Genomic DNA, 60,227 nt, shown 5'->3' on the forward strand with positions numbered 1-60,227 from the left:
GAGTCCATGTCAACACTGACACCAAAAAATGTTAAAAACACATGTCGACATTTGAACCTGTTAGACATTCAACTTCGGCATAGGAAAGTTTACCTAGACACTGTATCTAAGAATCCACATACAATGGATGATAGAGGAATTTAGTATTGATGCTTCCGTTTCATGTAGATCAGTTAATTAAAATTATGGGTGAGATTTAATAGGATGAGAGATTCAGAAAGTGAGAGATTTGGTGAGAAATCTCCAGTTTTTGTAAAGCGGCAATCATTAACACTGCTAAACCAGTTTGATTTTGAAGTGTAAATGATTGCCGCTTTATAAAAACTGGAGATTTCTCACCAAATCTCTCACTTTCTGAAAATCTCATCCTATTAAATCTCACCCTATACTATGTGTGTGAGTTTTCTGGTGTTTATGAACAGCTGATTTATGTGTAAAACATTTCCCACATTCCAAACATGAAAATGGTTTCACACTTGTGTGACTTCTCTCATGTATAACAAGAGTTGATTTCCTTCTAAAACATTTACCACATTCAGAGCATGAAAATGGTTTCTCACCTGTGTGAATTCTCTCATGTTTAACAAGAGTTGATTTCTCTCTAAAACATTTCCCACATTCAGAGCATGAAAATGGTTTCTCACTTGTGTGACTTCTCTCATGTATAACAAGATTTGATTTGTCGCTAAAGCATTTCCCACATTCAGAACATGAAAATGGTTTCTCACCTGTGTGAATTCTCTCATGTTTAACAAGAGTTGATTTCTCTCTAAAACATTTCCCACATTCAGAGCATGAAAATGGTTTCTCACCTGTGTGACTTCTCTCATGTATAACAAGATTTGATTTGTCGCTAAAGCATTTCCCACATTCAGAACATGAAAATGGTTTCTCACCTGTGTGACTTCTCTCATGTCTAACTTGATTTGATTTTTCGCTAAAACATTTCCCACATTCAGGACATGGAAATGGTTTTTCACCTGTGTGAATTCTCTCATGTTTACGAAGAGTTGATTTCTCTCTAAAACATTTCCCACATTCAGAGCATGAATATGGTTTCACATTTGTGTGACTTCTCTCATGTGTATCAAGAGACGATTTATTTGTAAAACATTTCCCACATTCAGAACATGAATATGGTGTCACACCTGTGTGACTTCTCTCATGTATAACAAGATTTGATTTCCTTCTAAAACATTTCCCACATTCAGAGCATGAAAATGGTTTCTCACCTGTGTGACTTCTCTCATGTATAACAAGATTTGATTTTACGCTAAAGCATTTCCCACATTCAGAACATGAAAATGGTTTCTCACCTGTGTGACTTCTCTCATGTCTAACTTGATTTGATTTTTCGCTAAAACATTTCCCACATTCAGAACATGGAAATGGTTTTTCACCTGTGTGAATTCTCTCATGTTTAAGAAGAGTTGATTTTTCTCTAAAACATTTCCCACATTCAGAGCATGAATATGGTTTCTCCCCTGTTTGATGACTCTGATGTAAAACAGAATCTGACGGATGTATAGAACTCTTACCAAACTCAGAACTGGATGATACTGTATCATCTTTATGACCTGTACTGTGTGCAGTAAGGTCTGAATGATCAGGAGAAGGTTCCTCATGACTAGAGGGACCAGATGAAATATCTGCACTGTGAAATGTTGGGTGTGTATTGGGGATAATGGGGTTTTCTTCTGGAGAATCTTGTCTGATGTTCTTATCTTCTAGTATATAACCTGGAGACACAATGAGATCTCCCTCCGAGGTATTCCTGCTTGTGCGCCCATCTACAGGAAACAGATGAATGACAACAGACAGAATTGTTTACATTGAGAAGCAAATGTTCATGGAGGTTTTATCACTTAAACTGAACATGTCTAATGCTGCGCACACACTGGCCGATATATCGATGGTCTCTCAGCCAGCGATAGGTCTTTGAATGACCAGACATATCGCGTCAGCTCTGCAACACAGCCAATGGTCAACATACCTAAAGCTAGATAGTGCATGGTGCTGTGTGTGATATCTCCTGACCTCCCATACACCCGCTGCAGTAGGCAGCGGTGATGTGCAGCGGAATTGACCGGCGCATGTAATTGTACCCGCCCAGTTGTGACATCAGTCACTATGGATTGGGCAGGGTGTATGGAGAACAATCCATCCACAGATATATATATATATATATGTCTAATAGAGCATACACATGGTGAGATAGGCTTTATAGAAGCAAAATCGACCAGAAAATGGAATGGACATCAAATGGTTTTTGCACATTAAATGCAGATTGGATCCCAATGCAAATCAAATAGATAAATAGTGATAGCAGCCAAGACTATATAGCGGAAATCTAATGTATCACTGCAGCATTCCAGTCCATGTCCATCTCCTGCCTGAAGCCAGTGTTGATCGAATGATAAATCGGATAGAAAATAGTGGAAACCGTAAAGGAGTAGAAAACGCGCCAGAGCAGGTGGAATTGTCCATATCTAATAGAGATGTAATAAATAACAGCAGGAACTGCGTGTGCGCACCTGACGTCTGAGCTGATTGTCGGCTCCCAAACGGAAATCGCTAAAATCCTCACAGCTGCCGAGTGATTCCGGGTTACGTGGCGGCTGTGAGCGTCAGGGACAGGACCAATCATACGATGGTAGGTAACCAAATGATTTCTTCTCTGTGCGGGCGCTAGCGGATGGATGTGTACCCGTACGTATCCCTGCACAGGGTGGGAGAGGGCAGGGGACGGCGTGCGTTCAGAGGGGCGGTGTTATCCTGCTCCCAGGGCTCCACAGGATAACATCACGCAGCACAGCGAGCAGGTCTGAATAGGGCCCTAAGACTCTCATCCAATCACTGGTTACAGACCAGACTGGATTACTGTAACCTGCTCCTATGTCTCCTCCCCAACTTCCATCTCTGTCGAATGACAATGATGGGCACCTCACCTCCCACCTAATTACCTCCTCCCACTCAGGCCTGCAAGACTTTGCCCACCACCATGGGAACTTTCCCCGCCCAGCTCTTCACCTCTCTCTGATGTATCAGTCAGACTCTGATACCCCAATTCCTTACTAATGCTTTCCTGCTGTCACTCTGTATCCCCTCTCTATGATCCTCAGTCTCTCCGCTCTGTATCCCCTCTCTATGATCCCCAGTCTCTCCGCTCTGTACCCCCTCTCTATGATCCCCAGTCTCTCCGCTCTGTATCCCCTCTCTATGATCCTCAGTCTCTCTGCTCTGTATCCCCTCTCTATGATCCCCAGTCTCTCTGCTCTGTATCCCCTCTCTATGATCCTCAGTCTCTCCGCTCTGTACCCCCTCTCTATGATCCTCAGTCTCTCCGCTCTGTATCCCCTCTCTATGATCCTCAGTCTCTCCGCTCTGTATCCCCTCTCTATGATCCTCAGTCTCTCTGCTCTGTACCCCCTCTCTATGATCCCCAGTCTCTCCGCTCTGTACCCCCTCTCTATGATCCCCAGTCTCTCCACTCTGTACCCCCTCTCTATGATCCCCAGTCTCTCCCCTTTAAATCCCCTATATGATCCCCAGTCTCTCTGCTCTGTACCCCCCTTTCTATGATCCCCAGTCTCTCCCCTCTAAATCCCCTCTCTATGATCCCCAGTCTCTCTGCTCTGTACCCCCTCTCTATGATCCCCAGTCTCTCTGCTCTGTACCCCCTCTCTATGATCCCCAGTCTCTCTGCTCTGTACCCCCTCTCTATGATCCCCAGTCTCTCCGCTCTGTACCCCCTCTCTATGATCCCCAGTCTCTCTGCTCTGTACCCCCTCTCTATGATCCCCAGTCTCTCCGCTCTGTACCCCCTCTCTATGATCCCCGGTCTCTCCGCTCTGTATCCCCTCTTTATGATCCCCGGTCTCTCCGCTCTTAACCCCCTCTCTATAATCCCCAGTCTCTCAGCTCTGTATCCCCTCTCTATGATCCCCAGTCTCTCCGCTCTGTATCCCCTCTCTATGATCCCCAGTCTCTCTGCTCTGTAACCCTCTCCATGATCTCCAGTCTCTTCCCTCTAAATCCCCTATCTATGATCCCCAGTCTCTCCCCTCTGTATCCCATCAGCCCCTCCAAATAGAAGGACCCATTTACATTATTTTTACCAAAATAATGCGATAAAAAGGGATTTTTGTAAGAACTTACCGTTCGAATCCCTTTCTCTGATATGGTCCTGGTGACACAGCTCAACACTGGGATGTAGGAGGGTCCGAAGGAGCCAGGCACCTATCCTAAAGCTTTAGAGGGTAGGCTACTCCCCTACTGCATCCCGGACTCTTCAGTTCAATCTTTCAAAGCCACTGGAATACATTAACTCAGTACAAACGCCTACACATATTATATGCACATTTTTTAACAATAACTTTTAACCAAATAACATGAAACATCATGAACCTGGCATACTTACTGAGCGTAAGGGAGGGATCGCTGTGTCACCAGGACCATATTAGAGAAAGGGATTCGAACGGTAAGTTCTTACAAAAATCCCTTTTTCTCTTTCAATGGTCCTGGTGAAACAGCTCAACACTGGGACGTTCCAGAGCCGGTCCTTTGGGTGGGTACGCTCAGGTCTGCAGCTCTCATTATTGCTCGTCCGAATGATGCGTCCTCCGATGCGAACTCATGGAACCTATAGAATTTGGCAAAGGTATGAACAGATGACCAAGTGGCAGCCCTGCAAACCTGCTCAGCTGTTGCCCCATGTCGAACCGCCCAAGAGGTGGCGACTGACCTGGTGGTATGCGCATTAATCCTGGCTGGCACTAGCCTACCAACTTTAGTGTACGCAATAACAGAGCGCAACCACCTAGCAATGGTCTTCTTAGAAGCAGGCCAACCAATTTTGTGTATGTCATACAACACTAACAAGGTATCAGTCTTTCTGACACTCTTAACTCTGTCCACATAAACGCGCAAGGCGCGCACAACATCCAAACTCCTCAATTTGTCCCTTTTTCTTGAACCCTCTGGGGGTTGAAACACAGGCAGAACTATCTCCTGGTTTAGATGAAAAGCAAAGACTACTTTTGGTAAAAACTGGGGTACCGTCCGAAGGACTGCCCTATCATCGTGAAATATCAGGAAAGGGGACTTGCATGACAATGCTCCCAACTCTGACACCCTTTTTGCTGATGCCACTGCCAACAAAAATACCAGTTTCCATGTAAGGAACTTAAGGTCAGCCGACCTTAATGGTTCAAAAGGTGCCTTCTGAAGGCATTCCAAAACCAGAGATAAGTCCCATGGAGCTACTGGTTGTTTGTAGGGAGGTTTCAACCGAGACACCCCCTGTAGGAAGGTCTGTACTTCCGGCAATAATGCAATTCTTTTCTGGAAGTAAATGGACAAGGCCGAGATCTGCACCTTTAGAGACTGAAGGCTTAACCCAGAGGAAAAACCATCATGCAAAAATTCCAACATTTTTGTCAATTTAAAGCGTGATGTATGAGACTTCTTTCTCTCACACCAACGAATATAGGTCTTCCAGACCCTATAATAATTTGCCGAAGACACTGCCTTTCTGGCTTTTATCATGGTTTTAACCACTGCCTCTGAGAATCCTTTATTCCTCAAAATGGCGGTTTCAACAGCCAGGCCGTCAAAATTAATCGAGCTGAATCCAGATGATTGAATGGCCCTTGTCTTAGAAGATCTGACCTCAGAGGTAGACGCCACGAGTCCACAGACAATTTCTGAAGCCTCGAGTACCAGGACCTCCTTGGCCAATCCGGGGCCACTAAAATCACTGGGATTTCTTGGGCCTGAATCCTCTTCAACACTCTCGCCAGCATTGGGACTGGCGGAAAAACATAAAGAAGATTCCCCTCCCAGGGGATAGTCATGGCATCCACTGCTTCTGCCAGTGGGTCCCTTGTCCTGGCATAAAACCTGGGCACCTGATGGTTGAACCTGGATGCCATCAGGTCCACGTCCGGGGTTCCCCACATCAAAGTAATTTGATGAAATATTTGAGGATTCAGGCTCCATTCTCCTTCCTTCAGCTCCTCCCTGGTCAGGAAGTCGGCCTCTATATTCTCCACTCCTGGTATGAATATAGCTGATAATGCTGGAACATTCTGTTCCGCCCACAAGAAGATTCTGGACACCTCCCACATGGCCAGTTTGCTGCGTGTGCCTCCCTGGTGATTCAGATACGCCACAGCTGTGGCGTTGTCGGTCTGAATCCTTAAAGGAAGCCTCTGTAACCTGTCTCCCGCCAGAGAAATCACTTTCCACACAGCTCTCAGTTCCAAGATGTTGATCAGTAAGGCAGATTCTTCTGGAGTCCACAAGCCCTGCAAACGCAGGTCCAAGACTACTGCCCCCCAGCCCCTGAGACTGGCGTCGGTAGTGACTACCAGCCAGCTCCAGGACTGCAGTGACCGACCCCATTGAAGGGAATCCACGTCTGTCCACCATTTCAGGGAGGCTCGAGTTTCCGAAGACAGCACTATCTGTTCTGACTTCATGGTCTGTGTGTTTCCTGACCAAGCCGTCAAAATGTTCCACTGGAACACCCGAGAGTGGAACCTGGCAAACTGCAGCGTCTCGAAAGACGCCACCATCTTCCCCAGCAGCTTGAGGCACCTCCACACTGATGTGCTCCGAGGGCTGAGAATCTCCTGGACTAAGGCAACCAAATCCCTGGCCTTCACCTCCGGTAAAAATACCCGATGTAGATGGGTATCCAGAATGACCCCCAAGAATTGGAGCCTCTGTGACGGTACCAACTGAGACTTTTGCAAGTTTAAAAGCCAGCCGTGAGCCTGCAAAAAACTGATGGCTTCTGCCAAGTGACTCTGCAACCTGTCTGCCGACTCTGCTTTGAACAGCAGGTCGTCCAAATAAGGTATCACTGTGATTCCCCTCAGCCGGAGCACAGCCGCCATTACAGACATTATTTTGGTGAAAACCCTTGGTGCTGTGGCCAGACCAAAGGGCAACGCCTGGAATTGCAAGTGCAGGTCTCCTATCGCAAACCTCAACAGGGCCTGATGTTCTGGGTGTATGGGGACATGAAGATACGCGTCCTGGACATCCATGGATGCCAAAAATTCTCCCTGGTCCAGGCTTAGCAGCACTGACCTTAGAGACTCCATTTTGAAATGGTCTACCCACAAATGGACATTTAGAGACTTTAAATTCAGTATTGGTCTGAAAGACCCGTCTGGTTTGGGTACCAGAAACAGAGTGGAGTAAAAGCCTTTCTTCCACTCTGTCCTGAGAACCGGGATTACCACCCCCTTCTCTAACAGAGAGTGAGCTGCTCTTAAGAGAGCTGTACGGAGCCGAGCTTCCTTTGGTAAAGCTGTGGGAATGAATCTTCTCGGAGGAAGACCTTTGAAGGGAATTCTGTATCCCTGTGCTATAATGTCTAACACCCAGGAATCCTGGTCTAGAGACGCCCAGGCGTCCTTGAACTGTGATAGACGACCCCCCCTACTTTATCACTGCCGGGCAGATCCCCCGACAGTCATGCGGAGGGTTTGTCCTCTCCTTTGGTGACAGGTTTCTTGTGAAAAGAACCAAATTTTGACTTTGGGGCCTTACCCCTGGAGGACTGAAACTTTCCCCTAAATGACTGTCATCGAAAGGACGCACCACCTCTAGGGGAGGGCCGAAAGGACAGCCTAAAAGCAGAAAATCTTGATGACTGCTTGGCTGCGGGGGCAGGCAGGAAGGTACTTTTGCCACCCGTGGCCTGCTTAATGATCTCTTCTAATTCAGATCCAAATAATAACTTTCCTTTGAAAGCTAATGTTTCTAAGGCCTTCTTAGACTCATTATCTGCCTCCCAGGCCTTAAGCCAGAGTACTCTCCTGGAATTGATAGACACTGTGGAAACTCTGGTCGCCATTTTGAGAGCTTCCTCTTCTGCTTCCAACACATACTCTGCCGCTGCCTTAAGCTTCTCTGCTAGCAACAACACACCAGGGTCAGCATGTAAAATGGTGCATAAATCATTGGCCCACTCAATCATGGCCTTAGAGACCCAGGCTGAAGCAATAAGGGGACGTAGGGTGAATCCCACCCCTTCAAATATAGCTTTGAGGTTACCCTCCATCTTTTTGTCCACGGGGTCCTTAAAAGCTGCGCCCCCTTGCACTGGTAATACAGTAGCTTTTGACAAGCGTGTCACAGAAGCATCAACTACTGGCACTTTTTCCCAGAGATCCGCATGAGACTCCGGCATGGGGTACAGACTTAAAAATCTCTTTGGCATCTGCAGCTTTTTATCAGGAGTTTTCCAAGCTCCTTCCAACAATTCTTGTAAACCTTCATCTGAAGGAAATGTAACAGCTTCCTTACGCTGCCGTTTAAATACACCTTTAGCAGGAGTTTTATCCTCCACTGAAAGTTTTAAAGCCTGTTTAACAGCTGTAATCAAATCCTCCACCCATGCGGCTGAGGAATCTTCAGAATCATCACCCTGCTCCCAGGGAATGTCTGCATATGCTCCCTCCTCTTCATCTACCAATAAAGGCACTGAGTAAGACCTTTTAGGGGTCCCTACAGCATCAACATCAATTTTGTCTAGCAAGTCACTAAACCTGTTGATCCCCTTTGCAGTATCCTGCATCACCTGTATGAAGGCAGGATCTGCCTGGGTAAGAGGCAAGGAGCCAGAGGACTGCTGAGATGATGGCATAGGTCTCTGAGATTCTACCAAGGCATCACTCTGTCTGTCCAGCAATTGCACTAAAGCGTTAACAGACCTGCCCAGGGCACTAGCCCACGCGAGTTCAATTTGCTCTGCCCTCTGGGGTTCACTCCCCATGGGTCTCACAGCAGCGCAAGCAATACACAAACCCCCCTTGGCCATCTGCTCAGGTATAAATTTTTGTGTACATACATTACAAGCGCTCATAGTATTAAGGGCTCCCTCCCCCAAAACCACAGCTTGTTGCTCAGACATGATGTAAAGTAACCACACAGTGCATACAATGTACAACAGCGCTTATACAGAGTCAATGCACCCAGCCACTTATCTGTCTGTCGGTTTCAGATGCGGGGAAATGATGCCCAGGAAATCCAAACACTCTGTCAGGATCTGTAAGCCAGCTCAGCTCCACTGCAAGCGTTCTGAAAGACGCCAAAACAGAGTGAGGGAAGAGACCAAGTCCCTGCTGCTGCGGGGTCCGTGACTTTTGGCGCCAACCACCCCCAGACAGCCGCTCCCTTAGTAGGATCTCCTAGTTCCAGTATCTCCCCCTCGACTGGGGACCACTTGGAACATGCCTGTAACACACTGCTGTCCTCTCATAACAGGAGCTCAGTGTGTAAGCTCCGCAGAAAATGGCCACCGCCATCACGGAGCGCCTGTCCCCCATGATCCCCACCTGCGTGAAGCCGGTTTCAGAGCGCTCCGGAGCCCAGGCAGCTTCTTAATAGAAGCTGTAAGCGCTGCACAGGGAGGCCAGACAGCGTCTCCCTTGTGCACAGTGAGCTGACAGGATGCGCTTCTGTCAGCTCCTGCTGCCCTAGCAGAGTGAGGATTCACTAATGAGAATCCTCACACTGTGCCTACCTAGCTAGGGTGAAAGTTAATAAAATAATAAAAATTCCCTAACTACTCTATTTCTTCGGCTGCTCCCGCAGCCCTTTAGAATAGCACCCACTCCAGTGGGCACCTAACACGAACTGAAGAGTCCGGGATGCAGTAGGGGAGGAGCCTACCCTCTAAAGCTTTAGGATAGGTGCCTGGCTCCTTCGGACCCTCCTACATCCCAGTGTTGAGCTATGTCACCAGGACCATTGAAAGAGAAAGGGTATTTTTACATTATTTTAGTTTCCCCTGAATGTACTAGCAGGCTTTTGGAGCAGTTTTTATGAAAGCAAAATAATAATAGTTCAGGCGCAAAACTTCTAAATAATCAATTACTCCAAATATATATATATATCACAATTCACTATGAGTGCTTATGATTGGTATATATGTGCAGCTACCAAGGCAACAGTAGTTAAAGAGCGAAAAAAGAACCAATTAAAGAGAGCGCATGTATACCAATGTATAAAGTTTTATTAAAAGACAATAATTAAAAATACATTAGTTAATATCAACCTTGTAATAAACCTATTCGGTATAATTGCCCCTTAGGCAAAATGTCCCATTGACAATTAGCAATGTCCCAAGACCCGTGCTAATCACACAGTCTCTAATTGGTGCTTAGGGACCAATAGTCAATATAAATCCTGTAGGGTAAAACACATGTGCAGATCTAATGTTACTTGAATGGTATGCTTCCCAGAGCAAAAGATCTCACCACTTGTCTGTCCCTCTTTAGAGGATATTAATTGCGGGCATTGATGGTTTTGTAATTCCACGCAAGAAAGTCTCCACACAGATGTATTTGCGGCCGTCTCAGACTCGGCGCTTACGGGGTCCTAGCAGTATCCGTTTGGCAGTGTGTGGCCTCCCGGCTCGTCTAGGTTGAGCGGTCCTCTGCAGCCGCACACCACGTGGCTGACAGGTGCTGTGACAGTATTATTAGCCGTGCCCCTCCTGCTATACCTCAACCCTCAGCACCGCACATCAGTTTCCTGACGGGCACCGGATGGGTGATCGGGCAGGTCCCAAGGTTAGGACGGTGGGGTTTTGATTGCCGCGGCTGAGGAGACTGTCAGGCCTCGCACGGGTAGCTCCAGCACTACCCCGGCGGTTTCCCTGCAGCACGTCCTGGCTGTTGCTAAGCAGCCGGGACGCCCTCGCGTCATTGGACGCGGCCGCGTCATCATGCCACGACATCCGGCAGACGCCGCCGTGCGTCCTGGTCCGCCTCCTCAGTCTCTTCCCCCACGGCCACAGCGGTTGCCTAGGCGACGGGGGACGCCAGGCAACCAGGCGGAAGGGGAAGACTCCGGCTCAGCCGTCCGCCCACCTGATCAGCCGCAGCTGCTCACCATTGTCCGGCTCTCTATTTAAACCTTTTCACCGGGACACTCAGACGCCGGTTATAGTTCTTACCTAGCATTCTGAGTGTTCCCGGTTCCTGGCGGTCTTGTCCTGTTCCTGCCTGTCTGTGGGTTTCCAGCTGCAGCATCCAGCGTTCCTATCCACCTCCTGGCTACTATCCTGGTGGTAGCCTGCCTTGCCTGCAGCAGTCACTGTTCTCAGATAAGTTGGGATTTCTCCCTTACCTTCTTGCTCTGAGATCACTGTGTATTTATATATATATTGTGTCATCATTAGTGTATTGTTACACCGGTACCCCCTGGGTACACTAGTATTCTTTTCTTATTGTGTCAACTCATGTGTATTGTTACACCCACTGGAAATCGTATTTCCCCAGAGGTTTCCTGGTCTCGGGGCGTTCCTCACCCCCGCCCTTAGGGCTGGGTTGTCCTCACCGGTGGGTACAGTTAGCTTTACCCTTGTTCTCTCCTGGCCTCGGCGGGCGAGTTGTCCATACTTAAGACCTGCCTGTAGCGGAGTGGGGCGGACCTAATTCGCCCTTCAGCCGAGACGGGCCCAGGTGAAGCCTAGCCCTGCACTTGTCCGTCGATTCCAGGTGGAGGCAACGGAGTTAGGGGTGGTGAGGACACCCGTGTCCATAACATTTGGTGAGGACACCCGTGTTCATAACATTATAACCGGCCATTTACTTAGCCCAGTCTCATCTCTATCATGGATCCTGCGCAGCAGGCCGCCGGCCATACTCTGGTAGGACAGATGCATTCGCTTACACAAAAGCTCCAGGAGCTTACACTCCGGGTCAACACACAGGAGGAGCGGGTCCATGGTGTCGGGTCTGCTTCTAGAAATCCTGAGCCTAAACTTAGTCTCCCAGATCGTTTTTCTAGGGATCGCTCACATTTCTATAACTTTAGAGAGGCCTGTAAATTATATTTTAAACTCCGCCCGGTCTCTTCTGGCTCTGAGTCCCAACGTGTGGGCATAATTATTTCCCTCCTCCAGGGGGATCCACAGACCTGGGCGTTCGGTCTCCCAGCTAGAGATGTAGCTCTTTCCTCCGTTGACTCTTTTTTTTCTGCTATGGGCTTGTTGTATGACGACCCTGATCGGTCCGCCTCTGCCGAAGCGAATCTTCAGGCACTACGGCAGGGTCAGGGTACGGCGGAGGGCTATTGTACTCAGTTTAGGAGATGGGCGACTGATTTGGGGTGGAATGATCCGGCCCTGCGCAGTCAATTCAGAATTGGGTTATCTGATGGTCTTAAGGACGCGTTGGTCCATTATCCCTCTCCCACATCCTTGGATGAGATTATGCAGTTAGCCATCAAGGTAGACCGACGGTTTCGTGAACGTCAAAGGGAGAGAGAGTCGGGGGTGTTCTCCTCTCAATCTTCCGGGAATACCCCGGAGATCCCGGGTGAAGAGCCTATGCAGATTGGGGCCACTCGCCTTTCCGCCTCCGAGAAAAACCGTAGGGAACCGTGGGAAGCAGGTGTCGGAAGTTTCTGCCTTTTTGGATTGTGGGGCAACCGGCAATTTTATTGACGCCACCCATGTCGAGTCCTTGGGGCTCGATCCCTTTCCCCTCGAGGGGAACTTCTCCGTTTGTGGTTTAGATGGTCTCCCACTTTCCAACGGCAGTATTTCCTCACGCACTCCTTCCCTTCGGTTGTCTATTGGGGCCCTTCACTCCGAAGAAATATCTTTTTTCATTTTTCATTGTCCTTTTGCTCCTCTTGTCTTGGGCCTACCTTGGTTAAAGAAACACAATCCCAACATAGACTGGGTCTCGGGGGAGATCACTCGGTGGGGGTCTTCGTGTGCGGACAACTGTCTCTCTCTTCCTCTCCGGGCCTCACACCCTGTCCTTTCTGCTTTACCTCTTCCCTACCGGGATTATTCTGATGTTTTCTCCAAAAAGGAAGCAGAGACATTGCCCCCTCATCGTTCGTTTGATTGTGCTATTGATCTTGTCCCCAACTCTAGGCTGCCCAAGGGGCGTTTATATGCACTGTCTGTCCCGGAATCCCAGGCTATGGATGATTATATTAAAGAAAGCCTTGAGAAGGGTTTCATTCGCCCATCTAAGTCTCCTGTGGGCGCGGGGTTTTTTTTTGTGGAGAAAAAGGATGGGTCCTTACGCCCCTGTATAGACTACCGGGCTCTTAATCAGATCACGATAAAGAATTCCTACCCGTTACCCCTCATTTCGGTCTTGTTCGATCAAATTCGGGAAGCGGTCATTTTTTCAAAGATCGATTTGAGGGGAGCATATAACCTCATAAGAATCCGCCACGGAGACGAGTGGAAGACGGCCTTCAATACCCACACTGGCCACTACGAATATCTGGTGATGCGGTTCGGCTTGGCCAACGCCCCCGCAGTCTTCCAAGACCTCATTAACGAAGTGCTCAGGCCTTTTTTAGGGTTATTCGCTGTAGTCTATCTGGACGACATTTTCATTTTTTCCAAAAGTCTTTCAGAACATAGACAACATGTCCGCATGGTTCTCCAAAAACAATGGGAGAACCACTTGTACGCCAAGTTGGAAAAGTGTGAGTTCGAGGTTTCCCAGATTTCTTTCCTGGGTTATGTCATCACCTCTAAGGGGTTTTCTATGGATCCTTGTAAAGTACAAGCTATTCTTTCCTGGGCTCGCCCCAACAATCTCAAAGCGGTTCAAAGATTCCTAGGATTCTCAAATTATTACCGCAAGTTTATCAGCTCCTTTTCGGATATTGTCGAGTTAACCCGCAAGGGAGCAGATCCAAAGAATTGGTCCCACCAGGCCATTGAATCCTTCGAGAAGCTGAAGAAGGCTTTTTGTTTGGCCCCCATTCTTCATCATCCTTATCCCAGAAATCCATTTCTGGTCGAAGTTGACGCTTCCGATGTTGGGGCCGGTGCAGTTCTCTCTCAGAAAGACGTCCATGATCACAAGATTCATCCTTGTGCCTATTTCTCTCTTCGGCAGAAAGGAATTACGACGTTGGCAATAGGGAACTTCTGGCCATAAAATGGGCATTTGAGGAATGGCGCCATTGGCTTGAGGGAGCAGAGCATGTCATCACGGTAATCACAGATCACAAAAACTTGGCTTACATCGAATCGGCCAAACGACTAAACCCGCGTCAAGCACGCTGGGCTCTGTTTTTTACCAGGTTCCGATTCGTTATCACCTTTAGACCAGGTCCCAAGAACATCAAAGCCGACGCACTTTCTCGTAGCTTTCAGACCATTCAAGGTGCCAGACTTGATGCAGTACCCATTGTTCCGCCTTCTATTATCATTGCCGGTCTGACGCAAGAATTAGCAGCACGTGTCCTCGCTTCCCAGTCCTCTGCTCACCGGTTGACACCGCAGGATCGGCTTTTCGTTCCCAAGAGTTTACGAGAGTTGGTCCTCAAGGACTTTCATTCCAGTAGGCTGGCTGGACATCCAGGTACCACCAAGACTCTTGAACACTTGTCCAGAGCAGTCTGGTGGCCCACCATGAAACAGAACGTGACTCGCTTTGTTTCCTCTTGTCCGATTTGTGCCCGGCACAAGTCCTCTCGATTATACCCGGTGGGTCAACTCCTTCCTTTGTCTATTCCGGAGAGACCATGGTCCCATATTTCTATGGATTTCATCGTCGACCTTCCTCCTTCTGCCCACTTCACCACCATTTGGGTCACGGTCGATCGATTTAGCAAGATGGCGCATTTTATACCTTTGCGCAAGCTCCCCACCGCCAGGGAGTTAGCCCAATTGTTCATTACTCACATTTTTAGACTTCATGGTCTCCCCAGGGACATAGTTTCGGACAGGGGCTCTCAGTTTGTGGCCAGGTTTTGGAGAAGCTTTTGTTCCAGTCTGGGGATTCAGCTCAGTTTGTAACTCCCAGGTTTTCACGGGCAGGTCAGATAGTATGTAATAAGTGATTATTCCTCACCTGTGCTGGTATCTGTAGGGATTTCCTCCCCCTTACACTGCTGGTCACCCCTCACATATGTGTCTTCTGTGTCTGTATCTTCTTTCTTATCTGTCACACAAGACTCTTCTCCTTCTGCCTTAATATCAGTCACATCCGTCTCTTCTCCCTTTATTTCTTCGGCATTAATATCAGACAAATCTTCACAATGAACCTAAAAAAAATCACATTAGTATTGTCTGATGTTATGGAGATAGAATATCAGTGTATAAGACACACACACACACACACACACACACACAACTGCTGCAATTCATATAGTGACAGTCACTTTGGTATACTGGGGAGACCCTAATTCCCACCTACCTGATCCTCCTGTGGGGTCCTGTGAGTCTCCTCTGTATACTGCTGGGAATACAGAGGATGGGGACATCTCTCTGGGGTATCTCTGTTACTGGGTCCATCTATAGGAGACACGCAGTGACTGAGTACATGGTATATATGGGATTATCCTGGGAATACAGAGAACGGGGACATCTCTCTGGTGTATCTCTGTTACTGGCCCATCTGTAGGAGACACACAGTGACTGAGGACATGGTATATATGTGATTATCCTGGGAATACAGAGGACGGGGACATCTCTCTGGGGTATCTCTGTTACTGGGCCCATCTGTAGGAGACACACAGTGACTGAGGACATGGTATATATGTGATTATCCTGGGAATACAGAGGACGGGGACATCTCTCTGGGGTATCTCTGTTACTGGGTCCATCTGTAGGAGACACGCAGTGACTGAGGACATGGTATATATGTGATTATCCTGGGAATACAGAGGACGGGGACATCTCTCTGGGGTATCTCTGTTACTGGGCCCATCTGTAGGAGACACGCAGTGACTGAGGACATGGTATATATGTGATTATCCTGGGAATACAGAGGACGGGGACATCTCTCTGGGGTATCTCTGTTACTGGGCCCATCTGTAGGAGACACACAGTGACTGAGGACATTGTATTCCCAGGATAATCACATATATACAGAGGACGGGGACATCTCTCTGGGGTATCTCTGTTACTGGGCCCATCTGTAGGAGACACACAGTGACTGAGGACATTGTACATGTGCGATTAGCAGATGACACGATTATATAGGGGGCCCCCATAACTGCTCTACCATGTGCAATAAAATGTAATCTCTGCTTACCCAGTGATGTGAGGGGCCGGTGAATCTCCATCATCACATCCTTGTACAGACCCTTGTGTTCCTCTATATACTCCCACTCCTCCATAGAGAGATAGACAGCGACATCCTGACACCTCATAGGAACCTGACACACACAATGATACAGTCATCACTCAGACCACATCCCCCGTGTTACTGTATAATGTCCCATTGCCGACAGTCTCCGGTCACATCCTCCGGTGTTACTGTATAACGTCCCATTCCCATTGGTCACCTCTCCGGTCACATCCCCCCGGTGTTACTGTATAACGTCCCATTCCCAGCAGTCATCTCTCCGGTGACATCCCCCGGTGTTACTGTATAATGTCCCATTCCCAGCAGTCACCTCTCCGGTCACATCCCCCGGTGTTACTGTATAATGCCCCATTCACAGCAGTCACCTCTCCGGTCACATCCCCCGGTGTTACTGTATAAAGTCCCATTCCCATTGGTCACCTCTCCGGTCACATCCCCCAGTGCTACTGTATAACATCCCATTCCCAGCAGTCACCTCTCCGGTCACATCCCCCGGTGTTACTGTATAACATCCCATTCCCAGCAGTCACCTCTCCGGTCACAGCCCCCGGTGTTACTGTATAATGTCCCATTCCCGGCAGTCACATCCCCCGGTGTTACTGTATAATGTCCCATTCCCGGCAGTCACCTCTCTGGTAACATCCCCCGGTGTTACTGTATAATGTCCCATTCCCAGCAGTTACCTCTCCGGTCCCATTCCCAGCAGTCACATCCCCCGGTGTTACCGTATAATGTCCCATTCCCAGCAGTCACCTCTCTTGTCACGTCCCCCGGTGTTACTGTATAATGTCCCATTCCCAGCAGTCACATCCCCCGGTGTTACTGTATAATGTCCCATTCCCGGCAGTCACCTCTCTGGTCACATCCCCCGGTGTTACTGTATAATGTCCCATTCCCAGCAGTCACCTCTCTGGTCATATCCCCCGGTGTTATACTGTATAACGTCCCATTCCCAGCAGTTACCTCTCCGGTTACATTCCCCGGTGTTACTGTATAACGTCCCATTCCCAGCAGTCACCTCTCTGGTCACATCCCCCTGTGTTACCGTATAATGTCCCATTCTCGGAAGTCACCTCTCCAGGCACATCCCCGGTGTTGCTGTATAATATCCCATTGCCGGCAGTCTCCGGTCACACCCTCCGGTGTTACTGTATAATGTCCCATTCTCGGCAGTCACCTCTCTGGTCACATCCCCCGGTGTTACTGTATAATGTCCCATTCCCGGCAGTCACCTCTCCGGTCACATCCCCTGGTGTTACTGTATGATGTCCCATTCCCAGCAGTCACCTCTCTGGTCACATCCCCCGGTGTTACTGTATAATGTCCCATTCCCAGCAGTCACCTCTCTGGTCATATCCCCCAGTGTTATACTGTATAACGTCCCATTCCCAGCAGTTACCTCTCCGGTCACATCCCCCTGGTGTTACTGTATAACGTCCCATTCCCAGCAGTCACCTCTCTGGTCATATCCCCCGGTGTTATACTGTATAATGTCCCATTCCCAGCAGTCACCTCTCCGGTCATTCCTCCCCCGTGTTACTATATAATATCCCCTTCCCAGCAGTCACCTCTCTGTTCATATCCCCCAGTATTACTGTATAATGTCCCATTCCAAGCAGTTACCTCTCCAGTCAGCAGTTGATTGATCTTGTTAGTGAGTTCCAAGATCTTCTGCTCATTGTCTTTCCCATGTATCAGTGAGTGAGGTGGAGGCACCATGATGGGAATCTGGGTCCTCTTCTGTCCTTCTGACACACAGTGATGGCTACTGGGTGTCTCATGATCACCAGAGGTCTTCTTCACTACTGTGTAACCCTGTGTATAAGAAAATACACTATCACTGTAGACACTCCCAGTTATGACCCTCTATTATTACTATAAGTGATGTCACAGTGACGCTCCCAGATCCCCTCACCTCCCCAGTCACGTCCCTGCATTACTGTAGATATAAGTGATGTCACAGTGACACTCCCAGATCCCCTCACCTCTCCAGTCATGTCCCTGTATTATTACTATAGATATAAGTGATGTCACAGTGAAACTCCCAGATCCCCTCACCTCCCCAGTCACGTCTCTGCATTACTGTAGATATAAGTGATGTCACAGTGACACTCCCAGATCCACTCACTCCCCAGTCACGTCCCTGTATTATTACTATAGATATAAGTGATGTCACGGTGACACTCCCAGATTCCCTCACCTCCCCAGTCATGTCCCTGTATTAGTACTATAGATATAAGTGACGTCACAGTGACACTCCCAGATCCCCTCACCTCCCCAGTCACGTCCCTGTATTATTACTTTAGATATAAGTGATGTCACAGTGACACTCCCAGATCCCCTCACCTCCCCAGTCACGTCTCTGCATTATTACTATAGATAAGTGATGTCAGTGACGCTCCCAGATCCCCTCACCACCCCAGTCATGTCCCTGTATTATTACTATAGATATAAGTGATGTCACAGTGACACTCCCGGATCCCCTCACCTCCCCCTTCACATCCCTGTATTATTACTATAGATATAAGTGATGTCACAGTGACACTCCCGGATCCCCTCACCTCCCCCGTCACATCCCTGTATTATTACTATAGATATAAGTGATGTCACAGTGACCCTCCCAGATCCCCTCACCTCCCCAGTCACGTCCCTGTATTATTACTATAGATATAAGTGATGTCACAGTGACACTCCCAGATCCCCTCACCTCCCCAGTCACATCCCTGTATTATTACTATAGCTATAAGTGATGTCAGTGTGACGCTCCCAGATCCCCTTACCTCCCCCGTCACGTCCCTGTATTATTACTATAGATATATGTGACATCACAGTGATGCTCCCAGATCCCCTCACTTCTGCAGTCACATCCCTGTAATATTACTATAGATATAAATGATGTCACAGTGACGCTCCCAGATCCCCTCACCTCCCCCGTCACTGTATTATTACTATAGATATAAGTGATGTCACCGTGACACTCCCGTATCCCCTCACCTCCCTGTATTATTACTATAGATATATGTGATGTCACAGTGACGCTCCCAGATCCCCTTACCTCCCCCGTCACGTCCCTGTATTATTACTATAGATATAAGTGATGTCACCGTGACACTCCCGGATCCCCTCACCTCCCCCAGTCACGTCCCTGTATTATTACTATAGATATATGTGACATCACAGTGATGCTCCCAGATCCCCTCACTTCTTCAGTCATATCCCTGTAATATTACTATCGATATAAGTGATGTCACAGTGACACTCCCAGATCCCCTCACCTCCCCAGTGAAGTCCCTGTATTATTACTATAGATATAAGTGATGTCACGGTGACACTCCCGGATCCCCTCACGTCCCTGTATTATTACTATAGATATAAGTGATGTCACGGTGACACTCCCAGATCCCCTCACCTCCCGTCACGTCCCTGTATTATTACTATAGATATAAGTGATGTCACAGTGACCCTCCCAGATCCCCTCACCTCCCCAGTCACGTCCCTGTATTATTACTATAGATATAAGTGATGTCACAGTGACACTCCCAGATCCCCTCACCTCCCCAGTCACTTCCCTGCATTGGTACTATAGATAAAAGTGATGTCACAGTGACGCTCCCAGATCCCCTCACCTCCCCAATCACGTCCCTGTATTATTACTATAGCTATAAGTGATGTCACAGTGACGCTCCCAGATCCCCTCACCTCCCCCGTCACTGTATTATTACTATAGATATAAGTGATGTCACCGTGACACTCCCGGATCCCCTCACCTCCCCAGTCATGTCCCTGTGTTATTACTATAGATATAAGTGATGTCACAGTGATGCTCCCAGATCCCCTCACTTCTTCAGTCACATCCCTGTAATATTACTATAGATATAAGTGATGTCACAGTGACGCTCCCAGATCCCCTCACCTCCCGGTATTATTATTATTATAGATATAAGTGAGGTCACAGTGACGCTCCCAGATCCCTTCACCTCCCCAGTCTTGTCCCTGTATTATTACTAGAGACAGGATTATATGCAACAAAAAAGCTCGAAATATGCATGCAAATATGCATGAAAAATACTTAAAATATGCATGAAAAGCTTCAAAATATGCAAAATAAAAAATATACAGTAATTTATAGTTTTTTATTTAAATCAGCATACAATTAGTAAGCAGTATATCACCAGCAGTAAAATATATATATATATAATGCCCCCAGCAGATAAATGGATAGAATGCCCCCAGCAGATAAATGGATAGAATGCCCCCAGCAGATAAATGGATAGAATGCCCCCAGCAGATAAATGGATAGAATGCCCCCAGCAGATAAATGGATAGAATGCCCCCAGCAGTAAAATGGATAGAATGCCCCCAGCAGTAAAATGGATAGAATGCCCCCAGCAGATAAATGGATAGAATGCCCCCAGCAGATAAATGGATAGAATGCCCCCAGCAGATAAATTGATATATGAGGTTCAATGTAGATAAATGTAAGGTTATGCACCTTGGGAGACACAACCAGTTTGCAAGTTACAACCTTAGCGGAGAGGAACTGGGTAATTCCATACTTGAAAAGGATCTAGGAGTCCAAATAGACAGCAAACTAGGATGTAGTGCCCATTGTAATGTAGCTACATAAAAGGCCAACAAAATTCTGGCATGTATTAAGAGGGGAATGGAAACTAGGGACTCAAGGGTAATTATGTCACTATATAAAGCATTGGTGAGACCTCACCTAGAGTACGGAGTACAGTTCTGGGCCCCACACTATAAAAAGGACATCATAGAATTAGAAAAAGTCCAAAGGCGAGCAACAAAGCTTATTAGGGGAATGGAGAATTTAAGCTACGGGGAGAGATTAAGCAATTTGGGACTATTTACATTATAAAAGAGATGTTTGAGGGGGGACATGCTCAACATGTACAAGTATATTTAGGGCCAATATAAGGAACTGTCACACACCCTCTTTTCTACTAGAAAGGAATCTAGGACGCGAGGGCATGAGTATAGATTAGAAGAAAAAAGATTTCATTCAGGTAGTGGAAAGAATTTCTTTACGGTCAGAACAGTCAAACTCTGGAACTCTCTTCCCAGAGAGGTGGTAACGGCTGGCTCATTAAATGCGTTCAAGGAAAAACATCCATGGGTACAAATAAGAAATGTAATTTGTCTGTAAAATACCAGAACCTACCAAATCAGCAATGGATATCTATACCAGGTTGAACTAGATGGACGCAAGTATTTTTTCAGCCTTACCTACTATGTAACTATAATGCCCCCAGCAGATAAATGGATATAATGCCCCCAGATATAAGTGACGTCACAGTGACACTCCCAGATCCCCTCACCTCCCCAGTCACGTCCCTGTATTATTACTATAGATATAAGTGATGTCACGGTGACACTCCCAGATCCCCTCACCTCCCCAGTCACGTCCCTGTATTATTACTATAGATGTAAGTGACGTCACAGTGACGCTCCCAGAACCCCTCACCTCCCCAGTCACGTCCCTGTATTATTATTATAGATATAAGTGAGGTAGATATAAGCGATGTCACAGTGACGCTCCCAGATCCCCTCACCTCCCCAGTCACGCCCCTGTATTATTACTATAGATATACGTGATGTCACAGTGACACTCCCAGATCCCCTCACCTCCCCAGTCACGTCCCTGTAATATTACTATAGATATAAGTGATGTTACAGTGACGCTCCCAGATCTCCTCACCTCCCCAGTCACGTCCCTGTATTATTACTATAGATACAGGGATTTTGTACTTACCGTAAATCCTTTTCTCCGAGTCCACAGGTGTCACTGGAGTTACACTGGGGAATAGAAGGCGACCACAGGGAGCATGGGCACTTAAAAAAATTAATCAGTGTGACCAACTCCTCCCCTTCTACTTCCCCTCCCAGGCAGTCATAAAGATCGTGCCCGAAAGGGAGCAGAAAGATATAACACACATCTGAGAGGAGGTTCATCACAACATAACATCATTCAACACTTATAGTAGAAAGAGAAGATATAAATGAAAAAACAACCGCACACACAGAGTCAAACCAGACGAGACAGGTGTGTAATAACCATGTTTATATAACCCTGACAAGGGAAAACTCCAGAGGTTACCCATAAGGAACCTAACACTGAACATAACAGGTGGAGAACAGCGCTGAGGCGGGTGTCCAGTGACACCTGTGGACTCGGAGAAAAGGATTTACGGTAAGTACAAAATCCCTGTTTCTCCTTCATCCACTAGGTGTCACTGGAGTTACACTGGGGACGTCCCAGAGCTTTCAACCCGGGTGGGTGAGCGCTGAGATCCCCTTAAAACAGAGCGGCCAAACTGAGAAGCTGGTGCCGCAAAGGTATCAAACCTATAAAAATCGCACAAAGGTGTGCCGACCTGACCATGTCGCAGCACGACAGAGCTGTTGCAGGGAGACCCCACGGGCAGCCGCCCATGAAGGACCCACCGATCTGGTGGAGTGCGCCCCAATGTTAGCAGGAGGCGTCTGAGCCTCAGCAAGGTATGCCTGACGAATTGTCAGACGGATCCATCTGGCCAGCGTTTGCTTCGAAGCTGGCCATCCACGACGCACCGGGTCGTAGGTAACAAACAAGACATCCGTCTTGCGAAAAGAAGCCGTGCGAGAGACATAAATACGCAGGGCCCTCACCACATCCAAAGACCTATCCTCAGGTGAAGCCTCTGAACGCTGGAACCACGATGGGTTGGTTCACGTGGAACGCTGAGATCACCTTTGGAAGGAAGGAAAGACTGGTACGGAGCTCCGCTCTGTCCGGATGAAACTGGAGGAACGGTGAGCGTCAAGAAAGCGCACCCAATTCCGAAACACGTCTGGCCGAGGCCAGAGCCAAGAGAAGAACCACCTTCAAAGTGAGATATTGAAGATCCACCTCTTCTAACGGCTCAAATATCGATGATCTTAAATATCTGAGAACCAACTCCAGGTCCCAGGGAGCCGTAGGTGGACGAATAGGGGGCTGAAGCCTCAGCACCCCCTGGAAAAAAGTGTGGACTTCCGGAATGAGGGCTATACGTTTCTGGGAAAAAACAGAAAGGGCTGAAACCTGCACCTTCAGGGTATTCAGCCTAAGTCCAGAGTTCAAACCCTCCTGTAAAAACAGGAGAAGTCGAGCCTTCTTGAACAGAGTAGAGGACACACTGCGTCTTTTGCACCAAGCCACATAGGATCTCCAAATCCGATGATAGTGTTTGGAGGTGACTTCCTTCCTGGCCCTCATCATTGCAGGTATTACCGCCCTAGGGATACCTGCATGTCTTAAGATGGACCTCTCAGCAGCCACGCCGTCAAATGTAGACCTCCTAAATCTGGGTAGATGAAAGGACCCTGACTGAGGAGGTCCTCTTGAGGAGGTAGCGGCCATGGCTCGTCGATCAGAAGATCCGTCAGGTTGGTGTACCACGAGCGCCGGGGCCAATCCGGCACTATCAGAAGCGCTGTTACCCCCTCCCTGCGAATACGCTGCAATACCCGAGGTATCAGCGGAAAGGGAGGGAAAAGGTAAACAAACTGAAACGGCAAAGGAGCGACCAGAGCGTCCACCCCTGCGGCCTGAGGATCTCGAGTCCGCGCAAAGTATATTGGGAGCTGGAAGTTGTGGCGGGACGCCATCAGGTCCGCCTGAGGACAACCCCAACGATGTATTAAGGTCTGAAATACCTGAGGGTTGAGGCACCACTCCCCCTGGTGGGCATGCTGCCGACTTAGAAAGTCGGCCTCCCAATTGTCTACTCCGGGGATGAACACTGCTGACAAGGCCTGAGCATGGTCCTGAGCCCAGAGGATGATCCTGCTTACTTCCTTCATCGCCGCCTTGCTCCGAGTGCCGCCCTGTTTGTTTATGTAGGCGACGGCTGTGGCGTTGTCGGACTGGACTCTGATTGCTCTTCCCCGCAGCAGGTCTCCCGCCTGCAGAAGAGCATAGTAGACTGCTCTGAGTTCCAGCACATTGATGGAGAGTAAGCTCTCCTGCCTCGTCCATAAACCCTGGAACTGGTGTTCCAGCGTTACCGCTCCCCAGCCTCGAAGGCTGGCGTCTGTGGTGAGGAGAATCCACTCCCATATGCCGAACCTCCTGCCCCTTTGCAGGTTTGCGGAGTTGAGCCACCACAGCAGGGACAGACGAGCTCGAGGAGACAGGGTCACCCGCTGCTGAAGATGCAGGTGAGACCCTGACCACTGGTAAAGGAGAGACAACTGGAATTGGCGCGAGTGGAAGCGGCCGTACTGTACCGCCTCGAAGGAGGACACCATCTTTCCCAAGAGTCTGGTGCAAAGGTGCACCGATACCTGTGGATGTCGCAAGACCGACCGGACCAGGACCTGCAGGGACTGAATTTTGTCGGGCGGCAGGAAAACCTTCATTTGCTGGGTGTCCAGAATCATCCCCAAAAAGAGAAGACGTTGAGACGGCTGTAGCTGAGACTTTGCAAAGTTCAGAATCCACCCATGACTAATGAGTCTCCTGGGTGAGCCGTATGTTGGACAACAGAGCCTCCCTTGAACGATTCTTCAGAAGAATATCGTCCAAGTAGAGGATGATGGTAACCCCCTGAGCCCTGAGGACCTCCATCATCACCGCCATCACCTTGGTGAAGACCCTGGGGGCCGATGAGAGACCGAACGGCAGGGCCTGGAACTGCCAGTGTTGGTCCTGTATAGAGAACCGGAGGAAGGCCTGGTGAGGAGGCCAGATAGGGATGTGCAGGTACGCGTCCCTGATATCCAAAGATACCAGGAACTCTCCCTGTTCCAGTCCCTGTATCACCGACTGCAGGGACTCCATCTTGAATTTGACCGCTTGTAGGAACGGATTCAAATCCTTTAGATTTAGAATCGGCCTTACCGAGCCGTCCGACTTCGGTACAAGGAACAGACTGGAGTAGCATCCCTGAGTACGCTGATCCTCGGGTACTGGTATCACAACTCCTGTTGTCCACAGCTTGTTGATTGCTGACAACAGAAGTTGTGCCTTGTCTCTTGAGACTGGGAGACCGGTCTTGAAAAACCTGTTTGGAGGGACCAACCGGAAATGGATTTTGTAACCCTGGGTTACCAGATCCCTTACCCATGAGTCCTGACAAGACTGCAGCCAGATGTGACAGAAGGACAGCAGTCGGGCCTCGACCCTGGGATCCCCCAGATGAGAACGTGGACAGTCATGCGGCTGGCTTGGAGGACTTGGGCTCCTGGACAGCTGCCGAGGCACCTCTGCCTCGTCCTCTGGAACCTCTAGATGGAGCTCCGCCTCTGGAACGACCTCTGAATCTGGTCGTAGGCCGAAAGGAGGGCCTTTGAGGGGTCCTGCGTGTAGTCGGAGGAGCCGCTGAGGGAAGGAAGTGGGACTTACCTCCCGTTGCTTGGGAGATCCACTTGTCTAGCTCTGGCCCGAAAAGAACCTCCCCATTGAACGCCAGGGCCTCCACCGCATGCTTGGACTCTGCGTCAGCCTGCCATTGGCGTAACCAGAGAGCTCTGCGAGCTGAGATGGATAAGGCCGAAACCTTGGCTGCAACCATGCAGACGTCAGAAGAGGCTTCTATTAAATAATTGGATGCCTCTTGGATCTGTTCAGCAAACTGAACAATGGAGGCAGGGTCAGAGCCCTCACGAACCTCTGTTAGGATCTGAGAGGCCCATACCCCCATGGCCTTATTTACCCAGCATCTGACCTGGGCCGGACGCTGAATAATTCCAGCTGCAGAAAAAATGTTCTTAAGGGTTACTTCCAACTTACGGTCAGACGTATCCTTAAGAGTGGTTGCACCCGGCACCGGGAGAACAGTCTTTTTAGACAGTCGTGAGACTGATGAGTCCACTACTGGTGGTATCTCAATCCTCTTTCTACCCTCTGGTGGAAGAGGATAAGCAGCCAGAAACCTCTGAGGTACCTGGAATTTTTTGTCAGGGTGATTCCAAGCCTGCAAAATATGTTCATCCAACTCCTCCGCTGGAGGGAAGGTGGGTGACTGCCTTTGTCTCTTCCCAAAAAAAGAGGGACAAGCAGGAATGTCTGCATCATCTGACACCTTGCAGGCAACCTTAACCATGTGTATAAGGTCCTCCAGGCCTTGAGTGGCTTGGGGCTGGCTCTTGCATAAACAACGCCTGAGCCTCAGGTTCCACATCAACATCATAATTATCTGGAAGGGCAAATTTGCCCTCCTCCAGATCAGGCATATCCTCATACTCCCCAGAATCCCCAGAGGGCTGTAATACCCTTTTCCTGAGTAAGGCAGGGGGATTTTGCCTAGAAGATGAGGCAATGGCGCCCTCTGCTGGAGTCAAGGCTTTAGTTAAACTCTGCACAGCAGAAGCCAAGGATGCCTGTTGAGTTCTGGAAGTCTCTCTGTCCTTTTGAGCTGCTGAGAGCTCGCAAGCTAAATGAGACATTACATCAGCTAATTGTGATGCCCAAACAGGGGTATGTACGGGGGACTCTGGAGCTGGGGGTAAAGCAGTGCATTTATCACATACAGAGTCTCCCTCCTTAGAAGGTGTAAATCTTACAGCACACTTCTTGCAAGTAACCCTCTTGGAGCTACCCCCTGCCATGGTTCAACAGAACACCCAGCAATCACCACACACTACCAGACTGATCACAGATAGTAGGTATAGGATAGGCAGCAATATATAATGGAAGGGAGAGACAGTAAAAGTAAAAGAGCTGTCACAGAGCTTTGTACAGCGCTATGGCATATACCTAGGAGCGCTATAGCTCTAATTGAGACACAGCCCAAACTGTCTCCACCTAGCTCTAATCCCCACTGTAACTCACAGACCGGGTAGAGCGTTCAGCAGGACGGTCACCAGGGGACAAGGATCGCCCAACTGCAGTCAGGATAGATCTGCAGCGCAATAGTGGAGCCTCCAGCAACGTGTTCAGCGGCGCCAAATGTTCCAAGATGGCCGCCGTGACTTGCAGGAACGCTGGGGTATGCCAAGGCCTGCTGGGAAGTACCGCGCGGTAACTCCGCCCCCCGCCCGGCAGCTCCGTCACCCATAATGGCGCCAGGTTTTAAAAAACCCTCTGCTGCACCGCCGTTTGTGTCCCTGACCTTCCTCTAACAGGAAGGCAGGGTAATACTCACAGTGCTGCGGCCATGCCGTCGGCGGTGGGGCTGGGGGAGGATCGGGTGCACGCTTCGTGTGAGCGGCGCCCGTTACAGCTCCAGAGACGGTGGTCTCTGTCAGCCAGGGAGCCGGGCGCAAACCCTATAAGCAGCAGCCGGCTCCCTCCGGCAGGCTCCCACGTCGCAGGCAGATAGTAGCAGCAACTATCTGCCTGTCCTCAAAGGCAAAACTTGCTGCTTTATGCCCTAATTACAAAAAGCCCAGGAGAGGAGCCAAATGTGACCTGCTCCCTTTTGGGCACGATCTAAGACTGCCTGGGAGGGGAAGTAGAAGGGGAGGAGTTGGTTACACTGATTAATTTTTTTAAGTGCCCATGCTCCCTGTGGTCGCCTTCTATTCCCCAGTGTAACTCCAGTGACACCTAGTGGATGAAGGAGAAATAAGTGATGTCACAGTGACGCTCCCAGATCCCCTCACCTCCCCAGTCACGTCCCTGTATTATTACTATAGATATATGTGATGTTACAGTGACGCTCCCAGATCCCCTCACCTCCCCAGTCACATCCCTGTATTATTACTATAGATGTAAGTGATGTCACAGTGACGCTCCCAGATCCCCTCACCTCCCCAGTCACATCCCTGTATTATTACTATAGATGTAAGTGATGTCACAGTGACGCTCCCAGATCCCCTCACCTCCCCAGTCACATCCCTGTATTATTACTATAGATGTAAGTGATGTCACAGTGACGCTCCCAGATCCCCTCACCTCCCCAGTCACATCCCTGTATTATTACTATAGATATAAGTGGTCAGTGACACTCCCAGATCCCCTCACCTCCCCAGTCACGTCCCTGTATTATTACTATAGATATAAGTGACGTCACAGTGACACTCCCAGATCCCCTCACCTCCCCAGTCACGTCCCTGTATTATTACTATAGATATAAGTGATGTCACAGTGACACTCCCAGATCCCCTCACCTCCCCAGTCATGTCCCTGTATTATTACTATAGATATAAGTGACGTCACAGTGACTCCCAGATCCCCTCACCTCCCCAGTCACGTCCCTGTATTATTACTATAGATATAAGTGACGTCACAGTGACGCTCCCAGATCCCCTCACCTCCCCAGTCACATCCCTGTATTATTACTATAGATATAAGTGAAGTCAGTGACACTCCCAGATCCCCTCACCTCCCCAGTCACGTCCCTGTATTATTACTATAGATATAAGTGATGTCACAGTGACACTCCCAGATCCCCTCACCTCCCCAGTCACGTCCCTGTATTATTACTATAGATATAAGTGATGTCACAGTGAAACTCCCAGATCCCCTCACCTCCCAAGTCACGTCCCTGTATTATTACTATAGATATAAGTGACGTCACAGTGACGCTCCCAGATCCCCTCACCTCCCCAGTCACATCCCTGTATTATTACTATAGATATAAGTGACGTCACAGTGACTCCCAGATCCCCTCACCTCCCCAGTCACGTCCCTGTATTATTACTATAGATATAAGTGATGTCACAGTGACGCTCCCAGATCCCCTCACCTCCCCAGTCACGTCCCTGTATTATTACTATAGATATAAGTGATGTCACAGTGACACTCCCAGATCCCCTCACCTCCCCAGTCACGTCCCTGTATTATTACTATAGATGTAAGTGATGTCACAGTGACGCTCCCAGATCCCCTCACCTCCCCAGTCACGTCCCTGTATTATTACTATAGATATAAGTGATGTCACAGTGACGCTCCCAGATCCCCTCACCTCCCCAGTCACGTCCCTGTATTATTACTATAGATATAAGTGATGTCACAGTGACACTCCCAGATCCCCTCACCTCCCCAGTCATGTCCCTGTATTATTACTATAGATATAAGTGATGTCACAGTGACTCCCAGATCCCCTCACCTCCCCAGTCACGTCCCTGTATTATTACTATAGATATAAGTGATGTCACAGTGACGCTCCCAGATCCCCTCACCTCCCCAGTCACGTCCCTGTATTATTACTATAGATATAAGTGATGTCACAGTGACACTCCCAGATCCCCTCACCTCCCCAGTCACGTCCCTGTATTATTACTATAGATATAAGTGATGTCACAGTGACGCTCCCAGATCCCCTCACCTCCCCAGTCACGTCCCTGTATTATTACTATAGATATAAGTGATGTCACAGTGACACTCCCAGATCCCCTCACCTCCCCAGTCACGTCCCTGTATTATTACTATAGATGTAAGTGATGTCTCAGTGACGCTCCCAGATCCCCTCACCTCCCCAGTCACGTCCCTGTATTATTACTATAGATATAAGTGATGTCACAGTGACGCTCCCAGATCCCCTCACCTCCCCAGTCACGTCCCTGTATTATTACTATAGATATAAGTGATGTCACAGTGACACTCCCAGATCCCCTCACCTCCCCAGTCATGTCCCTGTATTATTACTATAGATATAAGTGACGTCACAGTGACTCCCAGATCCCCTCACCTCCCCAGTCACGTCCCTGTATTATTACTATAGATATAAGTGATGTCACAGTGACGCTCCCAGATCCCCTCACCTCCCCAGTCACGTCCCTGTATTATTACTATAGATATAAGTGATGTCACAGTGACACTCCCAGATCCCCTCACCTCCCCAGTCACTGCCCTGTATTATTACTATAGATATAAGTGATGTCACAGTGACACTCCCAGATCCCCTCACCTCCCCAGTCACGTCCCTGTATTATTACTATAGATGTAAGTGATGTCACAGTGACACTCCCAGATCCCCTCACCTCCCCAGTCAGCAGGTAGATGATCTCCAGGGTGATATTTAGTATCCTGTCAGTCATGTGACTCTTGTACATCCTCGAGGAATCAGTGACGTGTCTCATCCTCACCGCTCTGTTGTCCTGGAGTAAATATAAGAATTACAATAAACACCACACAGTACACATGAAACCTATTAGATAAAGGTAAGAGAAATCCACATAGAGGCACAACAGCAGCTTCTAATGTTTCCCCACATTTAAATATATATCATATAGAGAACAACAGGTACATGTGTAGTATAGGATATAATAGCACTGCTATGTCCATTGTAGTGAATGGTCTTAAAATAAATTGTAATAATAGGCACCAAAGGCTGCTCGCTCTGTATAATCATAATACTAATAATATTAAGAAATCAGAGACTGGTAATCAAGGAATAAGAAAATATATTATAATAATCATCATCATCATCATCATCATCACACAGAGGCTGCTCAACTGTACAATAAAAATAACGCACAAGAGTCTGCTCCCCCTCTATAACATTTGTAACAGGCCACTCCCCCTGTATGAATAGGACACTACAGGCCGCTCCTCCTGTACTATGGGACACCACAGGCCGCTCCCCCTGTATGAAAGGGACACCGCAGGCCGCTCCCCCTGTATGAACGGGACACCCCAGGCCGCTCCCCCTGTGTGAACGGGACACCGCAGGCCGCTCCCCCTGTGTGAACGGGACACCGCAGGCCGCTCCCCCTGTGTGAACGGGACACCGCAGGCCGCTCCCCCTGTGTGAACGGAACACCGCAGGCCGCTCCCCCTGTGTGAACGGGACACCGCAGGCCGCTCCCCCTGTGTGAACGGGGCACCGCAGGCCGCTCCCCCTGTGTGAACGGGGCACCGCAGGCCGCTCCCCCTGTGTGAACGGGACACCGCAGGCCGCTCCACCTGTGTGAACTGGACACCGCAGGCCGCTCCTGCTGTGTGAACGGGACACCGCAGGCCGCTCTCGCTGTGTGAACGGGACACCGCAGGCCGCTCTCGCTGTGTGAACGGGACACCGCAGGCCGCTCTCGCTGTGTGAACGGGACACCACAGGCCACTCCCCCTGTATAACAGGACGCCACAGGCCGCTCCCCCTGTATGAACAGGACACCACAGGCCGCTCCCCCTGTATAATAACACCAGGGCAGCACAATACCATCACCTGCTGCCAAATACAGCAATGTCTTCTCTCGGTCCCCCGTAACTTAATCACCGTGGCTGCCGGAAGTGAGAGGCCTCAGGTAAGATCAGCAGCGCTGCCCCAGCAGGGAGCCGAGATGCTGCGGCTGCCGTCACTCTACGCGGGGATTGGTCTTCGGGAAAATGGCCGCCGCTTGTCGCAAATGGGACAGGTGTTATGGAGCCTTATTAGTCATATATACAGCATGGAATCTATCATCTAAAGGTGACCTCACGTCACATAACTCGCTCTGTGCATTCTCCCGGGGGCAGTTACCTCTCCTAGCAGTCCGGCTGTGATGTCTCTGTGTCCTCATACAGCGGCGGCCATTGTGTTGTGGGTTGAACTCAGCTCCCAGACTCCCCCGCGGCTGTAGCCAAAGTGTATTTCCTGTGTGGGGCAGAGTGGGAGGAGCTGTGTTACCAGGGAAACGTCCCTTCCTGGTGTGCATGGCAGGCAGGAGGGAGAGTGCTGCAGCTGGCACCAGGTGACCCCAGGTATTATACTGCTAGTAACAGCATAGTAGTGATTGCTGGGTGTGAGCCATAAGGGCACTTACAGGGGAGCTGCTGCTCTACTCACACAGGCTGCAGTATAATACCAGGTGTGTGCTATCACTGGGACCAGGGAGAGGCAGCTGAGTCCTCCCAGCTAGGGATGGACATCGGAAGCCAACCATCAAATGATGGCAGTGCTTCCACCATTGAAACTTTCGATGCGATGGTAACTAACCATCGAATCAAAAGTATTCGATGGTGAAAACTAGTTATATGACTAGTGCATGCGCAAAAGCCTGTATTGCCATTTGTAAGGTAGTAATTGAGTTTGGTGGCAGGGCCCAGGCTCTGAGCAACATATTACTTTATCATTGGACATTGTGTGTATAATATACATATATAATATTCACACAATGCCCAATGATGAAGTAGTATAATAATTTTGTACACATTATTAACACTTTAACAGCAAGTAATCAAAATGTAATAAAATTAGATAAATTGTAAACTAACTCGTTTTAGGTTTCACTATGTTTCCAGATAGGAAAATGTCTATTTATTAAAGGCAAGTGTAACTACACACACACACAAATAAGGGAGATGACGGTATAGTGGTCATCACATCATTTATATGGTGAGATAAATATTGCAATGAGCAGGGCTGGCTCTACCATTAGGCAGCTGCCTAGGGTGCCAGGATCTGTGGGGGCACCACTATAATACTACACACTAGGCGATTCTAGCTTCCATCGTCAGCTATATGGTCGCTCAGTGACCATATTGCCGGTGATACCTAGCGACCTTCGCCGTGTGTGCGCTCCCACCGCAGCCCAGCGACGGTCGCTGGTCGCAGGAACTTGCTAGAATCACTGGTCCCCAGTAAAATACTGATAACCAGCAATTCGGTCACTGAGCGACCAATCGCTAGCAACAAGGTCACGTAATATAAAAAATAGTTCACTATATATAAAAACAGTTAAGGTGCCCCTACACTGAGGCAATTTGGTCCGATTGTGGCCAATTTGCGACCAATCGACCCCTTAAATCGGACCAAATCGCCTCTCCCTGACATGCTGTTGGGTCCCGTGTGCATCGGACCCGACCAGGTGCTCAGACCGGCAGGCAGCCACCCGTTCCTCCTGGCGGTGAGGCGGGTGGGAAGCAGGGATGCATGCAATCTATCACAACGGATCGCATGCGTTCCTGCCGCCGGGAAGGTCCCTGCAGCCTGCAGGCTGTCCTGTGTCCGTACACTGCTGCGAGACGTCACAGCAGTGTATGGGCACCTTTATCTTGGTTCATTCCACTGGTACCCCAGGACTGTGTATATTGTTCCTCACTATCTCACTATATTCACAGAAACAGACAATCTCTGACCAACACTTCACTGATGATCATATAGTGGTTGCTGCCTGGTAATACTAATGCAGTATATTAATGAGTGTTGTATGTGACTGACATTCACAAATATCTGTAGCTAGTTGTATTGTGTACTTATTATTATTATTGTAGCTTGCCTGAGCTGGTATAACATTCAGTGATGTCACTGTCTCCTCCTCTCTGATCCTCCAGAGCTCAGTGTGTCTGTGAAATTTGCTGCTGTTTGAGTGACTGGTGCTGCAGGGTGAGGTTTGTGCTCTGATTGGCTCTCTGAGTCAGGGAGAGCCAATCAGAACTAGCAGTGGGCCCTGTTGCCTAGCAGCTACAGCAACCATAGAGAGGGAGATAGAGGGAACCGAGAGAAAGTCAGACAGCCTCCAACGAACCTAGGAAGTTTCCCTGACACAGACACAGCAGCCAGGGGAGGCATAGCTTTTGGGAATTACAAAAAATAAGCCACCATCGGTACGCCATCGAATGATTAGCATTCGATGGTGTCAAACATCGGAAGGTCACCATTAAATGGTAAAAACACTAACATCGAAAGAAAAACATCGATGTTTCCGAAACATCGACCATCGATGTCCATCCCTACTCCCAGCCCTAGCTGTGGTGCTGCAAAGCAGAGATTGGTGTGCATGCTGGAACTTGTAGTCCTCCACCCTTTTCTTTACTATTCAGCCATGCCCAGATGTGTATGTATGTGGTGTAATGCTGGGAAGTGACTGTGGGTATGGGGGGTATATGTGCCAGGCATGAGGCTGTATAAGGTGTGCCCAGGTGTGTATGTATGAGGTGTAATGCTGGGTGGTGACTGTGGGTAATGGGGGGTATATGTGCCGGACATGAGGATGTATAAGGTGTGCCCAGGTGTATATGTATGAGGTCTAATGCTGGGCGGTGACTGTGGGTATGGGGGTATATGTGCCAGGTATGAGGATGTATAAGGTGTGCCCAGGTGTGTATGTATGAGGTGTAATGCTGGGTGGTGACTGTGGGTATGGGGGTATATGTGCCAGGTATGAGGATGTATAAGGTGTGCCCAGGTGTGTATGTATGAGGTGTAATGCTGGGCGGTGACTGTGGGTATGGGGGGTATATGTGCCAGGTATGAGGATGTATAAGGTGTGCCCAGGTGTGTCTGTATGAAGGATAATGCTGGGCGGTGACTGTGGGTATAGGGGTATATGTGCCAGGCATAAGGTGTGTATATATATATATATATATATATATATATATATATATGAGAGGTATAATGCTGGGCAGTGACTGTGGGTATATGTGTCGGGCATGAGGATGTATAAGGTGTGCCCAGGTGTGTATGTATGAGGTGTAATGCTGGGTGGTGACTGTGGGTATGGGGGGTATATGCCGGGCATGAAGATGTGTAAGGTGTGTATGTATGAGGTGTAATGCTGGGCGGTGACTGTGGGTATGGGGGTATATGTGACGGGCATGAGGATGTATAAGGTGTGCCCAGGTGTGTATGTATGAGGTGTAATGCTGGGTGGTGACTTGTGGGTATGGGGGTATATGTGCCGGGTATGAGGATGTATAAGGTGTGCCCAGGTGTGTATGTATGAGGTGTAATGCTGGGTGGTGACTGTGGGTAATGGGGGGTATATGTGCCAGGCAGGAGGATGTATAAGGTGTGCCCAGATGTGTATGTATGAGGTGTAATGCTGGGTGGTGACTGTGGGTAATGGGGGGTATATGTGCCAGGTATGAGGGTGTATAAGGTGTGCCCAGGTGTGTATGTATGAGGTGTAATGCTGGGCGGTGACTGTGGGTATGGTGGGGTATACTGACTGACCTATTCGTCTCAAACGGACTGACCCACTGACCTATAAGTTTAACGCTGACTGACCCACTAAACCATACATCTCACAGTGACTGACCCACTAATCCAAACATCTCACACTGACTGACTGACCCGTACATCTCACACTGACTGACCCGTACATCTCACACTGACTCACCCATACATCTCACACTGACTGATCCATACATCTCACACTGACTGACTGACTCATACGTCTCACACTGACTGACCCGTACATCTCACACTAACTGACTGACCCACTGATCCATACTTCTCACATGGACTGACCCATACTTCTCACACGGTCTGACCCACCCGTATCACACAGTCTGACTGATCCATATATCTCACACTGATTGATTGACCCACTGACCAATACATCTCATACTGACCCATAGGTCTTACGCTGACTGACCCACTAACCCAAACGTCCCACACTGATTGACCCGTTAACCCATGTGTCTCACACTGACTCACTAACCCATAAAGTCTCAAACTGACTGACCCACTAGCCAATACTTCTCACACTGACTGACCCATATGTTACACACGGACTATATGAACCACTGATCCATATGTCTAACACTGACTGACCCACTAACCAATACGTCTCACACTGACTGACCTACACGTCTTGCACTGACTTACCCACTGACCCATACATATCAAACTGACTAATCCATACGTCTCGCTGACTTATAGGTCTCATGCTGACTGACCCATATGTCTCACACTGACTGACTGACCGACCCATACGTCTCCCACTGACTGACTGACCCACTAAACAATACATCTCACACTGACTGACTGATCCACTGACCAATACGTCTCACACGGACTGACCCATAAGTCTCACACGGACTGACCCATAAGTCTCACACGGACTGACCCATAAGTCTCACACGGACTGACCCCATAAGTCTCACACGGACTGACCCATAAGTCTCACACGGACTGACCCATAAGTCTCACACGGACTGACCCCATATGTCTAACACTGACTGACCCACTAACCAATACGTCTCACACTGACTGACCTACACGTCTTGCACTGACTTACCCACTGACCCATACATATCAAACTGACTAATCCATACGTCTCGCTGACTTATAGGTCTCATGCTGACTGACCCATATGTCTCACACTGACTGACTGACCGACCCATACGTCTCCCACTGACTGACTGACCCACTAAACAATACATCTCACACTGACTGACTGATCCACTGACCAATACGTCTCACACGGACTAACTGACCCATACATCTCACACGGACTGACCCATAAGTCTCACACGGACTGACCCATAAGTCTCACACGGACTGACCCCATAAGTCTCACACGGACTGACCCCATAAGTCTCACACGGACTGACCCCATAAGTCTCACACGGACTGACCCCATAAGTCTCACACGGACTGACCCCATAAGTCTCACACGGACTGACCCCATAAGTCTCACACGGACTGACCCCATAAGTCTCAAACGGACTGACCCCATAAGTCTCACACGGACTGACCCCATAAGTCTCACACGCACTGACCAACACGTATCACACAGTCTGACTGACCCATAAGTCTCACACGGACTTACCAACACGTATCACATAGTCTGACTGACCCATAAGTCTCACACGGACTGACCCATAAGTCTCACACGGACTGACCCATAAGTCTCACACGGACTGACCCATAAGTCTCACACGGACTGACCCATAAGTCTCACACGGACTGACCCATAAGTCTCACACGCACTGACCAACACGTATCACACGCACTAACCAACACGTTTCACACAGTCTGACTGACCCATAAGTCTCACACGGACTGACCAACACGTATCACACAGTCTGACTGACCCATAAGTCTCACACGGACTGACCCATAAGTCTCACACGCACTGACCAACACGTATCACACAGTCTGACCAATAGGTCTTACACTGACTGACCCACTAGTCCATACGTCTCACACTGATTGTCCCGTTAAACCCATATGTCTCACACTGACTACCTGACCCATACATTACACACGGACTGACTGACAGACCCACTAACCAATACTTCTCACACTGACTGACCCATACGTCAAATGTTTATCAGGGATCTGCTGTATACAAACCCTCCTAAAGCTATACCTGTAATTATACAAGGAACACGACCAGCGGTTTGTGAGAAGGAAGCTACTGCACCAGAGACAGAGAAAGCTCCCATAGCGATTGATGATGGGAAACAGAGTGATTTGATATGAGTGCCCGATAGTCAGGATCTTGACTGTTAAAACCCCGACACTTGGGGTCCCAACGGCCCCTGGCTATCCTTCCTCATGGGGGTCCATGACATGATAGAGGGAGAATAGAATAGGTGGTGAGAGCACCGAGCCCGCAAGGGGCTTTGTTACACTCCCCTTGCTGCCTGAGTCCGGGCAGTCAGGATCCCAACATTGGGCTAATGACTGTCTGGATCCTATACCACACCCTTTGATTTAAATATGCTACAAATCCTACAGGGATACTCCGGTTGTGGGAGGAGGGTGGAGATTCAATTCAGTTCATTTCCACAGAAACGGCACAAATGGGAACTTTGCCAATAGATCCCCGGGTGCATTTACAGACGCAGAGGTTGGTACAGTAGGGATGGTACCTGGACATTATTGACTTGTGAAGTAATAAAAATACAGATGATGCCCACCTCACCGTGGCACACTACTAGAGAGGGTATTCAGCAGGTATATTTGTTAGGGTGTGTTCGACGTTTGGTGAAAGTTGCAAATCCATGAGGTGGGGGAGTGAGTGTAATACAGTGGGAAGGACCTGATCTCTGTATGTTTGTCCAGTCAGCTCCCACCTACATGAAAGCACCCCTGGATTTAGCAGTAGGCACCTCATCTGGTATGACTGGGTCTATGGCAGAAGAGCATTTGACTCCACTGCCACCCAGAGTACTGAACTGAAGACTCCTATTGAACTTTGGAGCAAGCAGTTACCACACCCACAGACAGCATACACTGCACTCCAGCATGTGGGGAGCGTCATCATGCCACAACCGGTCACTATACGCACTGACTTACCAGTGGCAGGGTGGGTGAGGCGCAAGGGCCTAGGCACACACAGCCATGGCCCAGGAGCAGATGCTGCAGGAATGGAAGTCGTTCCTGTCGGAAAGGGGTGGAGCGTCCATACAAGAGACTGCCCAAGCAATCCACAGCATCAGGTCCACAGAGTGGTCAGCAACAGTGGCCTCCACAGGAAGCACCCAGAACTGATACATGGGGGTGGTGAAGAAGGAACATGTCAGTAAGCAGAGCTACATGCTGTAGTCAGGCTGCTGGAAGAAACCAAAGCTCCTCCCATCATCATCATTAACACCAACAGCTGTACTGTATTCCAAGGATGGATGACATGGATGCTCGCCTTGTTGTAGCACCAAGCTGGAAACTGAGCTATATAACCAGTGTTATGGACGGCCTGTGTCTGTGGGACATGTCTATTACACACTGGGCTAGAAGGCAATGAAATCTCAGATGCCCTGGTGCAATACAGGTCAACAGAGGTCTCCCCACAGGAGAAACCTGGAAGGTATATGGTGGAAAACTACCTGAGACCAAGGGTGGAAGGTATCAGGACTGATGAATATATTGTCATTGCTCATTTAAGTCTGATGTCAGGTATTGTTGCTTTTGTATATAATATAATCTTTAGAAGTATGGTGGGTGTTTCTTTTATGAAGATAAATGGCGGTAGGACAAGAAGGGATATCTGTATATTCCCTTATGAGATGATAGAGGCGGTTTTAGATTCTAACATGTTTGTCCCAATAGACAACGGTCACTGGTTATATTAGACTAAACTAATCTCAGTGCCCAAGCACAGTGCCCTCTACTGTTATTTACATTTATGATATTACACTTAAGCCTTTGCACTTATAAAACAGCTTACGCAGGAGTTCTGTAGTCTATATAACCAGGACCCGGTCAGTGTTATGGTAGCCTATATAACCAGGACCCTGTCAGTGTTAGGGTAGTCACTGTAGCCTATATAACCAGGACCCTGTCAGTGTTAGGGTAGTCAATGTAGCCTATATAACCAGGACCCTGTCAGTGTTAGGGTAGCTTCTGTAGCCTATATAACCAGGACCCTGTCAGTGTTAGGGTAGCTTCTGTAGCCTATATAACCAGGACCCTGTCAGTGTTAGGGTAGCTTCTGTAGCTTATATAACCAGGACCCTGTCAGTGTTAGGGTAGCTTCTGTAGCCTATATAACCAGGACCCTGTCAGTGTTAGGGTAGCTTCTGTAGCTTATATAACCAGGACCCTGTCAGTGTTAGGGTAGCCTCATTCTTGGATGAACACTGACTACAGAAGTGCCAGGAAGAAACCAACTCAGCCTCTTGATGCAGGGGGCGGGGCTCCTGAGTTTGCTGATGTGTATGCTGGGTACTTGTGTAATATGTGGGCGCCCGATTTTTTTCATCGCATGCCAGTACTTAAGGCATGCGATGGGACCCGATTTTTGGGTTTTTTGGACATTCCGACCCGATTTTTACATTGTACTCAATGTTAAATGGTTCCCCTGACCCGATTTTTAATTGTATACCCACCAGGATGAGTAATTATTAGGTAAAATCCCCCCCCCCCCCCATTGTTAACTCCAACCCGAAGCGTGGCGAGCGCAGCACCCTCCGACCTTTTCATACCCCCACTATCCACGTCGGCATGGAGTTGATTTTATATAGTGTGGCAAGCGCAGCGAGCCCCACGAGGGGAAGTGGAATACGAGCCCGAAGCGTGGCAAGGGGACGCGGATTACTTAACATGTATTCCATGTCCGCTCGCCACGCTTTGGGCTCGTATCCCGCGGGGCTCGCCACACTATATAAAATCAACTCCACGCCGATGTGGATAGTGGGGGAAAGAAAAGGTCATAGGACGCGTACCGCTGTGCTCGCCACGCTTCGGGTTGGTGTTGATCGTGGGGTGGCGTTAACAATGGGGGGCATTTGACATAGGCATTACCCATCAGGGTATGTGTACAATCAAAAATCGGGTCTGGGGGGCATTTAACATAGGAATTAGTCATCTGGGTGCCTGTACAATAAAAAAAATCGGGTCCAAAATCGGTCGCATCACATGCGATGCGACCGATTTTTGGTACAATCACATAAGATGAAAAAAATCGGGCGCCCAGATAATACACAAGTACCGTATACTGTATTGGAAATTCTGCTGATCATAACGGTAGATACCGTATTTGCCGGCGTATAAGACGACTGGGCGTAGAAGACGACCCCCCCAATATTTCCACTCAAAATATAGTTTGTTATACAAGTGCATCCGGCGTATAAGACGACCCTCCCACTTGGAGGCATGTTTTTCAGGGGAAAAAAAGTAGTTTTATACGCCAGCAAATACAGTAAGTGTACTTCAAAACTAAAGTCATTTATTGAAGTACTCTTCTGGGATCCAGCCATCTTGGTCACCTCGAACTTTAACCCACCGGTAACAGAATATGGACTACATCATCGGAAAATACAAATGAGGAGAATATGTCATCTCTGTAAATGTATGGTCCATTCGTATTATTGGGTCTTATACGGCCAATCTCATTTCTTTCCATTTGTATCGGGATCTGCCGTATATGCCCATCTTAGTACATTCCCCCCTATGTGTCTCATGTTATATAATGGGGGCAGTTGTACAGATCCTGCCACATAGCATCAGACACCTGCATCTGCCCTGTGGGAACACATTATCTTCCAGCTCTGACCCCAGTGAGAGAGTAACAGATCCCACATTATGGGGCTCATGTGGAGGTGGCCGGGAGTTGTGTCTAAGTACCGGATGCCAAATGGGATCCATAAAGCTGCATGGTGCTGGGCTCGTGGGGTGTGAGTACCACGGAACGTGGCCGGCTCGGCAATCCCAGCACATGCACCTCCTACATAGGTGCCGGGGGTATGACAAGAGGCGCAGAGTCATAGTGATGGCCCAAATATCAGTATACACCACACACATTACAGTACAGGGTCACACTGTGTATTTATTACATATATATTACAGAGATGCTGTTATACATAAAGCACAGGTACAACAATGCGGTTATATAATGACTCAGTAATACATATACCAGCTGCTTACCCATATACAGTCAGACTAGGAGACATGGAGTCTTATTGCACACTGATCGCTCATGTCACTGTAACCATGGGAATACATCACAGCAGCAATAGAACTGGAACATCAGCATAAATGACAGATGCATTCAGCCAATCAGATGTGGCCGCCTGTATTACATGTGTGTAACTTGCACCAAGGGTGGAGAGGGAACCAAGAGGTTTACACTAATTGGGAGTCCATGTCAACACTGACACCAAAAAATGTGAAAAACACATATCGACCTTTTCAGGTCGACATTTTGACCCTGTTAGACATTCAATTTCGCCATAGGAAAGTTTACATAGACACTGTATCTAAGAATCCACATACAGACTTCCGGTTCAGGCTACCCTATGAGAGGAGGCTGAGAGAATCAGCTCCGCTGCCGGTTAGCCCAATTATATCATTTTCAAGGCACTGCGCCTCGACTAACGGCTCCCCCCCATTCACCGCTATACCGCCGAATACCCGCGGTATATGGAAAAGTATTTCCCCGCGATGCCCAGCAACACCAAGCGCCACAAGAAGGAGGGAGAGAAGAGAAGCAGGGAACCCAAGATGGCGCCGCACATCACGCCCAGCGCGTCTCTCCCGGGGTCACCGCTGCACAGCCAATATCCCTCTGAGGAGGAAGAGGAGAGGGAATCCGAGGATCTGCAGGTAAACCTGGCTCGCCCAGATACCCCACACAAACCACGCAGAGACAACTCACTCCCTGACCCACAAGCCCCAGTGACATATGGGGACCTCATAGATGCTGTGAGAGCTGCCATATCTCCCCTATTGAAGCAGCAGACTGCTGATATAAATAGGCAGATTGCTCCTCTACAACAACGGGTGCTTGAGACTGAACATAGAGTTGGAGAGACTTTTGCAAAGGTAGCTGAGATAAAGTTGGTCTCAAAAGATCATACAAAAACTATTCACCAATTGCAGAATAAAATTCAGGACCTTGAAAACAGGTCCAGACGTAATAACCTGCGGCTGATCGGACTCCCAGAAACCGTCAAGAGTCAGGGCCTCTACGACTTTATCAGGATCACCCTCCCCAATTTATTAAATGTGCAGGATAGATGCAATGATTTAGTAATTGAACAGGCTCACAGGTTAGGCCCACAGAGAACACAAGAGGGCGCCAGACCTCGTGCAGTAATATTTAAAACACTGAACTACCTCCACAAAGAATTATTATGAGTAGAATCCCGCAAGGTTAAACCCCTGACCTGGGAGGGTGTCACGGACCCACCGGTCGCCTGCTCCGATACGTCAATCTGAGCAGCTCCGGCCGTGACTGGGGTTCACTTTGGACTCTCGGGTCCTTTACTTGAGGTACACTGCCACCAGCCAAAACCTGATTTTAGCGCTTGAAACTGCGCAAGTGGCGGCTTGGCTCGCACCTGACCGCACAATACAATATACAAATGGTAACACGCTGGAGCGTTCTCTTCTGAGGCTAATGAGTCTTAAGAACACAGGACCAGGACTGAGAATATGTATTATTTATTCCTAGAAATACTAGAGAGCTTTAAAAAATAGTTACAAGATATTACAATGATTTTAAAAGTACACACAAGATTAAATGCAATTTCAGAAATAAAATAAATAGGAAAAATGACAGAACCGTATCTTACACTTAAGTACCAATCCTGACGTGGGGGGGTTCTCCACAAGAAATCTCTGGTCGCTTACAGCCTGTTTGCTACACCCCCAGGTAGTGACCACTGACTATCCCAAGGTACAGAGGTTTTTTTCTGCAGCCTCCCCCATCCCTCCCACCCTTGGGATTTTTAACCATTCCCTTGATGAGCCTAGTGAAGGTCCCTAGATATAGGATCTTTCCCATAAAGAATTTGTCCCTGCTTTGAAGTAGATTTTATACATTCCTCAAGTGATAAGAGGTAATTTAGTGGAGGGCCAGAGCAACTTTGGCCTGTTGGCTGGACACTATTGCTCTCCCCCCCAATCTGGTTTATGAGGGGTCTCAGATCTTTATCTTACATCCTAACTCCAGAGGGAATACAGGCCTCAAATTAAAACCAGGGTCACCTACAGTTTACCCACATAATAAAAGACATGTCCTGATTCCAATACTCACAGGAGACATAACTTTACAACAATATCAGACATACATTGATCGAACAGATAATCATAACAGGAGGCATACGTTAATTTGATCGATCACCTGATCTGATCGTTACAGAGGGGCATAAAATACTTTTATTCCAGGACTATTCTGCCGAGCTGACCAAGGCAAGAAAGGATTTCTCCCCTATCTGCGCTAATCTCATCCGTGATGGCCGCAAGTTTGCGCTCTTATACCCAGCCAGACTCAGGATATTTGACGGAACCTCACTTAAAGACTTCCTATCCCCAAGCGACGCAGAAGCCTACCTGCAAGAAGAAACCGACTCGCATAACCCCCCCCACAAAAATGTCAGACTGTGACTGAATACATACGCCATCCCATTACTGCTTTGTTGCCCCGTGCATCAACAATTAAGGAAACCGCATGAAGCTCCTTTACATCACCTGAGTGTTTCATATATACATGACTGGTATTGCCATTTACATATACCTCCTTCTCTTGCCCTCGTCACCTTTCCCCCCACTCCCCCCTCCCATCTTACCTGCTCCTGGTCCGGGCAAGCTGCCAGGGGGAGACGTCCGGAGGTGCTATTCGCCGAGGTCTCCTTGGCCGGATTACCCCGCTTGACGCCTGTCATGGGGGAATGTCGGCGCCGGGAGGAGAGATGCAGCCGCTCGCTCCGCGGTCAGTGACTGACGGCGTTGAGCGGCTGAGCCGCAAAGCGACTTCTGCCGTAAAGGCGGCAGATTCAAAAGTGAAAAATAAAAATAAGCTTTTTGTGGGATTGCCTCAGCGAGGCAATCCCCGTTGATAAAAAGGTGCGTCTGCTTCCTGCAGGCACCAACAAAAAACTGGGTAGAGCCCTGGAGGCGGGGCTGTAGGGGAGAGGGCCTGGGCATTCTGGGAAACTTAAAGATGCTTCGCTGATTGGTGCCTCGGACCCCTGGATCCGCCTACAACCCCGATGTCTCCTGTGGGACCCATGGACCCTGAAAAGGAAAAATCGGGTGCCCAGATAATACACAAGTACTGTATGCTGTATTGGAATTTCTGCTGATCATAACGGTAGATACCGTATTTGCCAGCGTATAAGACGACCCCCCCCCCCCCAATATTTCCACTCAAAATATAGTTTGTTATATAAGTGCATGAAGGGTCTTTTTATTTACAGTGTACCGGAAAGGCAATGGGCACCAGGTTTGCCCCCAGCTATGCCAACCTATTTATGGCCCACTGGGAAGATCAAGTGGTGTGGCAGGGTGGCGAGCTGGGGGTAGGCCTGGTGTCCTGGAGCCGTTTTATAGATGATATTTTTTTTATTTGGTCAGGGGATAAGAATTCCTTAGACTCTTTCTGTGATTCTTTGAATAGTAATAGCAGGAACATTAAACTTACATTCAGTTGTAGCCAGAAGGAGGTATCCTTCTTGGATTTCAACATCTACATTGAATCCAATACTCTCAAAACGAAAACGTTTAGAAAAGAAACGGATTCTAACAGCTTCATTTACACCACCAGTCAGCATCATAAAAACTGGCTTGATGCCATTCCTTTTGGGCAATTCACCCGCATCAAGCGGAATTACACCGACCCCTCTGTCTGTGAATCCCAAATACAAGAAGTTTCGGATCGATTGCAGGTTAAGGGTTATTCGAGCCAAATCCTTAATAAAGCAAAAGAGAGAATTAACCAAATTGAGAGAACCAGCTTATTGGAAGTAAAAACCAAACCTAAGGAAACTAATGATAGGTTCAAGTGGATATAGAGCGGGTCTTTAAGACCAACTGGTATCTCCTTCAAAATGATCCCGTTATAGGTCCAGAGTTACCAGACAAACCTCAATTTATTTATAAAAAAGCACCATCATTACGAGATCATCTGGTACATAGTTCAACAGAGGAGAAACCCCGTCAAGCGATTAGAACCATTGGGTTCCATCGCTGTGGCTCCTGTTTGGCCTGTAAAACAGTAAAGGCCAAAGATAGAAAAATAGAGCAGTTGATGATAAATGGCACCAGTGTATCAATTAAACAATTTTGACATGTCATTCCAGAAACGTTGTATATCTGCTTCAATGCAGTTGCGGCTTGGCCTATATAGGCAAAACTAGTAGACAATTAAAAGCACATACTGCTGAACACATATACAACATCCGGAAACAGTTAAGAACACATACTGTATCAGCACATTTTAGGGTTGTTCACAACTCGAAGGAAAGCCATATTTCAAACTTTTGTGCAATGGAACAAATTATCCCCAAAACTTGAACCAATGATCTAGCCAAACGTCTCTCAAGGACAGAGATGCGCTGGATCCATAAATTGGGGACATTGGTACCCAAAGGCCTCAATGGGGATTTTGAGTTGAAACCCTTTTTGAGTTAAAAATTTGTTCTACTCTTCAAGTTCTCACTGCTCTTTTCTTTTTCTATTTGGTGCTGGCATCATAATATTTTGGATTGTACTCTAACAAATCTTTTTGTTTTTTTACAGATCTTATGTGTATTGATAATTTATGTACACAATATCCGTTTTCCCTGTGAGCAATCATTACATACATATTTATTGATCCAAATTGTGAGGCATTGCCTTAAAGAAAGAATTGGAAAGCAAGCGCCAGAAGGCTGGAACGCACAGCTACGTCTAAACCAGTGTATCGCGATCACTTCCGGCTATTGGAACGCATGGGGTGACGTACTTCCGGCATATGGAACGCACCGCCATCTTTCTTCACACGGAATCCGGATATTGTATGCCGATTATCGGCAGATGTATTGTATTTGTTTTAATGATAGGAGGTATATATATGCCTGCCTGGGGACATTTTATCACGCTTCTGAAGAAGGAACTTTGTTTTCCGAAACGCGTTAAGCGTGTGTATTTGCGTTTGGACACTTGACTTCCGGGTAGCAGTATTCACGGAGGAGGAAGATCCTGGACTGAGCCCCCCTTGATTCCGGACCAAGGGACCCTGGACAGGAGACTTCCGAGAACACCTTTATGCCTGCTGCTTTGCCTTGGTTTCATTGTTACACGCTTTTATTATCGTCAACACTTTGTAAGTGTATCCTCCATATTAAAACCTTTTTTACCATAATGATCTGCACCATGTTTTTCCCTATTGTGTCTCCCCTTTATGCCTAATAAGGGAGAATCTATTTGGATCTATGTGAAATATTGAATCCATCCATGATATTCAAATCCTGTGCGACACATGACCAGTTGTATATGGTTTTGTATAAAAATATTTTTATTTGAGGCTATACACCCTCTGTACTTAGATACCACTGAGCGCTATCTTTCAGCTCCACTCCATCTTTTGCTGCATTTGTCTTTTTGAGTAGTTCGAGGTGTATCTACTCTGTGGTCCTGTATGTTAGCTGCACTGTGGTTTGATTGCGCATTCACATAGCTTGAACTATTGCACTTTATATAAATGCACCTGGCGTATAAGACGACCCTCCCACGTGGAGGCATGTTTTTCCAGGGGGAAAAAAGTAGTTTTATACGCCAGCAAATACAGTAAGTGTACTTTAAAACTAAAAGTAATTTATTGAAGTACTTTTCTGGGATCCAGCCATCTTGGTCCCCTCGAACTTTAACCCACCGGTAACAGAATATGGACTACATCATCAGAAAATACAAATTAGGAGAATATGACATCTCTGTAAATGTATGGTCCATTCATATTATTGGGTCTTATACGGACAATCTTATTTTTTTCCATTTGTATCGGGATCTGCCGTATACGCCCATCTTAGTACATTTCCCCCTATGTGTCTCATGTTATATAATGGGGGATCCTGCCACATAGCATCAGACACCGGCACCTGCCCTATGGGAACACATTATCTCCCAGCTCTGACCCCAGTGAGAGAGTAACAGATCCCACATTATGGGGCTCATGTGGAGGTGGCCGGGAGTTGTGTCTAGGTACCGGATGCCAAATGGGATCCATAAAGCTGCATGGTGCTGGGCCCGTGGGCTGTGAGTACCACGGAACGTGGCCGGCTCGGCAATCCCAGCACATGCACCTCCTACATAGGTGCCCGGGGTGTGAGAAGAGGCGCAGAGTCATAGTGATGGCCCAAATACCAGTATACACCACACACATTACAGTACAGGGTCACACAGTGTATTTATTACATATATATTGCAGAGAGGCTGTTATACATAAAGCACAGGTACAACAATGCGGTTATATAATGACTCAGTAATACATACACCAGCTGCTTTCCCGTATACAGTCAGACTAGGAGACATGGAGTCTTATTGCACACTGATCGCTCATGTCACTGTAACCATGGCAATACATCACAGCAGCAATAGAACTGGAACATCAGCATAACTGACAGATGCATTCAGCCAATCAGATGTGGCCGCCTGTATTACATGTGTGTAACTTGCACCAAGGGTGGAGAGGGAACCAAGAGGTTATGCTTTACACTAATTGGGAGTCCATGTCAACACTGACACCAAAAAATGTGAAAAACACATGTCGACATTTGAACCTGTTAGACATTCAATTTCGGCATAGGAAAGTTTACCTTGTCAATGCCTAATTTTTCCCAGCATATAATTTCCATAATTATAATTATAACCATGCCCATAACATTAATATAGTCAGGGTTAATAATCATTTTATCCCATAAGCCAGGAAATATTGCATATCAAGTTACACATTTCATCCCATAATGTCATGTTTAGTCTCTAAATGAGCAAAATTACATTAGCTGTCAGATGACAGTTATTAGAATTCCATATCATGTTGCACTCATATGTTATAACAAATTATAAGCTCACACTAGATTAAGGTACAGTAACAAAGGGGCGTGTCTATAGGCTATTGATAGAGTGTGATGAATGGTCTCTGGAAAGACAAAGGGATTCACCTGAGCCAGTCACAGGATACCGTAAACAAATGTGAATGAATGGATTCTCCCCTCCCCCGAGAGTTCTCTTGGAAAGCAAGAGAAAAGCACACACAGCAGTTGTGGTTCGAACTCGACGCAGAGACGATGGGTCTGGCCTCGCTGGGAGGTTCCCCCCATTACATATGGATTTGGACGTGATAAGTAAATATGTATCATCAAACTGAATTGTGCGCCAGGACTAGGATATGATTAATGGACTGGATGTTTAGGAGAAATATGATGTAGAGAGCTACGTGTGAGATATAGGAAAGATGTATTCTAGCTTCAATAATACATAGCCAGGAATGTTGTATTTCATTGTATGAGTAGTATGATGTGTTTCACAGTGGCTACGTATAGCAGCGGTTGGTAGAATAAGGATAGACATGCTTAAATTGGTAGATATAGCCGTGTACGTTTACATGTGGACAAAGTGAGGCCTAAGCCTGCTGCTGCCATGTGGCAAAGCAAAGGCCTAGTTCCTGGATCTTTTGTATGCAAGGAGTGTAAATAGATTCCTTTTGTCTGCTAAGTGTCTGGATATTTAAACTAGCCACTGTGTGTCCAAGTGTGGTTGCTGAAAGCTTTTAAAGTATATTGACTGGCTAGAGTATCTAGATAATCGGATGTAACTGTAAGAAACATGTGCTGTGAGAGTAGTCCACTATTGTCTGGATTCTTTGTATTAAAGTGTGTGTGTTTGCTCAAAGGGAAGCATGTATTTGAAAGCATGTGTAAGGCTATGCGTGAGCATGAATGGACTCTTTGTATTGAAGAGTGTGAATGCTTTGAGTAATATCCAGTGAGAATATCTAGATAAACTGGCGGAATAAACCAACATATATGTAACAGGTGTTGTTAGCATGATGCTCGGATTGTGTGTGTAATGGCATGTGATGTGATTATGGTTATTAGTCCTTAGATTGTATAGTGCCATTTAAGTGTTCTGTACAGAAGTACATTGTAGCTTAATGATATTCAAATAGTGTATGCTGCAGGGATAGTGTGTTTGATGAATGTGCAAGTTATATTCAGAATTGTGAATATCGCATGATGCAGGTTAGAGGTAATTTGGAGTAAATGTTGTGGACAGAAATATATGAAAGTACAGGCAGTTTATGTGTGATTGCCAGGCAGCTGTATGAGCCTGTAGATTGTTAAGGTTCCTTTGTGTGCCATGTGGAGGAATCCAAGATGGCGGAATGCCATGCGGCAGACTAACATGTGCTCTGGCCAAAATGGCCGACAATAAGGTTCCTTTGTGTGCCATGTGGCGGTATCTAAAATGGTGGACGCAAGGTTAGTTATTACAAAATGGCTGCTGCTCAATAGCCACGCCCCCCCAGCACTGTATTCACATACACATATATAACACTGAGGTTAATTGTATTTAAGGATTCTGGAGTAAGTAATAATCGTTATTAAGTATAATACCTGTATTGTTATATTTATTATCCATGATACAGCTTCATCTGGTTACACTTATAAATAATATTCATTGATTATAAATCTGGACATTCTCTTATTGATTGGCAAGGGCTGTTTCAATTTGAATTGTTTTTTTTTTAAATTTGAATTGTTTTATAAGCAGTGCAAATTTTAAATAAATGCACATATTTTATAATTGCCGCAGAAGCGGATTATAAAGGAATAATGTATAGCCATAAATTGCAGGTATTTTACTGCAGACCATCTCAACCTGAGAAAGCCATTGTATAGTTGTATGTTGCAAAGAACTCTGGGTAAAAATGCTATTTCTACTAAATAAATTTATTTTATTTTAGTATACCTTTCAACATATGGTAATGAGAATAGTAGGCAAGGTGGAAAGCATTGCCAGTGTTAAAGTGTACAGTGCTAAGAGTGTTTAATGGTAAACTTTCATTCCCATAATTGATAGGATTGAGTCATAAGTATTTTTACTTTAGAAAGATAAAAGTAGAGAGAGATAAAATACCAGTCAATAGAAAAATCAGGTACAGTTAAAATCAACAAATTCCAAGCAGTATGAAATTTGAATGTTACTAAGTATTAAACCTGAAACTGAAACTAATTGTTACCAAATATGATATACAACATTTTTCTCTTTTTATTCCAGACTAAAAGACAGATTTCCCCTAAATATAACAACACAGCAAAGAAAGATTCCTTAACTTTAAAAGGGCCAGCCAGAGGGTATTTAGATGTAAATTAAGGTGTTGAGACAATAGATTTACAACCATAGCCAAAGGGAGAGTTTGAATAGGAATGGTTCATTTATACTCTCCCAGCAGAGACTGTAGTTTCAATAGGCACAATAGAGACAGAATATTTCTTTTTTTGTTACTATTGTGATCTTTATCCCAAATGCATAAGTGCATGAAAAACTGGTAAGAGGTATTGTACTGTGTGGAGTTTGTACAGGTTAAGAGAAAAATTGCATTTGTTTTTCCCCTGTGAATGTGAGATATTTACAGTATTGTAAGAGGTGTCAAATTCATAGTGCCATATCCTTGCTAACCACAAATGTTATAGAAAGAGTGTACTGTTGGGATTTCTTGAATAATTAAGTTACTGTGGGATACAATGCCAAGTGGCATTGTGTGAACACATAAGTATGCAAAAGAAGGCGGGACTCGAACACATGGGTGTCAACGTCTGCCGCTCAGTGAGACACTGTTTGCGTGATGGACACATGTGCTGGCGCGTGTGATTGCCTAGGTACGCTGTACAGGTAAATGCCCAATGATGGGTAGTGAAAATTAATTGAGTGACAATTACAATTCATATATTGAGTAAGACTCCTGTTGAGTTACAAACAGGATTCTTTTATTATTGGTCAAAATTCAAATAGTATTGATTAAATTCCCATTGATAGTCAAGGGAACACTCGTGTGACATCCAGTAGAAGAGCTACCAGCCTAGGAAGATTTTCTGTACAGAAATATTTCAAGTTTAAGCATAAGACCAAGGTGTATAGCGCCCAGTGTGAAACAAAACTGAGGCGAACGGGTGTGTGACGGCACGACTCAAGCGCAGTGTAGTCCAGTGTAGGACAGTCCAGTGTAGGACAAGGGTGCACGTGGCGACGTGCCCATAGGAACTGCCCCTTCAGTGGAACTACCTATTTTGATCCACTAGGAGGGTACAAGAAGATACATCGGAACCCAGTGATCCGATTAGCTACTTTAGAAAATCCAGTTTTTGGGGGTACAGGAAAACAAGTTTGTTGTACCCTGGAAAAATTAGGCCGCACCTTGTAGGTCAACTAGACGTGCGTGGCTAGTTGAGAGCTTGGTGATTGAGTAACATTACCTCGCATAGTGGGCTTCACGCTTGATTGCGGAATAGTGCCATTGTGTGGAGAAGTGAGTGGTTGGGGAGCTCTCAGACAAGTAATAACCCACCGGTATCTATTAGCTGTGAACGTTTATTCCTGTAATTATGGGTAATAACGGGTCACGCAGTGATACCGTGAAAGTTAGGGAGGAAGCTAGTCGACCGGAAGGGTCGACAGCTTTCATTATGTGCAGTGAGCACGGTGAACGAGCAGTTGTTTACCGAAAGAAATGGAAAAGAATACACAAGGCAGCAAGTTAGAATTTCCCAGTGTTGATAGCTTCGAACCGGATGAATTACACAATAAGAATTGAAAAATATGTCTGCTCTCATCAACGCGAGGTAAGAAAAGACATAAATGATTGTTTAAAACTGTGGTATAGGAAGAGGCAATTGGAAAAGTGATGATACAAGTGCAATTAGACTGTTAATGCAGAATAGCAATACCCCCCCATTCGTATATAATGGGACCAGTTATTCTAAAGTATCTGATGAAATTGTGAAACTGACTAACCTATACCCTGTGTCAACTCCTTGTTAAGGATTAATAAGTGTTGACGTAATGTTCCAGACCGCTGTCGTCCCCGAGACGAGATAAGTCGAATGTAAGGCGGAGTCAAACAGCCAGAGAGGATGCTGTTTTTCCCAAGTGGTAAGAGACGGTACGGTCGATGCCAAATTGACACAGCTGGAGAAGTAGGTATACTGGTTTCACACTGACTCAGGTAATAAGTATTAAGGTAACAAGATAAATTGAGAATGCCAAATTGTATTTGAAATTAATTACATCCCCAGGTTAATAACTGCTGTAGGTATAGAGAAGCAGAGATGTCACACAAATGAAGAACGGTAACTAGCAAGACTCCTAAACTTTCTTTCTCCCCTTTTAGCAAGTAGATTAAAGATTTAAGAGTAGAACACAATATTACAGCGAACACATGAAGGTTTAGACTATGGTAAGACATACAGGTATAGAACACAAGGAAAGGTAGAGAACAAGATAACATGTTCTATTCAAAGGAGTACTGCATACGATCCGCCCTAGGTACCAGGGATGACGTATAAGGAAATTTGTTTTTGAAACATGCTTGTTCATTACATGACATATAGTTCCCATGACACATATGTATGTGAACACATAGATATAGGGAAGTGGTTAAAAGAGCGTATGGACCTAACATTGAAAAAGTTTCATCCCCTAGACAACGAGATATATAACAGTGTTTTTAAATGAGATTTATAAATCTCAAGATATTGATAGTGTTAGGTCCAGACGTCAAGTAACTGATAGTCCCTAGTGAGTGAACAGAGAAGAGGAAAATGAGAAATTGAATATTGGAACGGAAGCTGAATATCTCAGATTTCCTCTAGTCACATTTTTCCGAAGAAGAACACAGATTATTTGGCTCAGACAACTGTATTTGTAATATATGGAGTGGTATAGAGGTTAAATTGAAAGAAGTTTGGTAGTACAAGGTAGAAATACCCTTAAATAAATTAGAGCGCCACCTAGTGTCGAGAGACAGTAAGGCGAGGGTTAAACTATAGCACTCTAGAGTGTAGAAGCTTCGCAGATGTGGGAGGCGGGATACTTTTAACGCTTGGGAAGTTCTTTCTGTTTATGTCTCTGCAGGGAAACAAGTCGACAACAGAACTATCGGAAGTCTACAAGTGGATCGGATGGAATACAAGAAGCCAAGAATGGTAGGGAAAATAGGTGGAAATGCAAAGATATTGATACTTCTTTTTCCCACAGATGCAATGGAGAGACAAGCCCAGCTGTAGACAGATGATGGTCCTCGAGATGACGACTTGGATACCGACAGATGACTGGACAGGAACCCAGCTAGAAAGCCCCAAGAGCCGACGAAATACACAAGCCGACCAAGAGAATGATGACCCCTAGACGACCCCACGTCGTGATGAGCAGAAGACCCACTAGAGACTTTTTAGACCTTAGTTTTAAATGTCAAGAGACATTAGGAATGACCCAAAGGGCGTAGAAGGTTTTTGTCCTGGGACCCTATTCAGGTTTTTAATCCCCTACTGCCCAAGGAGAAATGACTGTTCTCCACTCTTTCAGGAAATCTTTATAATACTCTGTTAAACTGTTTGTTATGATTGTTCATCAATGTTTTCCCAGCATCCTTTGTAGGACATATGAAGGTTGTTCAACCCTGTACACCCTGCGGTAGGTAACACAACACCTATGCAGGAACACTACACCCACATAGACTACACATACATTCCCCAAATGTATCATTCAGTCGTGTGTGTCTGGGCTGTGGCCCTACAACTATTGTGAGGTCATGGTCTGGACATGCCGGCGTTAAGTAAATGCACTCCCCCATTTATTATTAATCTAGGATTAAGCCATTGCGCAAAAATGATACATCCCCTTCTTTTTACATATACACATATGTTCCACACTTTAAAAAAAATAATTTTTTTTATCAATGAAAAATATTTTTATGAAAAATATTGAAATTTTATGAATTATGAAAATTAATGCGGAAATTATGCATTATTAATTTTAGTGTGACAGTTTTATATACTGTCAAAGGGACGACTGTCAATGCCTAATTTTTCCCAGCATATAATTTCCATAATTATAATTATAACCATGCCCATAACATTAATATAGTCAGGGATAAATAATCATTTTATCCCATAAGCCAGGAAATATTGCATATCAAGTTACACATTTCATCCCATAATGTCATGTTTAGTCTCTAAATGAGTGAAATTACATTAGCTGTCAGATGACAGTTATTAGAATTCCATATCATGTTGCACTCATATGTTATAACAAATTATAAGCTCACACTAGATTAAGGTACAGTAACAAAGGGGCGTGTCTATAGGCTATTGATAGAGTGTGATGAATGGTCTCTGGAAAGACAAAGGGATTCACCTGAGCCAGTCACAGGATACCGTAAACAAATGTGAATGAATGGATTCTCCCCTCCCCCAAGAGTTCTCTTGGAAAGCAAGAGAAAAGCACACACAGCAGTTGTGGTTCGAACTCGACGCAGAGAGGATGGGTCTGGCCTCGCCGGGAGGTTCCCCCCATTACATATGGATTTGGACGTGATAAGTAAATATGTATCATCAAACTGAATTGTGCGCCAGGACTAGGATATGATTAATGGACTGGATGTTTAGGAAAAATATGATGTAGAGAGCTACGTGTGAGATATAGGAAAGATGTATTCTAGCTTCAATAATACATAGCCAGGAATGTTGTATTTCATTGTATGATGTGTTTCACGGTGGCTACGTATAGCAGCGGTTGGTAGAATAAGGATAGACATGCTTAAATTGGTAGATATAGCCGTGTACGTTTACATGTGGACAAAGTGAGGCCTAAGCCTGCTGCTGCCATGTGGCAAAGCAAAGGCCTAGTTCCTGGATCTTTTGTATGCAAGGAGTGTAAATAGATTCCTTTTGTCTGCTATGTGTCTGGATATTTAAACTAGCCACTGTGTGTCCAAGTGTGGTTGCTGAAAGCTTTTAAAGTATATTGACTGGCTAGAGTATCTAGATAATCGGATGTAACTGTAAGAAACATGTGCTGTGAGAGTAGTCCACTATTGTCTGGATTCTTTGTATTAAAGTGTGTGTGTTTGCTCAAAGGGAAGCATGTATTTGAAAGCATGTGTAAGGCTATGCGTGAGCATGAATGGACTCTTTGTATTGAAGAGTGTGAATGCTTTGAGTAATATCCAGTGAGAATATCTAGATAAACTGGCGGAATAAACCAACATATATGTAACAGGTGTTGTTAGCATGATGCTCGGATTGTGTGTGTAATGGCATGTGATGTGATTATGGTTATTAGTCCTTAGATTGTATAGTGCCATTTAAGTGTTCTGTACAGAAGTACATTGTAGCTTAATGATATTCAAATAGTGTATGCTGCAGGGATAGTGTGTTTGATGAATGTGCAAGTTATATTCAGAATTGTGAATATCGCATGATGCAGGTTAGAGGTAATTTGGAGTAAATGTTGTGGACAGAAATATATGAAAGTACAGGCAGTTTATGTGTGATTGCCAGGCAGCCGTATGAGCCTGTAGATTGTTAAGGTTCCTTTGTGTGCCATGTGGAGGAATCCAAGATGGCGGAATGCCATGCGGCAGACTAACATGTGCTCTGGCCAATATGGCCGACAATAAGGTTCCTTTGTGTGCCATGTGGCGGTATCTAAAATGGTGGACGCAAGGTTAGTTATTACAAAATGGCTGCTGCTCAATAGCCACGCCCCCCCCAGCACTGTATTCACATACACATATATAACACTGAGGTTAATTGTATTTAAGGATGCTGGAGTAAGTAATAATCGTTATTAAGTATAATACCTGTATTGTTATATTTATTATCCATGATACAGCTTCATCTGGTTACACTTATAAATAATATTCATTGATTATAAATCTGGACATTCTCTTATTGATTGCGTGCGACATGAATAAATTAGATAGACTTTGCATATATAAATAAATGGACTTCCATAACCTAGACACTGTATCTAAGAATCCACATACAATAGATGATAGAGGAATTTAGTATTGATGCTTCCGTTTCATGTAGATCAGTTAATTAAAATTAAGGGTGAGATTTAATAGGATGAGAGATTCAGAAAGTGAGAGATTTGGTGAGAAATCTCCAGTTTTTTTAAAGCGGCAATCATTAACACTGCTAAACCAGTTTGATTTTGAAGTGTAAATGATTGCCGCTTTATAAAAACTGGAGATTTCTCACCAAATCTCTCACTTTCTGAATCTCTCATCCTATTAAATCTCACCCTATACTATTTGTGTGTGAGTTCTCTGGTGTTTATGAACAGCTGATTTATGTGTAAAACATTTCCCACATTCCAAACATGAAAATGGTTTCACACCTGTGTGACTTCTCTCATGTGTAACAAGATGTGATTTCCTTCTAAAACATTTCCCACATTCAGAGCATGAAAATGGTTTTGCACCAGTCACCTGTTCTTCTTGCCTCTGTCTATGCCCCTAACACGCAACAGAGCTCCCTCTACTCTGTCTTTTTCACTAAGCTAGCGCAATTTTCTCCATGTCTAACTATTATAGGAGGAGATTTCAATGCCACCATACAACCTTCTCTTGATAGATCTCAGTCTAACTCAACACTATCCAACCATGCCAGACTTTCTAAACGCCTCCTCATTCATCTAACAAGACATAACCTATATGACTCCTGGAGAGTGCTATACCCTTCATCGCCAGGCTTCACTCATTTCCCCCCCCACACACAATCTACACACCCAAATTGATTATATCTTTGCAGATACTATTTCCGCTCAAAACCCAGTGGACGCGCAAACGATCCCAGTCACCTGGTCAGACCACCTAGCACTGGAACTTAACATCCGATCCTCCCTACAGCCCCCCACAAAACAATGGCGTATCAATGATTCCTTACTTCTCAAACCGGATATCTTATCAGACCTAACCTCATCCATCTCGGAATTTTACTCCCTAAATAACACCCCTGACATCCCTCCCTCCATTCTTTGGGAAGCTCACAAGGCCACAATTAGAGGCAAATTAATCAGTTTAACGAGTGCACAAAACAAAGCCACACGCAAAAAAAAACAAGAACTAGAGACTACCCTCACCTCTCTCACCCAAGAGCATCAACTACACCCGACTCAGCAGACATACTTGAAAATCATAGCGCTTAAAGGCCAACTAAACCAACTCCTCTCTTCTAGAGCCGCCCAAGCTTTACTATGGGCGAAGCAAAAATTCTATGAGAAATCTAATAAAGCAGACTCCTTATTAGCCTGTCAGCTTAGGGCCAAACAGACTAAAAACAGAATTATGTCCTTAAAATGCATGGACGGATCCATCACTTATAACTCTGTCACAATGGCGGCCAATTCCGCTCATTTTATGAAAATCTATACAACCTGAATTCTTCCGACCCCTCTACGTCCTCCAACCCGGAGGATTTGGATGAGTACTTGATCTCATGCCGACTCCCCAAACTAACCATATCTCAGGTGGAGACATTAAACGCACCCATCACCACCGATGAGATCCTCGAAGCAATCAAAACCCTACGACGCTCAGCTGCTCCTGGCCCCGACGGATTCACCAACCTGTATTATAAAAAACTGGCCCAACCCCTCGCTCCAATGCTCACCTTTCTATTTAACTCCCTCCTACAGGGCCACCCGATCGACGCAGCCACCACCAGGGCTAACATAATAGTTATCCCCAAACCCGATAGAGACCCGACGGATATGGGCAACTATCGCCCTATATCCCTACTTAATTCTGATTGAAAACTCTACGCCAAAGTTCTAGCTAATCGCCTAGCCCCATTACTACCTACATTGGTCCATCCAGACCAAGTAGGTTTCATTCCCAACCGCCAAGCCTCAGATAACACCAGACGCCTAATTGATCTTATCCACGTCGCCAACGAAAGATCGATAGCAGCCCTGGTGGTGGCTCTCGATGCAGAAAAGGCCTTCGACAGGGTGGCGTGGCCTTTCATTCGCGGCACCTTGTCTCACATGGGCTTTAGAGGACCATTCTTAGATGGCATATTAGCACTATACAACAATCCCTCGGCCGCTGTGATGGTGAATGGACTTAAATCAGCCCAGTTTAATATCAAAAATGGCACACGTCAGGTGTGTCCACTCTCACCTCTCTTATTCGCTTTAATTATGGAACCCCTCGCCACGTGGATCCGTAATAACCCGAACATCCACAGCATCAATATAGGACGCGCACAACATAAAATCGCTCTCTATGCTGACGATGTCATATTAACTCTGACCAACCCACTGACCTCGTTGCCCTCCATTTTTCAGGAAACCAAAACATATAGCACATTCTCCAATTATAAATTAAACGCTTCTAAATCAGAAGCCTTAGACATTAACATCGCTCCTGCCGACCGCTCCATCCTTCAAGCAAAAATCCCTCTCTGTTGGCAGCCTGATAAAATCAAATATCTTGGGATTTATCTTTCCAGATCATACAATAACCTCTACTCAGTTAACTTTCCCAGATTATTTGCTTCTATTAGGTCAGACCTCTCTGCCTGGAACTCACAATTCATCTCTTGGACGGGTCGGATGGCAGCGATTAAAATGATGATTTTACCCCGGCTGCTATATCTATGGCAAACTCTCCCCATACACATCCCTGTCAGGGTACTTAAGCACCTCCAAAGAGATATAAGTACTTTCGTATGGGCTGGGAAAAAACCCAGAGTTAAACTATGCCTCTTACAAAAACCCCATAATACGGGTGGTCTTGGCCTACCAGACATTCTTAAATATTACAGAGCTGTGCACATAGCCCCTTCAATCTTATGGCACGCTCCTCCCTCTCAAAGAGTTTGGACACACATCGAAGCCTCCTTCATCGCACATTACTCGCTATCCTCCCTCCTATGGATCCCCCCCACCTCGCCCTTACTGCCCTTTTGCCCTCTACACGCCACACAATTAGGGTTTGGGATCTATCCACTAAACTCTATGAACTACGCTCTCATCACCCATCATTAACCCCACTATGGAACAACCCAGCTTTCCCACCAGGGACAACTAAAAACGCATTCAAACTCTGGATGAAACACAACATCCTTTTCCCCGCAGACATCGCCCCTACATCTCACCTCCCAGACTTTGAATCCCTCCGCTCCAAATTCTCGTTTCCACACTCCATTTTTTATCAATATCTACAGCTTCGCCATTTCTGTAATTCTCTTCCTCAGGCTCAGCCCTCCTTGAAAAAAACTACCCTCGAATCCCTCTGCAGGCAATCCCAAAACACAAAAAAACTAATTTCAACCATCTATCAGATACTGGTTTCTTATAACCAACCTCAGAAGGAAAAACACGAATTTGATTGGGAGGCTGACATGGGTGAAGAGCTCAGCCTAAACACGTGGGCTAACATCAGAATGGCTATTGCAAAAAGCTCTATCTCAACGCGAATTAAAGAAAATGCATAGAAGATCTATTTTAGATGGTATATGGTACCAACCAAACTGCATGCTATCTACCCTTCCTCCTCGCCCCAGTGTTGGAGATCATGCGGCCAAGAAGGCTCCTTCCTTCACATCTGGTGGGACTGCCAAATCATTCAATCCCTCTGGCGGGAAGCCCATGACTTAATTAGGCTGGTGCTGAACATACAAATGCCCACCTCTCCCTCTTTCTCCCTTTTACTAAGACCAATCCCACGCTCCCAACCTGCGTCACAAAAATTGATCAATCATATTCTTAATACAACCAAATGCCTGATCGCTAAAAACTGGAAAAGCCCTACAGCTCCCTCCAAACCTACCCTAATTAGTGCCATATGGTCCACCTACAAGGTGGAAAAGATTACCGCATTTCTACATGATTCCACTCCTTCTCTTATTAAAACCTGGTCCCCATGGACAACCTACTTTCAAACTGAACCCCCGTTGACATATCTTTAATGTACTGGATTTTCTTTTCTTGATGCTTACGTGGAGATTGCCGGCATCCCCCCACCCTACCTCCTTACCCCTCCTCCCCTCAGAGTTTTTTTTTTTCCCTTGTTTTTCATGCTGCACTTACTCCCCCTGTCATTCACCCATTTTCATTCCCCCTGTCGCCTCCTCAGGTTTCCTCCCCCAGCTCCCTTGTTCCTCACAGCATATCCCCCCTCCTTCCTACCCCTGAACAACCTTTAGGTCTTCATACACAAAGAAGTTTATATAGCTTCTTATAGAAGTGTATCTTCTCAGACCTTTCTCAAATAACAATCCGCACTCATTGATATTTAACAATGTATCTGCTTTATTGATTGTAATGTTTATTGAAT

The 60,227-nt window shown here is 46.6% G+C and overlaps 2 protein-coding genes across 2 annotated transcripts in view; both read right to left on the reverse strand.

The window, feature by feature from the left end:
- Positions 1–343: 343 nt before the first annotated feature.
- Positions 344–26,323, reverse strand: LOC146009544 (uncharacterized). Its single transcript, XM_083149989.1, has 8 exons — positions 25,486–26,323; positions 24,982–25,121; positions 23,607–23,756; positions 17,724–17,915; positions 16,047–16,170; positions 15,207–15,304; positions 14,862–15,054; positions 344–1,790 (listed from the first exon to the last, which is right to left on the reverse strand). Exons 1-8 carry the CDS (start codon positions 26,321–26,323, stop codon positions 379–381), a joined length of 3,147 nt encoding a protein of 1,048 aa, XP_083006115.1. The 3' UTR covers positions 344–378.
- A 33,751-nt stretch (positions 26,324–60,074) lies between these two features.
- The window catches only part of LOC146009545 (uncharacterized), a 23,225-nt gene continuing 23,072 nt past the window's right edge, over positions 60,075–60,227 (reverse strand). The window contains 1 exon segment of the mRNA XM_083149990.1: positions 60,075–60,227. This exon segment is cut by the window's right edge and continues 153 nt beyond it. The gene's annotated coding sequence lies outside the window, so the exon portion shown is untranslated.

Source organism: Crinia signifera, chromosome 6 (assembly GCF_055691185.1).
Source record: "Crinia signifera chromosome 6, ASM5569118v1, whole genome shotgun sequence".
Lineage (NCBI taxonomy): Eukaryota > Metazoa > Chordata > Amphibia > Anura > Myobatrachidae > Crinia > Crinia signifera.

What these genes read in the sequence shown, in the direction of transcription:
- LOC146009544 (XM_083149989.1), bottom strand. Translation starts at nt 26,323, where the DNA reads ATGAGGATATGCCTGATCTGGAGGAGGGCAAATTTGCCCTTCCAGATA. An exon ending in GATCTCCCAAGCAACGGGAG is followed by an intron (nt 25,122 to 25,485) that starts GTAAGTCCCACT and finishes CCGGTCTCCCAG; the next exon opens with TCTCAAGAGACAAGGCACAA. An exon ending in CCGGCCCCTCACATCACTGG is followed by an intron (nt 15,305 to 16,046) that starts GTAAGCAGAGAT and finishes TGTCTCCTATAG; the next exon opens with ATGGACCCAGTAACAGAGAT.